Genomic DNA, 51,884 nt, shown 5'->3' with positions numbered 1-51,884 from the left:
ATACTTTTATTTGTATTTGGTCATGTACTGTGTTCTCCTGGTGTTCATAGAGCATTCCTACTCCTAAATTTAGTCAGTCACTGTCCTGCTTCATTTCTTGATCCTAGATTAAATTCTGCTACTGTCTTTGATTCTGCACTGGTTCCTATTTTTTGCATCACCAATGATTATCGAGAAGTCCTGTTTTGCTGTGCAATCAATTTCCTCCTGGACCCCCACATAGAATCTTTCAATTACTTCTTCTTCTGCCTCTGTAGTTGGAACATAAACATGGATTGAGGTTATATTGATGAATTTTCCCTGAAGTCTTGAGATGATTCAATCAGACTTTCCATTATAACCTTTGACTGCTTTTGTTACATCTCTCTACTATAAATGCCACCCCATTTCTTCTTATAACACTGTGTAATTATCTGACACAGAATGTCCCATTCCTATCCACTGTAGCTCACTTACTCAAAATACTGCAATGTTTATACTGTACATTCCATTTCATGTCTTACTATATATACCTTCTTGCATTGCAAGTTCCTGATAATATCTGTTGTGCAGCTTTAAATTTTCCATTCACCTCTGCACCTGTCAATAGCTGAACATCCTTTTGGCTTGAGTCCTGTTGTGTCATTAGCCATAACACTACTTGTACTCATCCTCTGTTCTTCCCCAGTAGCTTGTTGAGTGCCTTCTAACCTGTAATTTTCATCTTCTGGAACTATCTTTTGTTTCATTTTGGATTGTGTCACCACAGGGTTTTCATCATAAACATTCATAGTAAACATGCCTCCTTCTGTGCAGTACTAAGAAGGGTTAGTTATGGTGCTACTGCCATTGTCTCAGAAAGATCCTTTGCCAGTGTCACCCCCACTAGTGCTGCTGCCCAGTAGCTGTCATACTTTGGCCATATCACATCCCCATACAAACCAGTCAGAGCCCCAAGATATTCAGGAGAAGCCTTTCTGTCAGCCCCACCAAGATCAGAGGCTCACTTAGTGAGGACACAAGAGAGAGCCTCCTTGGTGGCTCCTCCCACCTTTTGGAACTCCCTTCCATGGGAAGTTAGCCTGACCCCTTCCTGCTTGCTTCTCATCTACAATCCAAGAACCTAAGCAGAGCAGTGGAGGATAGAGGATCTTGGGGATGTCTCATCCACAAGGTCACCATCAGTCTGGGTCGACTCAAGGGCAGTTACACCAGACCAAAGCATAGTGTACCATTACTTCTGAACCACTAGTCCAGATTTAATAAAGTCGCAGTAAATTAATGTATGCTCCCCAATAAAAGCACTACAGTTTGAAAAAGAGAAAGAGCAGTATGCGACAGTTATAGCCCAATTGAGAGAACTATGTGAAGCTGTTTTATACTTTATGAACTTAGTGACATGGGAAATAGCACATTTGCCCACAAGCATTCTTGACAACTAATGAAAATTGTATTTAAAAGATAAGGCAAACTTCAGGCTATTAATAAGATCTTCTCCTAAAAGCAGTATCAATGAAATACAAAGGAAACAGAGGATTTAGTAGTTGCAGTCTTCACTCCCACAGGCTTGGCCTTCAACTACCTTAACTATGGTCTGTAGTTTAAAATGTTTTTATATATGCTCAGCTGATAAAACAACATTGCAGGTATTTTGTTGGCCACAAACTACAAGGTTACTGAAAGAATACAGTGTTGAGACTATACTGTTACTTACATAAGTGGAATTTTTCAGTAAAGTTATCATAAAAGTATATAAACATCCCCTTCACATCTTCTGTTTTTCCACTCCAGTACTGATTGCTACAATTATTATATGCCTTCTATACTGCACATCCTTGGAAACATTTTTTAAATTACAAACTGTCCTATATATGGATAATGACATATTCTTTGTATAGCCCTTGAAACAGCAATTAAATATACTGTACTCAAATAGACATTAAGATTGGCTTACCATCCTAGCACTTATTACATGGATACAAATAAAGTGATAATTGCATCATTCATTGTTTGCCATAATATATGGAGCTAACAACATATAATTCATGTGATTTTATTTTAATGTAACAAAAGTGGAACAAATGTATTAGAAGCCTTCCCTTCTTTTTAAAAAAAACAAAACAGAAAAATGTGAAAATCAAAGTAAATGTTTTATAACATGAACAAATAGTTTAGGAATATTTAATCTTTTACAACTGTTTTTTCAAACACTACATTTAAAATGTATGTTTCAGATATTACTGTTGGATCATACTCTGATACAGAATCATAGCATACTTGTATACAACATACAGCTAGATTCAATCTTACTTATTCTTACAAACATTTAACAGTCCCATTTATATGGGTTTGAAATATGCAGTCCTCTTGCACAGGAAAACCATAAAATGGTTCTGTAAACATTAAATAACGGTTTTCAGCATAAATATAAACTGAATTCTGAAACAACTATACTTTATTTTTTCAAAAAAAATAAAAATAAAGCAAAGGCCAAATTTTAAAATCTGAAAACTTTCCCTTCTGAAGAATGTGTGTGTTTGCACTATAGGGAAGATATGCAAACAGAATAATTTAATTACTAAAAAAATAACTAGATTAAAAAGAAAATCCCACCATATCACCTAGTATTCAGCTGAATCTTCTTTAGTTAGGAAAGTGAAGTCTGTCCATCATAAATGGTATGTAATCCTAATGCCGTTGATGACTATTTTTACAAGACTAGGTTTAGGGAAAGCTAGTGTGTAATTTATGAATGTTTCTATTGTGTCTGGTATCATGCTGGCACCATGTATGTTGCATATATGCTGTCTTTATAAATTGTAACATTTCTGTGCAATCTTGCAAAACTGAATTTGCAGTGCAGGTTGATCAGCTATGTTTGATCAGTACAGTATTACAGGTGCATCAGTAATATTGGCCCTGGAAATGTTACTTGAAACATGAAACAAACTGCACAATCATACAAGCTGCCTTGACTCCTTAAATAAAGTGTAATAAGTAACATATAGTTCCTACAACAATGCATTATACTGGAAAATCTCCCATGTCATAAAAACTAGAATTTTTTCATCTTCTTAACCACACTCACTAAAATGATGTTATATGACCAACATGTTTATTTTATGTTTTTTTAAAAAAGTATGCTAGATACGGTCATTTGTTTTTTAAAAAATTACAGATCTCTCAAAACCTTCCCTTCTTCCTCATCATCGCTATCTGTCACATTTACTTGCTGTACACTGGAGGGTGTGGATGGGGTTGCAGTAAAAACATTCTCAAGGGCCCCAATGTCCAGTTGTGGCATTGGATTTAAATATTCTTCTTCAGTTTGACTATGACTGCTGTAATAGGATGTCCCTTCCAAGCTCTCACAGCTACGAGAGTCTTCACTGTGCGTGTGCTCATCAGGGTATTCTCTAAAAGGATAGTCTCTGTTCAGAGCCGAAAACATTGCCTCATGCTTTTGATATTGGTCTTCATAGAAGCCTAGGCACTCAGGCATGGAGCTGGGGAAGTTCCCATAGCCAAATGGAGGGCGGCTGTATGGACATGTGCTGCAGCAAGACAAAGAGGTGTTACATCAAGGTTTTTGACATAGGAATGAAATATAACAAGTACAGTCTATCGTTAAATCTAGGAATAAGTTGCACTAATACAGACTCAATTTAGTCATGATCACAAGCCATAAAAGAAATATCTAAATAAAAAACTGTAAAACAAAAAACAGTCAGAAGAATATGGCAGTGTGTCAATACTGTCATATACAACATCTAAGTCAGAAGAATCTAACAGCCAGTCTGGTTTAGCTGAAAACCAGTGGCAAGACTATTCACCCACCTGGCCACCAGCTACAGACTCTTTTATTTAATAAATAATGCAATGCCTTCAAGGTAGTTCACACAATACAAAACAGCTAAAAATAAAATAAAATCAAAGTCTACAAAGTCTACATCTGAATATCAGCCTCCATATAACTAAGTGGGTTTGTATTTTTTTAAAAAATGAGATGTATTCAAAGGACACATAAAAATGAACAGTGAATGGACCTGTCAAAGCTTTCTAGAAAATATTCCATAAAATGAATGCCACTATAAGAAATCCCTATTTCCTCATAATGTCTGGCTTTATCTCTGTAGACAAGATTGATCTAATAATACAAGTTCCAGAGAACTAGCTATATTAGGGTGCTTCCAGCAGAAGATTCCTGCGGCACCAACTAAGAAACATTGTACGGCTTCCTAAATCCTTAGGAGACTTGTGCAAAAATAAAAAGATAGATGTAGTGATGGAGAAACATGAGATGCATAGAAGTGGAAGATGTGTGCATTTGATACCATCTATAAATGAGACAGGACAAGTTCATTAAAAAAAACCTAGCCATCGGAAAATATTCTTACTCTTGTGGCAAGAGCAACAAAGACATCTTATAAGTCCATCTTATAGGCTGACAAATTTCTTATGGCACTTCTATGACAGCCACTGTGTTACAGTGCTTTGAGTGGTGTACCATGACTCTGGAGTCCAGGGTTTGAATTCCTGCTCAGCCATGGTAACTCATTGGGTGACCTTGGGCAAATCACACTCTTTCAGCCTCAGAGGAACAAATCTTGCCAAGAAAACCCTGTAATAGGTTCACCTTAGGTTCGCCATAAGTTGAAGGCACAACAATAATTCACTTATATATACTTGAGTCCACTTCATCAGATGAAGCAGGCTCCAGTTCATGAGCAGGAAAAATATGAAAGAAAGTCATTCCAGGAGAGGAATTCCAGAGGAAGAAAACAGAATGGGCTGTAGCGGGATACAAGAAATCAGTCAGATTCAAGACAGACTGTTTTTTGCTGGTAGATGTTTGCAAGTCCTTTATGCATGATACATATAGCTACATACCTAGCTTCATTTCTGAATATATGTAAATAATTGTATTACCTTGAAGGGAAATAATGGGGTCCAGGTAAAAAGTAAGGGTGATGAAACGAGAATCGAGGAGGAGCTCCAAACAGAGTAGCTGGATGACCAATGGGAGGAGGCTGATAGACATGGGGATGTGGAATGGGGGGTGCTTGAGGAATGGGTCCATTTCTAGAACAAGAAGAAACACCTGAGTACTCCTTAGGGGGCTGACTATTTGATAGACTGTATCTGGAATGTGTGGTGCTAGTACTGTTCAGGTTCCTGCTTGCACTCTCTATGGAAACTTGGATAGGTCTCTTTATAGAGCAATTGGTTCCTGAAGACACACGGTGAGCTTCCGTTGGTGAGGGTGTAGCAAAACGTGGAGACTGAAGCACTGGACGAATAGGAAGGTTTCCAGTTGGGGCAGCCAGAGGTGGTGTGCTTCCCACATTTGGTTGGAACAGCGTAATAGGGCCTGGATGCTGAGCAGTAGGAGCTGGCAACTGGATAGTAGAAGGGGCTTCACCTTTAGAGAAGAAAAATAATCAGATAAAGTGAGAAGTCCCCATTTACCATACATTTTATTTCATTCTTTGTGGGCACAAAATATTAATTTCTAAAATAAATTTGCAAACATACATTTTAACATACTAAAAACATAGTTTATCTTTTTGGAAGTTCATTGTTTGTTCTTCTATTAATCAATCTTTTCTTACTAGAATATAAGATTTCCAGTGTGATCTTGGTGGTTACTACATTTTTGTTTGAGGTGGCCAGAATCAGAGAGCAGCTAACTTCTGTATAAGGGGGAAATGTCTGAAATATGCTCTGTCTGGAAATCCAGAATGTAATAGGATCTTATTACATTCTATCCCACTCCCACAGCTGTATAAATAAGCTTTATACCTGAGGCCTTAATACCATCAGTACTGCATTCATGAAATCCCATGCAAAAATAAAAACCAGTTAGTCTTTAAAAAAAAGAAATAAGTTCTATCGGTATGAATTGATTGTTTCTTGTGCATTTAATTTATTTAATACAGTTGGCCCTCCATATCCATGGATTTTTTTATCCATGTATTCAATCATCCATGGCTTGAAAATATTATTTCTATCTATATCAAAGTGCAAAGCTTGATTTTGCCATTTTATATAAAGAAAACCATTTTATTACACCACTATATTTTGTTATTCATGGGGGGTCCTGGAACAATATTCCAGTGGATACCAAAGTCCACTTTATGTTGTACATTTGATTTTACTGGGTCTGTGGAATGTAATAAAGAACTAATTGATATTAATCTGTATTTGTAACCTAATTTGGAATAAAACTGTTATCGTGGTTGTTGTTATATTTAATTATATATCACATTTTTCCAGTGTGAGACTCAAAGCAGCTTATAATAGTTAAAATCGACATAGTCAAAAATTCAGTATCCAAAAATTAAGAATTAAACTATCAAAAAAATTGAAACCAGTTAAAAATTGAAACCAGTTAAAACAACAGAAACAAAACAAATTAAAGGCAAGTAGATTATGTTAGGTCTATTTCCCCTTAAAAAAATTATAAAGGTCTTTCAAAATAAAGAGATCTTCACCTGCCCACTGAAAGACAGCAAGGAGTTAGCCAGTCTAAACTCTCCAAGAAGGGAGTTAACAGAGTCTGGGAGCAGCTACAGAGAAGGGTGTACACATGGAGGTGGTAGGGCAGAAAGAAGGGCCTGCACAGAAGATCTCAAAACATGGGTAGATTCATATAGGAGAATACTGTGGTTCAGATAACCTGGACCTAAGCTGTATGAAGCCAACCCAAGGGGTCATTCCCACTACTATTTAATCCTAACCACCATTCAGGCTATATGACCTTAGTTCCCACTTGAAATAGATCCTAATCCTTATTTGATTGATTTCAGTGGTGATAAAGCAGGGCAAATGCAAAAAACCCCGATCTTTCCTAAGACTACTTTCAAAGTGGTTCTTTTGGAAAGAATCGATTCTGAAGAGTGTTCAGCAAGTGGTAACTACAGATTGGAATCGATTCTTTCTGGAGGGGGAGGGACGAATGGCAGAGGGGGCTGTGAGATGTCACACACATCCCATGCTGCCTTTTTGTTTGTTTTTTAAATAAAAGTTAATCGATAAATTGATAGTTTGATTTGGCAATTACTTGCAAAGGCAAGTAATCATTCTATCGATTTTGCGACTAATTTATGTAAAAAAAAAAGGCACACCTATTTGCCTTGCCTTCCTCTCATCTTCCTCCTCCTCTTCCTTTTTCTCAGGACCCTTGCCCTTCCTTGGCTCCTCCTCCTCCTCCTCCTCTCCACTCCATTCCCTGGCCTTCCAGGGGAATAATTCCCCACGTTTCAGGAGTCTGGATGGGCCCCTGCCATGTCTGGATCGGGAGATCCAGGCATGGCAAAGGTCTGGATGGGACCCCTGGGGATTCCCCTCCCCTCTACCATGCCTGGGTCGAACAATCCAGACATGGCAGGGGCCTGGATGGGACCCCTGGGGTCATCAGTGGCAGAGGGGCAGACCCCTGCTGACTTTTAAGTCCGGGTTGCTGCTTACATCACAATGATTGACATGTCTTTTGCTGTGGGGCAGCTAGTGGGAATGACAACCAAGCCACAAATAGAACTGATTTCATAGGGGGGAGGAAAAAAACCCTGGCTGCAAACAACTGAGAGTGGGCAGTTCCGTTCCTCCTCAGCTGCCAGGACTCTAGGGACTGTAGTAAAATCCTACCATTGCACTAATGTCCCAGGCAAGCAAAAATGATACTCGAGGTCTTACAATAAAGGCTTTTGCCAGAGATGGAGTAAAGAATGCCAGACATCAAAAGTGGACTCAGAAAAGGAAGACGCGCTAGATATCATACTGCAAATATATGTTGCATATAATGGAGTACATAAAAGAATTTCATAATAAACTCAGGGAAGTGTTTGACTGTGTATATCATGGTAAACTATGGATCACTCTAAAAGAAATGGGAATGCCACATTTGGTTGTCTTGATGCATAATCTATATGCATAATCTATATTCAGGACAAGGAAGTCATGGTCATGAGTTTGCAAAGGTCTCTTGGAGGGCTTTCGTTCAAATGATCTCCATATGCCAAAGCACATAACAACAACAACAACAGTCTGTATTATACTAGCATTTTGTAAGAATCATACTATATCATGATGAACTATAATGAAATAATAATCTTTTATAACAGTTTTGTGATATCCCTTACCATTTTCAAACCAGAAAACCCAAATTGTAGCTGGTTTTGGAAACTACCTCCTCACAAGAAGAGCAGCCTGTTTCTTGGTTTTCTTTAGTATCACAGCTACCTACTCCAACCTAATATCCCAAATATCAGTAAATGTTATTTCATGGGTTAGCATGATCAAGAGGAATCTTTTTTTGATGCATCATCACTATAAATTTCTACAAGCCTATATCCAATAAAGATCAGAATGCAAAGTGATAGCATTGAACTGTGAGACAAAGTCTCCCAGGCACCATTTTTGGCAAGTCTCCCAGTTTCCCACCTGTAAAGCAAGAATTCTTTTCTATTAAATCAAATTCCAACATTTTGCCCAGCTCTCCTCTGTTACAATGTAGCCCTATGATCAAAGCTTCTTCCAGACAATGATTTATTTTGGTATCGGTATAACTGACTCACTCACATTTTACAGCTAACACAGAGTCGTTATCCAGCTGTGCCTCTCATATATTTTTTTTTGCAGTGTTGTTTCCATTATTTTTCTTAGTGGGAAATATCAATGTGGAATGCACTTGATTCTGCACCCTCAGACACTCCACTAGGCAATTTTATACAGTATATGGCAACATGTTGGAATTTTCAATTAAGTCAGAAAAAAACCCAGATTAAGGCACTCAGTGGAAGATTTTTATCTGCCTGGATGAGAAGTAAAACTACTGAAATACTTTTCTAGCTATCATTTTAAAAAATATTAGAACAGTGAAATAAAACATATATGAAGAGCTTTAAATTATTATAACCTTTCTGTTCCCTGCTATTTTAGTAAAAAGACTAATAGTAGTGATCTGGCAGGTGCTTTTTTAAAAATTAGTTTTGTGTTTGTGTGTGTATTCAAGTCGCCTGTTGACTTATCATGACCCCATGAATTTCATGGGGTTTTCTTAGGCAAGGGTACTCAGGTGGTTTTCCCTATTCTTTCCTCTGAAATATAGCCTTCAGCACCTAGTATTCATTAGTAGTCTCCCATCCAAGATTAACCAGAGCAGACTTTGCTTAGCTTCCAAGATCAGACAGAGACAGAATCTGGTGGAAAGGGTGGAATAAAAAGCTTTGTAGCATTATAGGGCTCTTCAGCATTATAATTAATTTAATTAAGTAGTGTTTCTCTATTTTAATTTGCTTTTAAAATAAAGCTGACATTGTTTTTAGTCTGACTTTAAAAAATCTAATTAGTGATAACATTTGTGCCTACAGCAAAGTGTAATGAATGCATGCTGAACTATGATATGTTCATCGGCCTCTCATTAATCATAGCAGAAATTCAAGGCGGGGGGGAGGTGTCAGAAAAATCCAGGAATTAACCAAAAAATTTAAAATCCATTCAATTTTTTCAAAGAAAATTTGAAAAAGTATACAATATATTTCATATTAGAATTATAAATAAAACATTACAGACAAGGATTTTATATATTTACTTTTCCCACATTACTGCTAAAAACTATTAGTAGATATTCTTCAGGGAAGCCTGATGTGAAATATCTCACAATTTTGCAATACCTAGTCATGGTGTATTTTCTCAGAGCTTTTTATGGGAATGAATCTTTTATATCTGCTTAGCACTGTGGAGGACTGGAGGAGACAAAATAACTTTCTTTGCTTTACTAATGTTGGTGGTTTATTCTGTTTTTATTGGGGTTGCTTTTTGGGTTGCTCCTCATAAAATAGTAAAACCACAAAAGTGCCTTAGAGTTTAGGTGTTTCTTACAGTTCATATTAAGTCCATGCATGACAAAAAATGAAACAGTAAGTTTAACATTTTATTATCTTTAGATAAACCATTGTGGTTGTCATTAACAACTGCCCTCAGTTCGACCCCAACTCATGGTGACCTTATGGATGAGACATCTCCAAGGCCTCCTGTCCTCCCCTGCTCTGTTCAGGTCCTGAGTGTTCAGACTCATTGCCTCCCTGATTAGGTCCAACTCTCTAGCACTGTGGTTCTCAACTTTCCTAATGCCACGACCCTTTAATACAGCTCCTCATGTTGTGGTGACCCCCAACCATACAATTATTTTCATTGGTACATGCAAATATGTGTTTTCAGTTGGTCTTAGGTGACCCCTGTGAAAGGGTAGTTCGTCTAGCATATGGGCTGGCTCTCTCTCTCTCTCTCTCTCACTACCCTCTACCTTTCTTAGCTTTATTGCCTTTTCCAATGATTCATGCCTTTTCATGATGTGTCCAAAGAACAGGAGCCTGAATGTAGTCATTCTGGCTTCCAGGGAATGTTCAGGCTTGATCTGAACCCATTTGTTTGTCTTCTTGGCCATCCATGGTATCCTCAGCACTCTTCTCCAGCACAACATCTCAAATGAGTTTATTTTCTTTATGTGAGCTTTCTTCACTATCCAGCTCTCACACCAGGTACATGATGATGGGGAATACAACGGTCTGGACTATTTGCACTTTAGTGTTCAGAGTTAGGTCTTTAAATTTTAGGACCTTTGTCTACTTCTTTCATAACTACTCTTCCCAATCCTAGCCTCATACTTTTACTATATTAAACAAGATGATTTGGTGCCAAACCAACTTATTAATGGTGCATTGTACATTCCTAAAGCAACAAAGTTACTTTCAATATGCTATGGGTTTTTTTCATTTTTTCTGAAAATTCCAATGTTTCCATATCCTCACCTGCCCCCCCCCCCCCAGCTTTTCCATGGCTTCAAAATTTCTGGAGTTTAGTCACTTCTTTGTTGCCCCATGTCAAAAACCACATCACTTAAAAATGACAGAAGAGTAGTACTGCTAAAACTACTGATGTGGATGAAAAATAAAATATACACTATTCCCATCAATAGAATGGACATACAGTCATAATTCTGCTTGTTGCTCACAACAGCAGAAGAATGCTTTATTACAGCAATTATTCATTAGCAACCTGGAAGCATCCCAAGAATTGGGACTCAAAGCAAAACTAGGTAGATACGGACTGGTTTGGTTCTCAGTGGCTTCCACTGAGTTCTTTAGAATAAAGTAAACAGATCAAATGTGGGATATATTACATGGTATAATAAAGAGGAAATGCCAGGGGTACAGCTCCATTAAATGTTTCCTCGGGTTAAGAATTTAAGCAGGCAGATGGAATGTTTTTGCTCTAGCAAGTGAATACAGAAGTTAATAGAATGTTCAGGTCTCCCTATTGCTTGTGATAAATTAGCACTTGGAAAGAGAACTAAACAAGTAATAAAGTAAAGGTTGGATACCTTTTTTCTAAAGATATCCTCATTTTCATTCTAGCACAGCAGTGATGACCCTCTGGCCCATGAGTCAGATTTTGTCTCACAAAGCCCCTTACCTTCTTTGAAGCCCTGTTTCTCAGGGGGCCTAAGCAGTCATGCAGGATAGCCCATGCTAACCTGCCCCTAGTTCTGATCCAGGCCAGTCCCCAGGCTGGCTCAGCAATGGATGGGTGTTTGGATAACCACCCACTGCCACATCATGGAGCTGATGCTGAGACTTGTACCTTACATGCCTCTGTCGTCATGTATTCTGAAAAGGTCCCCATCATGGCCTGTAAAGGTGGAAACAGGATGCCTGGCTATACCCACATGACCAGGTACTTCCATCCAATGTCACAGGCTGCAATGGGGGCCTTCTGAGAAGATGTGGCACTGGAGGATGGTAAGGGACACATAGGGTTTTGTGGTGTCCTTCCTATCACAATGGAGTGTCCATGGAATTCTGTGGCAAATACTGGGTCTTTTTGACCTGTACAAAGGCTCCATTGGACAAAGATTAGTTCCGGACTGTAGGACTGGCATCCAGACTGGCCAATCCTGGCCTGAATCTATTGACCTGAATTGTCCATGTAGGATGACACAAGGCCAGGGGGAGCACAGGCCTTTTGGCTCATGCATACAGAGATAGTTGAGGGAAGAGGGATACTACATCTGGCAAGAGCCACTGTCTTGATTTGCCTATGTAGCTTTGAAGGGAAAATTATTCAAGACAGAAGGAACACCTTGATGTGGCAGTTCCTGAAGGTTCTTGCTTTTTCTGACAGGAAAAGAGATGGAAAAGAGATAGAGTTAGCTTAGCTGTAAGGTAATACCTCAAGGTGCATGAAGACAATATATCTTTGATGAAGCCTTTGAAATGTAGCTGGGTTCAGGAGACAGTGGCAGAATACACAGACTGTAAAAGCTTCTAGGTGATGATAAGGAACCTTTACCTCTTTCTTGGGGCCTAAAGACCATATTCAATCTAGGGAAACAGTGAAACTATAGCTATAGCAAAGCAGGAATGCCCCTCTCCTTTCTTCTGCATGCGGTCCATAAGGGATAAGGAAATGGAGAGTGGTGATCAGAAAAAGAATTAAAAAGATCTTTGCTTATAAACCTGACAGTGCATTAATAAAAACAAGAATTAGGGTGCATCTTCACTGTAGAAATCATACAGTATAACACCACTTTAACTAACATGGCTCCATCCTACAGAATCTTGGGATTTGTGGTTTTGTGAGGCACCAGCACTCTTTGGCAGAGAAAGGTAAACACCTTGTGAAACTACAAATCACCAAGTTCTATAGGATGGAAAAGAAAAACAATAAAAAAGATCTTTACTTATTGACCAGTATAAGATTTAGGGTACATCTACACTGTAGAAATAATGCAGTTTGACACCACTTTAACTGCCATGACTGCCCCCTATGGAATCCTGGGATTTGTACTTGTACTTGAAGTCGTGTCAAACTGAATTACTTATATAGTGTAGATGGACCCATTGTTTTAACTATTAGTGATGAATGGGTCCTCCATTCATCTGAGGACTTCAAAGAGTTAAAGGTTGGGGGGAAAACTGCATGCTAATAAGGGTTTACATCCTATTCTAAAGAGGTTTACATCACCACTGATATAATGCCATTTGACTAATCAGTTGGGCATTGCCTGGAACTTTGAGATATTTCCAAACAAAGGTTTTTAAAAGGACTTTCTCACCATGTGGTTTTGAGCCTTCCCTTTGTCTGCCTGTTCAGCTGTTGGGCAGTGTGCCCAGGAACAGGCCTAAGGAGATGGTCAAGCTGGACACTGAGTCCAAGCTCCCAGCATCCAGAAACATCAAGGATTACAAAGCCAATCTGAAGCCTGGTACACACGAGCCAAAAGCACCATGTTGGCGCCAAAATTGGGGTTGCAGAGCGTGCGGCAACCACACGCTCTGCAACCCTAATATGTATGGATGACACCATCTTTACATGGAGCTGTCCATCAGTGGCGTGTGTCGATGACATCACATGTGCGTCACGTCCAAACAGCATGGCTCCTGCATGATGTCTCCGCATCGCCCCAGGCAGCTTATGGTGGCCTGGCGGTGTTGCTGCAAGGAGCTCCAAAACGGAGCTCCTTTTGGGGAGTGGATAGTTCCCGCGGCAACTGCACAGCCATGGGAACGATCGTGAGGAGAAAGGGGCCACCCCTCTCTCCTCTTTAGCACCAGGGTGTCCAGGGGCATGATATCCTAACAACACCCTTTTCTCTGGCTAAAGAGAAGTGGCATTTTGCCGCTTCTCTGTAGCCCAGAAAAATGCCAGATTGGGGCTGCAGGGCTGCCAGTGAGGCTGCCCTGGCCCCAGTCCAGCATGAAAAGGAGCAGCTTCAGGCCGCCCCTTTGGGGTGGTATATACTGCCCCTGAGACTGGGAGTAGTTAGAAATGTATTAGCTAGAGCGATTAGGCCTTTTTGGTTTATTTTCTTGGCTTGGCTGAAATGACTGAATTCTGTAACTTGCATGTATCTGTGCCTGTAAGACAAGGGAGTGGGGTCTTACATGTAAGGTTATCTTTTGCTCTTCCTGTGTTCTATAATTCCTTAGTCAGAATAAAGCTTTTCTTTAAAAAAATATCTTGCTTCTTCTTATACTCCTACATGCGCCTTGACTTGGTCAGAGGGCTTGCCTAAGGTTGACAAGGGGGAAAAGAACACTATAAATCCCTAGCAAAGTCCTGATGTGTTGCTAGGAGAAAGGGTCAGGTAATTCATCAGGTGGTGGTATCTTGGACTAGATTGTCTCAAAGAGTTCACTTCAGCTCTGTAGGAGTGGGAAGTAGGATTCAGAAGACCGTGGGAACTAATGATCTTCTGTGTGCAAAGAGACAGAACAGGGTTGCTGTGTTTGATTCTGAACCCAGAGACTATCACACTACCACAAAGTATATTTTGCACTATTTTAACAAGTATATTCATATGTGATTATGCAGTTGACATGGTATGGGTATATGTTATCTCACATTATTTACCACTGGATTCTATTATATATTTAGCTGGCAGTGTTTCATTGTTTTTAGCATTCGTACTTGATCATACTCACTATAAGCACAGAGACACTGAAATTTTATAGTTGTTATTATCTAAAGAACTCAAACTATTGAATGAACTCACAGACTGGGTGTCCAATGCTGTTCTGTACGTTGGGTATGACCACAGAGTAGGTGGGTGATCGGAAAGGGTAAATGGTAGTTGGATTTGTAGTAATAATATTCTGAGATGTTCCAGTGAAGACAGAAGAGGCTGTCATTGGACTACTAGCAATGATATTCTGAGTAGTGCCAGAGAATACAGTGGATACTGTCAAAGGGAACCTTTTCCTTTTGCCTGGACGTGGTTGGTAAACCCAGCCTGTGGGAATATAGAAGAACATGTTTACTGGTTTATTGCTATCTAAAAAAACCCACTCACATAATTATGCATATTTAATTATGAAATCCAATAAAATTTTAATTATAAGACAAAGATATGGAATTGTGAACCTTCTCTTTCCACAGATTTGGGTTAAAATATGATTATATTTGTAAATGATCAATTTACTAATTGCAGCATGTTTAGGAAGGCTTGCAGGCTCTCAGAAAGAGAAGACTTTTCTACATGCAGCTCCCAACTTTTCATTTTCATGCACATTAGTTGCATCACTATGTTCTGTTGAATATTACATAATTATTGCAAAGGGAGTACCCAGTTTTACTATCAATGTGGTATTACCAGTTTTTTTTATTGCTGTGCAAAGTTTGTCTAAATCTGTACATACTTTTTATTTCTACAAATAAACTCTGTTTTAATCATCCCCTTCAAATTAAAGTGACAAAACACAATTTAGAAAATGCTGTGCTTTTTATATATGTTACATTAAGACCCAGGGCATCAATATATGTGTAGCTAGTTATTAAGGATTGAATTCCTGCTTTATCCTGCTCACCCCAAGTCTGCACTGGAGGGTTAGGGGGACACTATAGAACAGATATGGGGGCATACAGAGTGCTTTAAGGAGCAGAAAGGCAACATGTGTGAATAGAAATATACACTCATCTAATACTGGATTAATCCACAGCAATATAAGCCTAAGAAAACTATGGGCCCAAACAGACAGGCCAAAATACAGCTGCTTTGGGTCACTTAGGAGGTATGCTTTTTAAATGATGCGTGCTTCCTAAGAGGACAGAAACCACGCCAAAGCCACGCTCCAGTCCTAAGGACTGGAGTACAGCTTTGGCACAGCTTCTGGTCTCTTAAAATGCGTGTGTCATTTAAACAGCATAACTCCAAAGTGACCGAAGCAGCTTTATTTTGGCCCAGAGGGAGAAGCATGGGACAAAAACTGTGGGAAATGCTAGCAAAAACAAATAGCTGGCCTAAGATTTAGCATAGCAAAACTTTTACTGCTTACTCATTTTGTATTAGATAAAGTTTATTTTACCCATTGTTACTTTCAGCTGATTAATTTTAAATAACATCAGAGGAAGAAGAAACACATATCTATAGAACAGATGAGCAAACTGTTCCCACACATGAATTATTGCTGTATCCCTGATACCTTAATATCCCCAGTTGAAACACTGAAAAACACTACTGCAACCAATATTATCTGTGTCTGGTTGCAGCTATATATAAGGTTAAATACTTTTAATTATTATAATGTTACCCTTCATTCTATAAAATTTTGTCTGATCAACAGATGAATGCAGCTTGAAATGGGCTGGCTCTTAGTATCATTTGTTTAAATAAATCTGTGCCTTTACTCAGTTGTTGTTTTCTGCCTTCAAGTCATTTCTGATTTGTCGTGATCCTAAGGTGAATCTATTACAGGGATTTCTTGGTAAGATTTGTTCAGTATGCCTTTGCTTCTCTCTCAGGTTGAGAGGAGGTCACCTCATAGGATCCCTGTCTGAGGGATTCAAACCCTGGTCTCCAGAGTTGTGGTCCAATGCTCAAACCACTACACCACACTGGTACTAAGAGCTAAGTTGCAGTAAGGCAAATGTGCAGAATCCACATATCCAGTAAAAAGAATTGTCATATAATTTCTTAAAGCAGCTCCTTCCAAAGTACTGCCAAAGTGATTTTACAATCTTCAGACCCTAAGAAGAGTTGGGGAGAGGGATTTTTATCGGTGTGCAGGTGTGTGACAAAACTGGTATATTTACAGAACTGTGTGTCATTGTACATGGATACAAAATAATGTTTCCTCTGCATCTTCTATTACCATATTTGTTACTTGAACATCATTTTTCAGTTCATGATCCTATTTCATGTTCTACCATTACAAATAGATGTTGAGAGACATTTTAAAATGTGTGTCTATTTTATACCAGGAAATTCTTCTCTGTGTTTTTCTTTAATCTTCTGAGCTTCATCATAATAAGGTTTCTTCTGTTCTTCTGTGAGTTTATTCCACTCCAGTCCAAGCTGAACACTGATCTCTGCATTATTAGCAGCAGGGTTAGCTTTGGCTAAAGCTGGCCGGTGAATTCTTGCCCAAACCATGAATGCATTCATAGGACGCTTGACATGACCATCTCTGTCTTTGCTAAATGGAGTATCTGGTATGCCTACAATAAATAAATACAGATTAATGGACAAGAAGCATAGTTACTGATATCCTGGATAATACAGTTCATACTCTAAAGTAATGTGTATGTGAATAACATTGGTCTCATTAAATATGAACTACAGAATTGAAAATCCAGAATCCAAGCAACCATGAACTATATGAATTCACAGACGCTTTTAACTTATTTTGCCTGAAAAGCAACTCTTGAATACCACATCCTGAACCACTTTTAAAACTGAAGAATGTTGCAATTGTGTGTCTGTGTGTGTGTTTCATGGTGTGTGTTTGTGTCAGCTGCTTTAAAATATCAAAAAGTTTCTGAACTATTTCAAGGTTCTTGCATGAGCTTCTTTGACCCCAACTAGACAAAATATTAAAAGAACAGCAATTAGATGTTCTGTTCTGACCTTCTTTACAAGCAAGCATAGCTCACCCCATCTGACACACATTGATCAGAGTGGCAGCGTTACAGAAAGGTAAACTTAAATCTTTTTTAACCCAGATTTTCTTGTGCAACTCTTCCCGCATCCCAGAAGCTGCTTCATTAACTGTGTCACAAACCTATAAGTGTTTAATCAGAAATGTATCCTTCTGTGTTCAGTGGAATTTATTCCCAAGGATTACATGCAAAATTTCTGAAATGGGAATTCTTTTTAAAAAAATATTGCATAGATAGAAGATGTGATCGAAGCTAGTTTGGTCCAGTTAGTGGATTTGACACAAATACAGGCAAGTGCAACTAGCTTATTGGGAGTGCTTCTTGATCCATCGCTTCACATGACAAATCAGGTGAATGTGACGGTCAAGACGAGCGCCTGTTATCAGCTTTAGCTGATACGCCAGCTGTGCCCTTTCCTGGAACCAGGGGCCCTTGAAACTGTAGTACATGCACTTAACCTCAAGATTTTTTCCCAATGCACTCTACATGGGGCTATCCTTGTGCCTAGTCCAAAAACTGCAACTGGTACAGTATATGGCAGCCAGGTTGATTACTGGAACATCAAGGAGTGACCACATAACACCAATATTAATGTCACTCCATATGCTGCCTATTAGTTTTTGGGCACAGTACAAGGTGTTGGTTATCACCTTTAAAACCCTACGTGGCTTGGACCCAATTTATTTAAGGGATTGCCTACTTCCATGTAATCCGCCCGTGCCCTCAGGTCCTCTGGGAGGAATTTACTCCAGCCTATAAAAACCAGATTGACTGCGACCTCCCAAAGGACATTCTCTGCAACCGCTCCCAGCTTGTGGAATGGCCTGTCAGATGAGATCCATCAAATTACCAACCTAGACAGCTTCAAGAAAGCTGTCAAGACTGATGTCTTCCAGCAGGCCTTCCCAGAATTAACTACTCGGCCATGTAATGTCTCTGTAATGACTCTGTCCACCATTATTGTTTTAATTGTTTTATGTATTATGTAATTTCAATCCTAAATTGTTTAATTCTTTTTTAAGGGGGGATACTATGTATATATTGCTGCATCATTTTTAACACGTTAAGGTGCTTTGATTGTTTTAACAAAAAGCAGGATACAAATAAAAGTTTTATTTATTTATTTTTATTTATTATTATTGGAGGAGCTACTGTAGAAAGTGGCAAGAGAGTTGCTATATCGAGACCCTTCTGAATGGGCATGGGTGCAATGGGGAGGAGTAAGAAGTGGGGTCTCCAAAAATTAGATAAAGGGGTCTTCTGTGAGTGGAGCCCTCCTACCTACAAAAGGTAGACTGTGTATCCAACCCAATCTGGATTTGAACTCCCAAAGGGTTTCCTGCCCTTGCATGCTCGTGAATAGCACTGGAAAATATGATGGTGACTTTGAAAAAACATGGTTATATCTAGCAGTAGTTGAGATCTCGCTCAGGGTGCCAATCTGACAACATCTTGGCACAAGGCACAAACAATAATTAAACAAAGATACATTAGCTTCAAAGACAATTAATACAAGTTGAACAACACAATATAATGAAAAATGTTCCTCTTTTTCAATTAATCCTTGCCTCATCTAATTGGTGAAATTTTACTATTGTAAGGATTATGGCTCAACTGTAATATGCACTGATTTTGGGACTCTCCTTCCACACTAATCACAACTAATTGTCCTTACTTTAAATACTGGTTTCTTTCTATTTCATACACACACATGGCAGTATGTTTACAGTTATGGTAAGCAGATTATTATGCAAGTCTTGCATACTGCAGACAACTGAAGATTAAACGTATTTGTGCTCTGTGCCCAGATAAACAACACATGCCCTAAGTAATCTCTTGTCAATGAGGAATGAGACACTGGATAGGGGAACATAAACAGTTTTTCTCCACAACCCAACTGTGATCCCTTTACTTCCCTTCCAGAGGATAAATACAACCACTTACCATACAAGAGAAGGTAAAGGGGTATACTTGAGGACTTCACTGAGACTAAACCTACTTTCTGATGATATTGATTTTAAAAGCCACAGCTCCATCTTGTGTCGTGTTTCTTGGTTACACAAGTTATATTTCCATGGAAACATCCTCTGATAGTGCCCAAAGATCCTCAGTTCTTGTACATAAAGCAGGGGATTGGAATCATGTGCTCCTCCAATTGTTGCTGAACTACAAGTCCCAACATTCCTCACCACTAACCCTGCTGACAAAAGCAGGTAGATTCTCACACTGACATTAAGGGGAGACACTGCAAGATTAAGGTTGCAATTGCATGGATACTTACCTGACAGTAAGCTCCATTTAACAAACTGGATTTATTTGAGGAAATATGTAGATGATTGGGTTGTTAGGCTGCAGTCCTGCACATGCTTGGGAGTAAGGGGCTATACATTAGCCTAGCTGGATCGGGGCTGTGGCTACCGCATGCCATGGCCCCAATCCAGCCTTTCTAGGGTGCCAAAAGGAGCCACAAGAGGCAGCTCCTTTTTTTGCCCTGGAAAGGGTGCCACTTGAAGGTGCTCCTTTGATGCTACATCATATGGACTCAGCGCCACAGGAGCGCCATGATGCTGCGCACCGTGTGGAGCGGAGCATGGTGTCACGGCACCCTGGGGGCAGAGTCAGGGCATGAGTCATGTAGACACAATGCCCAGACTCTGCCCCCTGGCCAGCCTTAATGGGCGGTCTCAACAGCCCCTAAGTGTCACTCATTAAACACATTCACTCTCTAAACAGGACTCCAATCCAATATAGGCTCCTGCTGATGGAAGGGGAATGAGAGACAATTTTCCTCTTTCCCCTTACACTTTCCGGCACAGGATAGTTCCTTAGCCATCTGGAACACATTTTCAGAGGGCACAGCAGGCTACAGAAAAGAAGCTAATTTGTGAAAATACGTCTCCCCCTCACCTCTCAGCAGAGGGATCCTTTCGGCAAACTAGGATCTAAGTTAGGATCTAGCCTTAGTGATACATTTGAGTCTGGCATGGTATATTTGCAAAATTTCATTTTCAAATAAAGATAGAACATACAGTTCAAAAAACAAACACTCCTACACAAGGAAGCAAGTATTATGCAAAGAGGATATCTCCAGATGTTCTTGAACTATAACTCTAATGAATGCTAGCCAGTGCAAAGGATTCTGAGAATTGCATTCCAACAATATGTGGAAGCAGCACTTTGCTCCTCTGTAACATAATATGTTTTGTACACATGTCTGCTCAGAAGTAAGAGTATTTCAAGGCAAGTATAAATTGCAGCCTTGAAGATTTTATTTGAGATATAATTACTGTCAGCCATTCTGAGGATCCCATAGGAATAAAAAGGAAGAATGCAAACATTTGTATAAATATATGAGAACAGGTTGCTTAAATGTAATTGTGTTTCTTCAAGTGGTTGCTTGTATCCTCACACAATGGGTTTGTACCTGTACAGAAATTCATTCAGAAACCTCTACATCTGAGTAGCTTTGGCAGGAAACCATATGCTTCCCCACATCATTAATTCTCCAGCCTGCCAAGCTACTCTTCTCTGTTTCCAGTTTGCTGAAAGAAAAGAATATTGCGACTGGGGGGGGGGGGGGTAGAGCGAGTTGCAGGATGGCACAGATTACCACTCAAAGAACCACATTTACAGTGAAGCAACCTTTTCTTCTTCATAATGGTCCCTAGGTTTCATACAATGGGTGGCTGAAAAGCTTACCATTAGGCTTACTGTCAGAGGTGGGGCTAGTCATAGATGTAGAGATTGTAACAATGTGACAAAACCCTGCAATATCTCATGTCTTATGAAAGTTGATGGCTGAGGCAACGGTTTCAGGCCAGGAAACATCACCAAGAAAGGCTGCAGACATGGCAACAAATATGGTGGAATGAGCCTTGACTGAAGTTGGAAGAGGATTTTTTTTTTTTTTTTTTTGAAAGAGTGTACACCAGGTAAATAGTCTGTATCAACCACTTTGAGATCCTCTGGAAAGAAGCATAGTGGCCTTTCTTTGCACCACCATAAGAGATGAACAACTGTGTGGTTTGGTGAAAAAGAGTCATTTGTTTAATTAAAAGGTGAATAATTGATGAACATTCAACATATGCAAAGATCTTTCCAGATTCATTGAAGGTTCAAAAAAATACTGGTAAGACTCTGTTCTGATTAATATAGTCCATGCAGAGTTCAAGGCAAACAGGTAATCACTCATGGAACATGGCACTAACATAGCTTTCTCCTAAAGAAAAGGCTGGTGGTCAGCCACACTTGTCTAGAGGAGATGCTGGGTTATTTATAGCTCACTTGGGTCTCTCAGGTGCTCCCTAATTGCAGTGTGATTCCTATAAACTGCATTTGCATCTTTCTCTGTCTTGATGTCTCTCCACAGGGGTAGAGGTATTTGGAAGTCTGTCTCTTTCTCTGAGGATGGTGGCTGCTGGGAACTCTTCCTGTGGTTGCATAAGTGCCTGCCCCTGCCCTTGGACAATATTGAGGGTACCCCCTATTTGTTTTGGTAGCAAAAAGAGCTGTAGTTTGCACTCTGCCCACCTGACCATGATGAAGCTGATAACCCAACTGAAGATGTCCATTTGTGATGGTGGTATGTAAAGTGATTCAAAGAATCAGTGACATTATCTCTTCTGGCAAGATGAATCATCACAGGATGGATGCTCCTGGCAACACACCAGTTCCAGAGATTCATGGGGAGATCTAAGAGGAGTGAAGAGTGAATGCCACTTTATCTAAAATACCTTCACAGTATTGTTGGATGCAACCCAAACCATTTTGCCAGAGAGAGGACCAAAAAAAAAAAAAAAAAAAAGCTGAAAAGCTTTGATTATTATTATTATTATTATTATTATTATTATTATTATTATTATTAACCTTTATTTATGAAGCGCTGTAAATTTACACAGCGCTGTACATACAATCTTTTTAGTTAGACGGTTCCCTGCCCTCAGGCTGTGAGAAGCTCTAAAGCAATGATGTTAAACACTTCTCTGGGAGCCAGTGGCCCCACATGGTCCAGTCCTTGTGCTCCCTAGCCTGGAAGAGACACATCAGTGATTAGAATTATGAAGGGATCAAGAAATCAGAATAGCATCCCGAGAGCAGACTAGAGATAAGAAGTCACTATCTGCAGGAAGTGCAAACATAAGAGCACAGTCTGAATCTCCAATTTTGACCAATGTGATGCAGACTGAAGCCACTTGGAAACCATGACTGAAGAAACTGTAACCTAATGAGATACATCAAAGCAGTAAAGGCTGCCATTAACCATAGCAGTTGCTGAATTTGTGGTGCAGATGGTCAATCAACTCAAAGAAGATGGTGCATGTGTCTTTGTGGAGCAAGAGGTCTCTCTAGTGGCAAGAAAGCTGTCCCAGAGGTGGAGGTCAGAATGGCCCCTAGAAAGGCTGTATATTTTGTGGGCTCCAGAACTGATTTATTTGCATTCACTTAAGGCCAAGATCATGAAGAAGAGATAGAGTACAATGAATGCCGTAATGTAAATTTATCTGGGAAGAAGCCACCAACAGCAAACTGTCCAAATATGGGCATATTTGAATCCTTGTGTGTCCTGAGAAAGATGACTTACCCAAGAATCACTGGTGATGTTCTGCCAGGTGCTGTTTTAGTGGTAAAGCTTAGAAGCTTGAGATTGAAAGAGGCTTTGAACAGAAAAGAGATGCTGTGGTGGGTACTTGGGAGCAGAGTCAAAGGCAAGACTTGTGTGAAAATGAAGACTGTTTAGTGAAGCTGAAGTGCTGTGAAGGAGAGGAACAGAGCTTGCATTTATGCTGTGATCCAGATGGGTAGGATGATGTACAAGTAGATTGGCAAGGAGACTTGGAGCACTGGAAAGTAGAAGAAGATTGTTACTTCCAAAATTGATGCTATGATTTCAGCTGCCATTGTTGGAAGCCAAATACCATCTTCTTAGCAGTCAAATGGCCTTAAAAAGATTATTCATGGTCTTATCTGTTTCAGCATTAAACATGTGGCATCATTATTTCTTGTAGAAATGGATTCCTTCATTTTAAAACAAGCTGTATGAAGTACCTTCTTCTATTTATCACTAATTCACTACCAAGCACTTAGACAGTGCAGCCCCCTCCCTCCCACAGGCAAACCAGTGGAATCTCTCAATTTACTCTCACTGATTTGGGGGAAGATAAAAAAGGATCAAACGACGGGTGCTACCCTGTGCTCCTTGGAGGAACCAAGTAGGGTGTAAATACGGCAAATGAATTTTAGCGGATGAATCCCAAGGTCTGATAGCAAAGGAGAAAAAATGATCAACAGTCACAATTTCCATGTGGCTCAAAATTATATAACCACTAACTATGCCTTACTTTAGCTACCTTGTGCTATGCAATGTCCTTAAAAATGGCTATAGAATAGTATTCCTATGCTGGCGTTTGTTCCAGCCTCACCACTACCTTGGAGCTGGATGGATGTCAGTAGGGAAAGGAAGGAAGGCTTTGTTTGTCTGTTGACATAATTAGACACACAGATTCCATGCAAGTGAAGGTATTGTGGATCTGAACTTCCAGTACTGGTGCCAGTTCTCAGCTGACAAACAGTATCATCCACACAAAATTGTAAGGATTGTAAGGGACCATGAAAGTCATTCTGTCCTAACAACTTAAAAATTAGCATACTAGGACTGCATCTGCACTGCAGAAATAGTGCATTTTGACACTGCTTTAACTGCCATGGTTCAATGCTATGGAATTCTGGGATTTGTGGCTTTCTGAGTTATTTAGCCTTCTCTCTCTAAGAGCTCTGATGCCACAACAAATTACAAATCCCAGAGTTCCATAGCGTGAAACCATGACAGTTAAAGTGGTGTCAAACTGCATTATTCCTGCAGTGCAGATGCAGCTTGCATCAGACCAAGAAGTCTGTTGCTGTAGTTCTCAGGGTTTCATGTTATTTATAAAACTCAAACAATGTTTTTCTTGCCCTGGGCTGTTTTCTAGCAATTTCCAGCACCAGCTGCAACATTTTATCCTCACCCTCAAGTGGATTTTGTTCCAAGACACATTAGAACAATGTATTCCTTTCTTTTCCTTTCTTTCTTCTAATTCTTTTTAGAGTTACCGTATAATTGTTCACCAGTGAAATAGTACTCTAGCGCTGTAATTCACAGATATTTTAAGCTGTTTTTACAGTTTGTATTTTAACTGCGTAACTTGCTTAATTTTGTATAGTTTATATTTTATGACATTTAGACTATATGCCATTGGCAGGTTATATGCTATTTTGATGATGCCTGTAATGTGCCATGCAAATTTATGGCGCTATATAAGTAAACATGAATAATAATAATAATAAATTAAAAAACATTTGTGTTTTCAGTTATTGGGGCCACCTCAGTAAATCATTGCTGGATTTTGTTTTACTTTCTTAAAGAGAGCCCTATTGCATACTGAAACAGTTATTACAAACCACCTCTGCCCGGCCAGAAATGAAGGAGCAGATGTGGAGGGAGAACAGCTAGCAAAACCCATGAGCTACATTGGGAGAACTCATAGTTTTTTAAACCAATATGGAAAGAATTTAAGGGGAATGGTATGGCACTTTGTAAACAGTGCAGCCCCCTCCCTCCCAAACATGGGCGGTCCCTACAGTTGACATCCTTGCAATGCGTCCAGCTATAAGAAAATAGCTGGACCCATCCTTACTGATCTCATCACTCTCCAATACTGAAATGGCCACAATGGAAAAAGCATGCACTTTTTACAAGGTGGGTTTCAGAGGGTATCATTGGGAGACATAGCACTGGACATGTGGCTATGTGATACATGTTCTGTCCCCTCAAGTAGGAGCTTGGCTTTCATGTATTTAAGCACATTCACTAAAATCCTACTGAATTCAATAGCAGTAATTTCTGTAGTGTGTTTATTGTATCCAGTGTATTGAACTGTTTGTTCATTATTCAAAATCAACTGGTTCCTAAATCATTTATCTAAAATATGACTGCTAAAATGACATTTTAAAGAAAAATGGTATCCTGAAACTTACTTCCTATCCAAATTTAAGCTTGACAACTAAAACATTTTATGGTACTTCAAAGGTCCAAAACACACTGCAGAAATATTCCAATTTGAGACTGCTTTAACTGCCCTGGCTCAGTGCTAGGGAATCCTGGAAATTGTAGTTTATTGTGGCACCAGAGCTCTCTGACAGGAGAAGGCTAAATGTCTCACAAAACTACAGCCCCTAGAATTCCCTAGCATTGAGCCAGGGCAGTTATAAAGCGGTCTCAAACGGGACTATTTCTGCAGTGTGCTTTGGACAGAAGACTAGAATATAAGAACTGCAAATGTCAGCTTCTAATAATCTATGAAGTGCATACAACCTCAGTTTTAGTAGTAATAACCTGAACAGATCCATTGAATCAACAGCATTTGATTTATCACCAGTAAACCACTAATTCAATGGGTTTACTCTAGATGGGCCTATCAGTAGGATTTCCTTCATGGCCACCTCAATGGAAGAATCAATCTGTAGTGAGGATACAGCTGAAAACCATTAGGCACATTTCCAAAGCTTTCTGTGGCATCTCAACTTGGCAAGCCTGAAACTGTATTCGCTTTTCTGTGCAATCTTGGAAAATTACTCAAGGGATCACTCTTTACTCCACTGGTGTGCTCCATGAATTTCAAGGTGGTTATATTAGATAGATGGTTGAGGTTTCCAACTTGTAAATAACTATGTTAGGCTGCATCCACACTGCACTGTACCCTCTTTAACTTTCCTGGTTCAATACTAGAGAATTCTGGGGACTGTAGTTTTGTGAGACATTTAGCCTTCTCTGTCAGAGAGTTCTGGTGCCACAATAAACTTAAATTCCCTAGCACTGAGCCATGGTAGTTAAAGTGGTCTCAAACTGGATTATTTCTGCAGTGCGTTATGGACCTTAGTTCCTTTAATCAGCAATTGGACTTAATTCAATTGATAGGCATAGCCAGGCTCTTGTTTCCAGTAACAAATTCCAAATAAATAGATAAAATCCCAGTCTTACAGCACTATATATCGTCAATGTGGATGTAGGGTTTAGAATGCTGGTCTTTCAACAGTGTTGTTGTTTTAATTCATATTCACCAATGAATTGCACTGTGTGATCTCTTTTCAACCCAATCTACCCAACAGATACGTTACAAGGATAAAGCTGTATGCAAACCTTCCCTGGATCCTACTGTACTAGAAAATTACAGGCCAGTCTCCAATCTTCCGTTTTTGGGCAAGGTGCTGGAGTGTGTGGTGGCTTCCCAACTCCCAGTATTCCTGGATGAGATGGATTACCTAGATCCATGGCAGTTTGGTTTTAGGCCTGGCTATGGGACAGAAACAGCTTTGGTCACCTTGGTGGATGACCTAGGCAGGAAACTGGACAAAGGGAGTGTGTCCCTGTTGGTTTTGCTGGACCTCTCAGTGGCTTTCGATAGCATCAATCATGGTATCCTTCTGAGTTGCTTCTCTGGGATGGGGCATGGAGGCACTGTTCTACACTGGCTCTGTTCTTTCCTGGAGGGGCCCTCTCAGAAGATGGTGCTGGGGGATACCTGTTTGACTCCTTGGCCATTGGCCTCAGTCCTGTCCCCTATGCTTTTTAACATTTACATGAAACTGCTGGGAAAGGTTGTCAGAGTCCTGAAGGTGTCACCTGTATGCAGATGATACTCAGTTCTATCACTCCTTTCCACAAGGAAGCTGTTTCTGTCCTAAACCAGTATCTGGCTGCTGTAATGGACTGGATGAGGGCAAACAAATTGACGCTTAATCCAGACAAGACAGAGGTGCTCCTGGTCAGTTGAAAGACAGATCCAGGAATAGGGATTCAGCCTGTGTTAGATGGGGTTACACTTCCCCTGAAAACTCAGGTTTGTAGTTTGGGGGTACTTTTGGATTCAGCGCTGAGCCTGGAAGCCCAGGTATCAGCAGTGACCAGGAGTGTTTTTGTTCAGTTAAAACATATGTGCCAACTGTGCCTGTTCCTGGAGAAGTCAGACCTGGCCACTGTGGTACGTGCCTTGGTTACATCCTGTTGGGATTATTGTAATGTGCTCTACCTGGGGCTGACTTTGAAAAGTGCTCAGAAAGTTCAGCTGGTCCAAAGAGCTGCAGCCAGGTTGTCATGTGGAGTTGGCTACAGGGAGCATGCAACTCCCTTGTTGCAACATCTCTATTGGCTGCCAGACCATCTCTAGGCACAATTCAAAGATCTGGTTTTGACCTATAAAGTCCGACATGGCTTGGGTTGAAGGACTGTATCTCCTTTTACGAGCCCACCAGAGTACTGAGATGATCAAGAGAGGCCCTTCTCTCTGTCCCACTATCCTCTCAGGTGTGTTTGGTGGGAACAAGAGAGAGGGTCTTCTCAGTAGCTGCTCCCAAACTATGGAGCTCCCTCCCCAGGGAGGCCAGGATGGCTCCATCCCTGCTGTCCTTCAGACATTCTTGTGCAGGCAGGCCTTTGCAAACTGATAAGGGCTGGGAATGTTGTGCTAATTAAATTTTAGGGTTTGTATTTTTAATATATTCTATTTTAACTCATAACTATTTTAACTTTTAAAATTGTTTGTTTTATAAATTTTATATTTATACATTTTAATGTATTGTTTTTCAGTTGTATTGTTTCAAACCTGTTGTTTGCCACCTTGAGTCCCTATATTGGGAGAAAGGTGAGATATAAGAAAATAATAATAAGAACAATAATAATAGTATGGGTGGATGGGTGCTTGTACACTGTCCCAGTTTTCTTGGTGGGAGAGAAATGTAATAAAAGTTCACATCTTTATTGTGTATTAACCTTTAGGAACTGACAGTGTGGGCTCTATGCCACGAAAGGTGGTGTCACAATTAAGAGCTAATCTTTAAGGTACCACAACACTGTTTTTTTCTTTCCTAAATGGTTTGAGAAGCCCAATTCATCTCTGTTCCTCATGTGTAAATGCAGTTATAAAAAACGAAGTGGTGACATGTCTGTGCCAATAACAGGAAACTCAAGTTAAGACCGTTTTAAAATGTTAGTCTGTGTTAGTCTGTGGAATCAGTACGTAGAGAGATCTTGCAGCACCTTTGAGAGTGACTGAAAGAAAGAAATTGGCAGCAAGAGCTTTCATAGACTATAGGGCCTGAACAGACAAAATAAAGCTGCTTCGGGTCACTTTGAAAGTATGCTGTTTAAATGACACTCACATCTTAAGAGGCCAGAAGCTGTACCAAGGTTGCACTCCAGTCCTTAGGACATGAACATGGCTTTGGGGTGGCTTCTGGCCTCTTAGGACGCACGCATCATTTAAACAGCATACTGTACCTCCAAAGTGACCTGAAACAGCTTTATTTTGGCCTAAAGTCTACTTTCTCAGATGCATGTGAGGAAGTAGACTTTAGTCTAGGAAAGCTCACGCTGCCCATTTCTTTCTTCCAGTGAATCTCAAAGGTGCTGCAAGATCTCTCTACGTACTGTTTTAAAAGTTGTAGGTGTGCTTTGGTGTGACCTTCATAACCTTTCCCTGCCAACTGTTATCCATGAGCTGTCATTAACTGCATGAATTTTAGTGATATTGTATCTTCCATATTTAAAGGAAAGATGACGATGGGGTATAGCATGGGGTGGGCCATGGATGGCTCTTCTAGATGTTGCTGGTCTGCACCTCTTGGCATCCCTCCATGTTCCATGAGGCTGATGGGAGTTGCAGTCCAGCAGCATCTGGAGGGCCAGATGTGAAGGCATACCAAGGCTGGAGAAATACTCTGATCTGGCACTGCTTTAACTCTTTGTCTGGCTCTTTGCTATGGAAATCTGGGAGTTGGAGTTTGTTGTGGAGAGGAGGGAAGGAGGAGGCCAACAAACTCCAGCTCCCAGAATTCCATAGCCTTGAGCCAGACAAAGAGTTAAAGCCCTGCCAAACCGAGTTATTTCTCCAGTGTGGATGCAGCCTTAGGCACAGTATTAAACCCAGCTCCTGAAGAGCCAAAGGTGGCCCAACCTCTCTGGTGCTACTCTAATACCTGCGTCTGAGGGCAGCACTGTGAGAGGCACGTCTTTGGTCTCGATTTTCACAGAGGGCTCCAGCAAGGACTGCATTTTGAGGGGCACCTGTGCCACTTTGGTGACTCTTATCAGCTCGGAGGGAGGAGGCCCCTGGAACTGGATCCTGGCCCCTGGAGGGACCGGGTGGAGGGCCAGGGGGATCTTCAGCTCCTGAGGCGGAGGAGGAGCATGCAGAGGCTGGGTCAGAGGGGCCTCTTTGCTGAGGGCAGCTGGGCCATTGGAGGGGGGCTGAGGCTTGTTGGAGACCACCTCCACCTCCTCCTCTTCCTCACAGTCCTCCTCCAGCTCCATTTTGATGTCCTTGGCATCACAGTGCTCCTCCTTCACCCTGCCTTCCTCCTCCTCCTCCTCCTCCTCTTTTTCCTCCTTCTTGACCTCCTCAGGCTCTTGGGCTCTGGCTTCTCTGGCCTCCTCCTTCCCTCCTCTCCGGTTCTGGATCCCTCTGTGCTCCCCCCTTTTCTTCCTGCCGAGGGAGAGCTCCTCCTGGGCCCTCAGGGGCAGCCCATTGCCCTTGGCAGCCTTCCCCTCCTGGCAGCCTTCCCCGAGCCTGGCAGTGCCGCCTTCTGCCGCCAGAGGGGGCTGTTTCTGCTCCTTGCGCCAGGCGTTCGTTTTGGTCGGGCTGCAGAGGGAGCCCTGGCCCTGGAGGAAGAGGAGGTGGGGGTGGTGGTGATGGTCCAGGCGGGGCGGGAGGCGGGGCGGATGGCCGGGGCCGCCCTCTTCTCCTCCAGGCGCCTCCTCTTCCTTAGGCTTCTCCTTTTCCATGCTGCGGCGCCTGGGATAATGGCCGGATTGTGAGCTCAGCTCGCTCTCCTCTGTGACCGCCCGTTTGTTTCCTGCGGTTGGTCGGCAAACGTTCTCCCCTCGGGGCCCCGCCCTCCCTGGTCGCGCGCCGGCACAAGGCTCCGCCCCTCCGCAGTATCAGCAACAGCAGCAGCCTCGCGCCTCCTGGGCCTCACGCGCCAGCCTCCCTCCCTTCCCCCCTCTGCCTGTTAGCCGTCGCCATGGTGACCCCGCCTGCTACGTAACAATGGGGGCGCCTTGGAGACGCCCTCCTCGGGAGGAACCTAAGGCCCCCTCCCATTTCCCACTTCGCAAAAGGCAGCCACACATGTCCTCACCACAGAGGACGAGGCACAGCAAAATGTAGGGCGTTTCGAGAAAAATGGAGGACGCGACAAAAATAAAGGCCAAAGCAGGATCCCTGGTGGCGCAGTAGTTCAATGCCTGTACTGCAGCCACTCACTCAGGAACCATAAGGGTGGGAAGTCAATATCAGCCCAGGCTTGCATCCTTCTGAGGTGGCTAAAATGCACACCCAGCTTGTTGAGGGCAATTAGCATACACTTTGTAAACCGCCTTAGGGAGTGCTTAAGTGCGTTGGTAGGCGGTTTGGAAATGTACTTGCTAAAATAATGATAATAATGAATTCTGTTCCTTAGTTATGCTCCAAATAGAGGGCATTTTTTGGAGGTTGAAACAGAGGACAGGGCCTGGAAAAGGAGGCTCTCCACACGTCCTGGTTGTGTCTTCTATTAAAATTTGTACGCTGCAGTCCCAACGACACAGGGAGCCGCACTTCCCCACATCCTTCGTTCTTGTGTAGCTTGAAATCATTTCTGACTCACAGGCCTTCTGCAAATGGGCCATTAAGCACATACAGTACTGTACTCAGTACATGCTAGGGTTGCCCAGGAGCATCCTTTTCAGACGCTCCCTAACCCACTCGGTACATCAAAATGGCAGCACCCTGTCTACATGGGCGCCACCATTTTGATGTAACAGCCACACTGCATCCAAGCGGCGCGGCACGGCTGTTACATCCTGGTGCCCTTTCAGTGGCGCCGAAAGGAGCTCCAAAACAGAGATCCTTTTGCGCCATTTATTGCTGGCACGGCCTTTACACAGCCATGCCAGCAATACTCAAGAGAAAGGGGCTGAGTGGCCCCTTTCTCTGTCTCTCTGCTGCTGTCGGGGTGTCCTTGGGGCTTTCCAGCCAGCGGGGAAGTGGCGTTTTGCCACTTCCTTGAGGCCTGGAAAAGCGGTGGATCAGGGCCTCCAGGGCTTTTGCTGTGGCCGCTCAGGCCCTGATCTGTCGGGGAAAGGGGCGGTCTGTATCCCACCTCAGTGACCCTAAGGAGAATGCACCATGAAGTTTTCTTGGCAAGTTTCTTCACAGGGGTTTTGCCGTTCCTTTCCTCTGAGGCTGAGAGAGTGTGACTTGCCCAAAGTCACCCAGTGGGTTTCACAGCCAAGCAGGGACTCAAACCCTGGCCTCCAGTCATCGTCTGACACTCAAGCAACATTGGCCCTTTCCACAAACCCTAACACAACGCAAACGCAATCCCTACTTTGTTTTCCATTCCACTAGGCAGAAAGTGGAAGAACATAAACCTGTTTCCAGGGTCTTAAAATGAAAGTTCAGTTCCAAGGGAATTTGGTAGGCTAAGGGAGCTTGCAGAAGGTATCTTTCATAGATAGATGTATGGAGGGGAGGACCTTTATAATTAAGCTGTATGGATGGCCACAGAAATGCAAAACTTGTGATAAGAGTGCAGCTTTATGGTCCCTGAGGAAAAAAGGCAGAAGGGAAGGTATTGCCTAAAGCCAGGTTGAGTGGGTGTCCATTTGAAATGGAGACACAGCCATGTTAGTCTGGCACATCAATATGCAAAGTCTCACCCTTGAGACTAAAAACACTACTGTTCACATGTACTGTTATGAAGTCATGGCCTCATGTTTTGAATTTTAATCCTGTCCTCAGGGGTGTTAGCTACTCCTCTTAATTTGGTGTCATCTGCAAATTTGATAAGTATGCTCCCAATATCAGGTCATTGATAAAGATGTTGAATAGCAGGGGCCCAGGACAGACCCTTGTGGACCCCACTGGCATTCGCTCCAGGATGAAAAGGAGCCATGTTGAGCACCCTTTGGGTTCAGCCAGTCAACCAATTACAGATCCATGTAACAGTTTCCTGTCTAGCCCTTCCACTAGCTTGTTTGCAAGAATGTCATGGGGACCTTGTCAAAGGCCTTCCTGAATGAGACATGCTATAACCACAGTGTTCCTTCATTGGCTAAGCGTCACTATCCTCTTATAGTACTGCTATTCCACTTTAACTGCTCTGGCTGCCTCCTGTTGCATTCTGGTTTGCAGTTTAAAGAGGGGCATAGAATTCTCAGCAGAGGGTCTTAGCCTCACTGAACTATAAGCCCAGAAGGCAACAGGAGGCATCCAGAGCAGATTAGCAGGCCTATAAGAGGGTAGTGCAGGAATCTAAACACTTGGTCCACTTCCTCATAATGCATGTAGGGATCTGGTGCCCACCCAGGAAAGCCACAGTTTTTTGCTTTCTATGCAAACTTGTGGGCATGATGGCGGTGAGGCGAGAGGCTGAGACTGGCGTCCACCACGAAGTATCCGGCATCACTTGTGCGAAAAGAGGGATGCCAGACTGACACTCCTCTGCCATTACATAGTGTCCTCCGGTGCTATTCAGCTTCAGAAGGAGCGATGGAGGCGAAAGGACAGCCCCCAGCGGTCGCCCTTCCTACAACACGACGCGGCTAGTCCCTGGGCCAATCCCGAAACCCTTGCGACACCATGAGGAGTGAATCCTAGAGAAGCCTCCTCTCGGTGCTTTTGGCAATGCTACCCGGCGGCGCCTGGCGCGCCTGGGGTCGGGCGTGCTGTTGTCGCTGCCGAGACCTTCAGGCTCCGGTCAGGCCAGAGTTGTAGCGTCGTCACCACGCCGCCCGCGCCATGGCGAAGAGCAAGTTGAATACGTGCGGGACTCGAAGCGGAGGACGCGTGTCTGCCCAACTGCTGGGTCGTGGTCCGGTTGGACGGGCGCGGCTTCCACCGGTAAAGGCCCGCTTGAGCTTTCTGCGCGCGCGGCGCGCTTGGTTGCCACGGGAGACGGCTCGGCCAATCAGAGGGAAGAGGGGCGGGGCGCGCCGTGATTGGACGCCTGGCTATACAGTTCTCCGGCGCGCGGGGGCGCCGTATCGTCGCAGCATCAGTCTGGAGAAGAAGAGTTCCCCCAGCGCCTCCCTCGCTGGTTGCGCCAACGCTGCTCCGCACTGCAGAATAACGCACTTTGGTTCACCGCTTTAACTAGCCCTGCCTCGTTCTACAGGATCTGGAGTTTGTAGTTTTGCACAATAATAATATAAATAAAACAAAACTTATTTGTCTCCGTTGCTTCTCTGTTCCAAACAATCAGAGGGGCTAGTTACACCTTAAGATTCCAACAGTTCATTATATAAATGACCCCAGTCTCCCCTCCCTAAAATGGCAATTAAACATACAACAAAAAACGGCTGCGAGACCCCACAACATGACGACATTCAAAAGTAATGGAATTTTTCCCAAACTGGGCCAAGGGGCAACATGAGAGAGACTCCGGGGTTTTCCATTCACCTGATTTTGTGGAGGATTTAGCCTCTTCTTCAGGGAGCATCGAGGCCACAGAAAATGGGATTGTAGTTGTAGTGGCACAGAGCTCTCTGACTAGAAGGCTCAATATCTCACACAACCAGGGCTCTTGGATTCCATAGAACTGACCAGGGCAGTCAAAGCAGTGTCAAATGGCTTCGTTGCCAGTGCAGAAGAGGCCAAGTTGTAGCCTAGAGCAGGATCTTTGCATAGAGAGGACTACAATTGGGTTTCCCACTACAAAACGAACGTAGAATCCTAGAGTTGGAAGAGACCCCAAGGGCCATTCGATCCAACCCTTCCTGCCATGCAGGAACTCCCAATCAAAGCACCCCCTGTAAACAGATGGACATCCAGCCTCTGTTTAAAGACCCCAAAGAAGGAGACTCCGCCACTCTCTGAGGGAGCATATTCCAATGTTGGATAGCCTCCATCGGCTTTCATTTTAACCCAAGCTTTTGTGGATATAAACCTACCTTATTAGATGTAGTTTGTTATTGGTGTCTTCAAGACATTTCTGACTAAATGGCAATCCTAAGGTGAAGTTATCACAAGGGATTTTGTCATGATTTGTTCAGGGCAGGTTTGCCTTGCCTTCCTCGAGGCTGAGAGAGTGTGATTTCCTAAGGTCACCCAGAGGCAGCATATTCCACTGTCAAACAGCTCTTCTGCCAGGAAGTTTTCCCTAACGTTAGGGCAAGATCTACTTTCCTGCTTAGACTCCCAAGTTCAGAAACGCTATTCGTTTGTTTATTTGTTTGATGGTTTGATGTATATTTGCGTTTCTCCTGGAGTGGGACCCAGTGCAGGTCACAGAAGGAATCAGTTAACATCTATCTAATCATGCAAATAAAAATAAATAACCACAATTAAAACAAATATAAAATTATAAAAATATACAAAAGATTTTTAAAAAGCACACACACACACACACAACCCAATAAAGAAGCATCCCTGGTGTTCAATATATCCATACTGAAACATGCTGAAACAAACAGTGTTTGCCTGCCAGCAAAAGGAAGGCAGGGAGGGGTTCAGTTTGGAAGCTGACCAGGCTCTAACCTTTCGGCGGTTGATTTTGTATGCATGTTGCATCTTGAAAGGGGAGAAGACCAGACAGAACTGGGTGGACCACTTTACAGAAGTGAAAGTTACACCTCTGGAACATCTTGAACTGTGACAGTACTTTGTTTTGGGGATTTCCTGTTAAGAGTAGAATTCAAAGATATAGCCATGCAAAGGGATCTTGTAGCACATTTGAGACTTACAAAGTCTAGCAGCAAACGGGATTAAACTAGAGTTAAACTAGAGCAAACAGGAAGCGTGTGGTGATAAACTCAGGCATTTCCTGGTTTTCTCTAGTTTAACTCTCGTTTAAATCCTGTTTAGTGTGATAAAGCAGTTAAGTCCAAGGTGCCACAAGATGAGCATGTACAGTGTTGTAATGTAACCTCTTAATACTCTGGTTTTAGTAAGGTCATATCTACTACAGTGCTGATAAAAAGTGTTCCCCTATGTTTAGGCACACACTTGTCCCCAGGCATGGTTAGTCCAACCTCTTACAGTAATCAATTGGAAGCCTAACAGAGATCCACAAGGACATGCTTAGCTCATCTCCAGAATGAGGAGACACCCATAACTATATACAGTCCACAGTTTGGAAATCGTACTATAACAAATGGGGCCCAAGGAAAGAGTGTAAAAGGTATTTTCAAGAAGAATCAGGAGGTATGTCTGAATTGAGGAGGGTGCTGAATTCTTGATTGTGCCTTATATTCTTAGTAGAGCTTTTGTTCTAAGAGACTAGTTTTAGTGGAAATGGATTCGGTTGTTTGATATTTAGCAAGCACAGGCTTTATGAAGACAGGCATATGAGGTTACTTATAACATCTAGCCCAGCCTTTTTAGTAGCAGCTCTCCAGAGTTTCAGGCAGCATTCTTTCCCAGGCCTGCCGCCTGGAGATACCTGGTAATTATCGGTGGTCTCCTGTCCAAGGGTTAAAACAGTCATGGGCTTGTGTAGACGGTGAAAGCAGACAAGATGGTGTGTTCAGGAAAGTATACTGGTATACATGCATTGAAGTTTATTGGAAAAGTAAAGTAAGTTAAAACACATGTTAAAAATCAGTTTTATACAGCTGCTGAAAATTCAGCTTAATTTTTTTTTAACCATTGAAGCTTTGCGGAACAGCATGGCTTTAGGAAGCCTAATGATGACGTGCCTTTCAGCTGATGAACAAGTGTGGCCAGACAGTGATGCAGGATGGGAAGATATCGTCATTGCATATGGTCAAAGCGATGATCAAGCTTTGTTTTCAAAAAGAAGAGCAATTGGTTTAAAAGAAGAGCAAGGTAACGGGTCTTAGAGGTTATTTTACATCCACCCTTCCACAATATCACTTCATTTTTGCACAAATTTCTTGTTTATTGTGTTGATACAACCACTTGGTTTATATGTTTAATTTCTTGAATATACAGCGATCCCCATATCCATGGGATCAGTACCACAGTTTCACTTACCCACATCTGAAAAAAATGGTTCTCTCTAGGTATTTTCTAGACTTCCAGCATGATTCTATGGGATGCTTCTGGCAGAAGTGACTACAGAGTTGCACTGGAGAACCTGAGAATGCCTAGAGAGGTGTTATTTCAGGAACCTCAATCCTCCAGCACAGTTTCCACCAGAGTCATTCATTTCAAGAGGGGTCACTATTATCCGTGGTTCTCATTTCCACGTAATCCTCTGCAGATATGTATCCCTGCAGATACTGGGGGCAAATGTCGGCCCTCCATTTTTGCGGGGCACCATTCCAGATTCCCCCATGAAAATGGAGATTGCTTATTCAAGCCCATAGCCTGAATCGGTTGCATGCTGCAAGTGTGTACCCCATAAAAAATAATAGGATCCCCCCCCCCGGTCATTATTCAAGACTGCAGACCTCAAGTCCGCAAGAAACGAAGGGCAACTGTATATATGGGGTAGCTTTATACTTCTGGACCCTTCCTGTGCACTTGGAGCTGCCTGTACTTACAATCCATTCTTACCTTTATGTAGTTACATAGTGTAGTCAAATGCAGTGATGATATATATAACATAAACTTCTTTTTTCCCCTTCTTTTCTGTTTACAAGTAAGTTCATGACTCATGTGGTCTCCCAGTTTGCATCCAGCTACGTTTTCTATTGGAAAGATTACTTTAAGGACCAGCCTCTTTTGTATCCACCAGGATTTGATGGACGTGTTGTTCTGTATCCCAGTGACCAGAATCTGAAGGACTATCTCAGCTGGCGGCAAGCTGATTGTAAGCAGTTATTTTACATAAGACCTGTACAATTTGATTTTTTTTCTATGTGAAAAATGTCAAATGTTGTCAGCATACATATTATTATTATTATTATTATTATTATTATTATTTGTATCCCGCCTCTCCCATAAGAACAATAAAAATAAAACACAACAAACCACAAGTAAAACATAGCAAAACATATAAAATCCAATTCCCTATCTCCCTCCCACCTTAAAATACCATTAAAAACGACAATTCCCAATTGGAGAGTGAACATTCCGAGGAGGTCAATTTGTGAAGGCCTGCTGGAAGAATCCATTTTTATTGCCTTCTTAAAGGCCTCCAAAGATATTATAAGGCGGATCTCCTCCGCAAAATCATTCAAGATTTTTGGAGCGGCAACAGAAAACGTCCTCTGGAAAGTTGTTACCAGTCTGGTTTTCTTAGACTGCAAGAGATTCTTCCCAGAGGACCTGAGAGTGCGGGAAGAATTGTATGGGAGGATTTAGCTATAGTTAGGTAGGACTGACTCGCTTGTCACCAAAGATTCCTTTCCCAAGTCTTTAGCCCTTACACTTATAGAGAGGGCTACAGACTTGGGAAAGAACTTGGGACGTTCTGTGTTGGGAAAAGATTCCCTTTTCTTCCCTATTATATAGTGCAGAAAATAAGTTGTGAACATGCTACTGTCTTTCAGAGTATGGACCATAATTACATGTAACAGTATTCTCATTTGGCCATAGAAACCCATAGTATGATCTTCAGCTGGTCATATATTCTCAGCCCCAGAGGAAGGCAGTGGCAAACCCACTCTCAACAAATCTTGACAAGAAAAACCCATGATAGGGTCTTAGGGTCACTATAAGTTGGAAGCAACTTGAAGGCAACAACAACCACAACAGTGGTCTTGGATGTCTCCTTATCCCTTCTCATTATCTGCTTGCTGATCATGGCAGTGTTCTCTTGAAGTGAATAGTATAGTAAGCCTGTTGTATCTGCAGATCACCCCTCCCTCCATATTAGCCAGTGGTGGTATGTGCACGTCTCTGCCCATTGATGGGCTTGAATTCCCATGTATGGGAAGGGCCCACTGTAGTAGTTTCTCATTAGCTGTGCAGTCTGTGGATGTCCCACTGTGATCTCCGAAGGAAAAAGAAATTGTGTAATCAAAACGTTCATCTGCTTTAAAAATGTGTTGTAGGAATGCATGATAGGTTAATGATAGGTATAATGCACTACAATAAAATACTCCTACTATTTGTAAGCACATCCTAATGTTTATGACAATAACTGCTGTTGTGGAGATGTGCTGGTTTGATGTATTTCCCAGTGTGTCTAACTGACATTATTTCATTTGGCAGGCCATATAAATAATCTGTACAATACAGTATTTTGGAGTCTTGTCCAGAGAAGTGGCTTGACACCTGTACAAGCACAAAAGAGACTACAGGTAGGATACTCCTGAATGTCCCATCCCAGGTATATTGTGTTATAAATTATGTGTCATGACAACAGATTGGGCCATCCTATGGGATGTTTCTGTTACATATACTGTTGTTAAAACATAAACAATCCCCCCGCCACCGCCGCCGCCGCCTAAAATCATGAGTATAGTGAACCAGGCAGAACATGCAGCCCTTCCCACTCTGAACCAGGCCTAGGAAGGTGAAGTGTATATTTGTATAGCCTTATCTCCTTGTCATAGTTTGAGGTTTGCAGATTCTGGATTGATCTGACTGACAGCTTTGTTGCTGGTCTACAAAAAAACTTACTTAAAGAGTAAAATGCAGGTCAGTAAATAGTTTAGCAGCAGCTAATTTAGCAGGAAGATAGAAAGGAACGGCTTACTCACTGTTTCATTTGTCAGTTCACATGACCTTTGTGTTGGCCATGGAAGATATAAAGCCCTTGTTTTTGCAGTCAGCACAGAAGCCACGTGAGTGAGCAAGGACACTCTGTTTTCTTTGCTAGTGGACTGTGCTTCTGCATTGGTTGTAAAAGAATGGGCTTCATTTTCATCCTGGTCAGCATAGAAGCCAAGGTTAGCAGAGCGGGGAGGCCATAAACTTGGTCCTCTTGCCAGCTGATTGCATTTCTGTGCTGAATCTGCTAGAAGATGTACATCCAGCATAGAAACAGGATGGAAGTGCAAATGTGGAGGAAGCAGTATTGATCTTGCCATGTCTTCTCTCACAGAATCTATCTCCTACAGATCCAGCATAGAAACTGATTTGGCAACATCAGCCTAATCACTTTCTGTATATGCACATGGGAAGTGATGTCACGTTCCCTGCATCAAACAAGGAAACTGATAGGACTGGCAAAGCTGCTCATTCAGCCTCCATAGCAGGTGCAGAAGAAGGAATTCATGTCCTCTGCATCTAGCATGGAATCTGAGCAGCCTAGAGTAGGAACGCCCTAACCATCCCTCACTGTCGTTCTCACTACGTGCCTGGAAGGAGTTCCATGCATTCACTTCTGGGGGGTTCCTGGTTCCAGTTATGATGAAGTGAGTAGTTAGAGACAAGAGTGAACTTAGACTGATTAGCAGTAAGATGTGTATATGTTACTGATCATGACTAAACTGGAAAAAGAAATGGAGGGTGTGTGTATGTGCGTATTGCAAGAAGGGATAAGTGAGAAAGTAATCCATGAATCCGGGGGGGGGGGGGGGCGATAATAGAGGGAGAGGAATTTTCAAGACCATGGCATGCTTACAGTTTTTTAAAAACTATGCTTGGATATCCTTACACACAGTACCAACAACATTTGCCCAGTGTAGCATACATGCTGGAGAAGTTTGTAGTTGCATGTAGTACATAAAGCTTCAAGATGATGGAAGCTAATGAGCAATTTTGGAAGGGGAAAACTGTCTGTGGTAGCCCATTCTTAAAACACGTCTCCCCAAAGTAAGCCCCATTGATCTCACTGTTACATCAATATAAGGATTAATATGTTCATTTTAATATTATTTATAACCTGATTTTCTTTTATATATAAAAGTACTAAGGCTGTTATTTTAAAAATCATAAATTGTTTAAAAATATAATGAGAACAAAACAGGAATAGCATCATCAAAATACATCAACTTTTAATCATCAAAGCTACACTTAATTGTGTGTCTAAATCTAAATGCAAGCAAAGAGGGGTAGTAGTGAATCTGCTTTGGCACAGCATATGTTTAAGAATGTAGTGGATTGCTTTATGTTTACAAATATGGGGCTCATAGTCTGTATGGAAATTAAAGTACACACATTGCGTGTGAAATTATTGAGATTTCAAATGTCCTCATGTAACTGGGTTTGGGGAATGTTGTATTTCAATGAATAAAATGACCACCTCTTTTTTATTACTCCTAGGGAACTCTTGCAGGAGATAAGAATGAGATATTATTTTCAGAATTCAACATTAACTACAACAATGAACCCTTGATGTATAGGAAAGGAACTGTTCTAGTATGGCAGAAGGTAAAATTGTTTTGGCACATACCTGTTTGTATAAACAGTTAGTGTGACAATTACAAGCTGTTAAAATGTCCTGTGAAAATTAAGTGATTTTTTTTACATTCCATGTGTGTTGAGTTTAAGCGGTGAAGCTATCACAGGAATAACTCCTTCTTAATGAAAGTCTGGATTTGTTTAGTAATGATTCTTTCCAAATCAGGAACACAGAGTACCAACTGTTCCCTTTACAGCTTAAGAAAGAGAAGAGATACGCAGAGTTTTCTGTCTCAAGACAGACTTCCTGAAGATCTCTCATGAGTGTTTAGCTGTGGTTTGCACCATTAATTTGAATCTGTTCTTGTCAGTAATATTGCTCATATTTTAATGTAGGTATTGGTTATTGTGGACCAATTGCTTTTTTGACCTTAAGGAAGAAAAAAGTGCCAGGATGTCTCAACTTTTTTACTGCCTTCTAAGTTCATACTTTCTTTGCTAATTTGGAAAGCAATCTCTATTGAAGTCTGGTACTATACATGTTTTATGTAATCATTCAGTTTATGGTTAGTTTATGAATCTTATTATTTATGGTAGGTGATTTTATTATGGTTAGTACGGCTGTAGAAAACTCAGAGCTAATGCTTGATTTATACATTTACTAATTGTCCTTGGCTAATTAAGTAGATCTGAAAATGTCTGTAAATAAAAACAAAATAAATATGATGTTTGTAGCATAGCCTACTTGATGGATCTTCATGGGCCATGCATAGGATATAGATTTAATGACAGCAAGCCCATTGTTGCCCATTGGGGGATGGTTTATTAGTGCAGAGTTTAATCGATTTTAATACATATGTAATGCCTCCTCAGAAGTACTCCAGTGCACAAAGTACATTGAATGCAATGGCACTTAGTCCCTGGTAAATGAATATAAATTATGGATTTAGAATTATAGAATTGGAAGGGGCTGGAAGAGCCATTTAGTTCAACCTTTTCCAATGCAGGGATAAAGCACTATTAGGCACTACTGAGAGATTGCCACTCATTAGATTGCCGCTAAAAACATCTGCAGAAAGAGCTCACCCCCCTCCAAAGGCAGCCTATTGCACTTTGAATGGTTCTTCCAAATCTTCCAAACATTCTTCCAAGTGTTTAAATGGAATCCCTTTTTTTCTTTTTTTAAAAATATAATCTTTATTCAAAAAGTTTCCGACAAAACATTTATACAAATATCATCCATACCTAACATCCAACCATCATCTAAAATATGTCATTGAACATTACCATAATAACACATAGAGCTATAACAAAATATCTCCTGGATATTTAATATCAATTAACATTAAGAATTCTTCCTGAGTTCTTTTAGACCTCCTTCCTCGATTCCCTCCACTACCCCTTCTTCACCTTTCTTTCCAAATCGTCTCTTTTCCTCTTCTTCATCTCCACCCTTCCTATATTTCTATATTCTCACTTCCCATTCTTCTCTTTTCTTTTCTTCTTCCCTTGACAGTCTTCCTCACCTTCTCCATCCAAACTTCCAAAAACCTTTTGTTGTAATTGGAATCCATTGGTTTGAGTCTCTGGAGTGACAAGAAACAAGCTTGCTGTATCTGCAACATGACATCCTTTCAAATATTTTAAAGGCTCCATAAGTCATTTTTCATAGGACTTTGTTTCCAGACCTTTGACCATCTTGGTCACACTTTTCAAGATTTAGTTGAAAAAAATTGTATATTAATGGATTTTGGAGAAAATTGTATACCTTTTGTGTGGGCATTGTATCTAAAAACTTTTTGCATGACAGGCACCATATTTGCAGAGGTATTCTCTTCTGTTTGAAGAACAACAGGGAAATAATTTCTTGCTAACATTTTCTGGCTTACACTATTGATTTAATACTTCCACTTTAATTCAGAGGTGGATAGATTATGGGCTACAGGCTGCCCCCAGGTTTGCTTTTGTAGCTCCCAAGACCTGCAGATAATCAATTGTAAATGCTTTGAGGGGACATAAGAGACACTTCTGATTTGTTTCTGTTCCCTCCCAGTGATTTAAGGCCCGGGAGAGGCCTTTTATTTAAAAGAAAGTGAACAGGAGTGCACCCATTCATTCTTTTTTCTTTTTAAAAGGTCTGTACTGAGCCTAAAACAGTTTTGCAGGCTGAGTGCTTATTTGGTATTATATTTTGCAAAATTTAATCCTCTGAAATCTGAATAGCTTGCTTTTAATTAATATATAAAGCAGGAATACTTGTGTGCTAGATAGCATTACAGTATATTATGAGCATAGACACATACTTGTTCCAGGCCTGAAGCCAACCTAACTGTAAAATCGAGATAAGACTGAAAGGAGCTGTTAACAAAGGATTGACTTAGGGTTACTAGTATCAGATGGCTGATGCAGTCAGATGGAAGGCAGTCAAGAACCACTGGTGTTCAAGTATTACATCATAGAAAAAAGATCTGTAAGAACTCTGACCAATCGGAAGAGGAAAACATCCAAACAGATACAGATTAGCTGATAGCGAAGAACTTTCAGTCTAAAGAGAGAGCGAGCCCAGTGAGCCCCAAAAGTGGTACAAATGCCCCAACACCTCCTAAAAGGTGTTGGGAGCATTGGGGAGCAAAAATGATTTATTTATTTTTATTTGCAGGTGGGAGAGTGGTGTGGTAGTGGGATACAGCCCTCCAGGGGGCTCCTGACCTCTGACAGCTGCCCACCCTGCTTTAATTCATTAAATGTTTCAAACATAAGGCTAAATCCAGTGTTACTCACAACTAGAATGGACATTTACAAAAATCAGCAGCAGGCATAATAATAATAATAATAATAATATTTATTTGTATACCGCCCTCTGGCAAACCAATCCGGGCGGTTAACAACAGTAAAATATAAAATATGACAATTAAAAACACTTTATCCCTCCCCCCCTTAAGACAGTATTAAATAGTATACTGTAACATATTAAAAATACAATATCAAGGATAAAAACAGCAATTAAAACTAAAAACCCTGATATCCCTCTGTTGATCCTCAACCATCTCTAAGATGGGGCCATGGGAGGAATGAGGGAATCAGGGAACCTGGGAACCTGGGCCGGGATGGTTAATCTGGAAAGGCCTGCCGGAAGAGATCCGTCTTGACCGCTTTTTTAAAGCTGTCTAATGATGTTATCTGACGGATCTCATCCGGCAGGTCGTTCCAGAGTTTGGGGGCGACAGCAGAGAACGCCCTCTGGGAGGTTGCCGCAAGCCTAGATTTTAGAGGCTGCAGTAAGTTCCTCCCAGAGGACCGGAGAGCGCGGGGAGGATTGTACGGGAGGAGGCGGTCTCTAAGATAGTTTGGACCCAAGCCATTTAGGGCTTTAAAGGTGATAACCAACACCTTGTACTGGGCCCGGAAGCTGATAGGCAGCCAGTGGAGGGACCTCAAAACCGGAGTAATGTGGTCCCTCCTAGATGTACCTGACACAAGCCTGGCTGCCATGTTTTGAACCAGCTGTAATTTCCGAGTCAAGCACAGGGGTAGCCCCATGTAGAGTGCATTACAGAAATCAAGGCGTGAGGTTACCAGTGCGTGCACAACCGTCTCGAGATCCCTTACTTCCAGAAAAGGGCGCAGCTGGCGTATCAGCCGAAGTTGATAACAGGCACTCCTGACCATCGCAGGCAACTTCCAGGGATCTAGTACATCCCTGCCTTCAGACTTTGGAGACATAAAACTGGTCAGGAGGGACTTGACAAGCCAAGTCGAATTATTTGGAGAATCAGGGGAACCCCTCCATTGGGGTGGGGACACGGGAGAACAATGGCCTACAAACCACACTTTATCCACTGCTGACATAAGTGGTGACTAACAAGCCCCACTCATTTTGGTGATTCGGACTAGCATTGGATTTAGTTTATTTAAAATGAATCCTTAATTCCCTTAGAATCAAAAAGTACTGCAATTCTGGAATTCTATATTAATTTGCTTCTCATGTTTTTAGGAAAACCATGTCATTAGGAAAACAATCAAAATTCCAAAGGAGTCAGAAGAGAAGGAAATTGAAGTGACTCGAACAAGGACTACAGTAATTCCTTTGCACTGCGACATCATTGGGGAACAGTTTTGGGACCAGTATCCTGAAATCCTATCTGATGATAGTTGACCTCCTCCATGGATTCTAGTGGGAAAGACTGTGCAGTTTATATTGCAAGGACACCATGGGAGAAGGGAAAATGATTGGCCCTGTATGGATGTGTTTAAACACTTGCAGTTGGATACAGGGAAAATAATGCAAGCCATCTTGTATCTACAAATATTAACAGAATATAATAGATTTATGGATTTTACCATCACAGTTATGAGGTGCCTTGTAATAATATCATTAACAAATATTATGGTAGAAAAGGAATGCCTTTAATTGAGGTCTTGGTCCTCAAAGGCACTCTAGTGGTGCAAGTCCCATGAGATGTTAAGCTACCCATTTAAAACTCTGAAAACATTTAAGCTCCTGCTTCAAATTAAGTTCAATCATCAGGGAGCCGAGTTACAAATTATCCTAGTTGCTAATGTCTCTGGATTATATGAGTGATAAACAAAATACCCTGGCAAGTAGCTGAAACTAATTAGGAAGTTTTCTCTCCAGTGTAAATTTGTTCTGGCCCTTTTGAAAGTTATGGAAACATAATTTCCCTCTGTAATCGTACATTTATTGTTTGGACTCTCTCCTTGCTGTTTTACTGATTATTAGAGAAGGTCTCAGGTGGCCAGACTGGAATAATAAAGTTATTGTATAAGGAAAATATCACAGCAGGGTATGTTTGTAGGTCATGGTCTCATTTTACTGCTGCCTGGGAAACTATCCAAATCCTGCTGTTGTGAGGACTGTAGCAACCATCTTACAGAAAGTTTTTCCCCCTGTGGTGTGGAGTTCAGCAAGAGTTTGTGTTGCTCTTCAGCTTTTCCTTTAGTCAAAGCTGCAAAGTAGCAGGTGCTTGTCCAAAAGAAGAAAAAAATGAAGCAACTTGGAGCAATTGTGAGATTTTACAGGAGTATTTTATCATGCAAAAAGTGAACTGAGAGCAATTTTTGGAAGATAATGATAAGAGGAAGTTTTTATATGGACTAATGGTTTTCTTCCAGCTCCTCCTCCCTATCCTGTCATTCCCCTTTGTCTTTCTCTTTAAATGAGACAAGATTTGGAGCAAAAGGCATTATAGTGTCAATTATTGCAGCCTGTTTGAAAAAGATAACTAATAAAGCCATTTATCTTACATGGTTATCTATAATGTAGAAGCTATATTTAAAACGACTTCTATAAAATACAGTTAAATATGCTGTTATCTTCAGGCAAAGATGGTAAAAACAAGTGGGGGAAGGAAAGTGACAGACCTAATTTTCAAGAATGGTGCTTTATATTTTCAGATGGAGAAGCAAGCTTTAGTCCTTTTCTTACTCCACCACTTTTGTTCCCAGAATTGCAGCAGTTGTGGATTCCTCCTTATTTTGTAGTCATTATACACAGAGTCGTCCTATAGATTACCTCAGAGCAACATACAGCTTCTTGTGACTTGTTAGTATTGTCAGTTTCTTTCCCCTACATGATTTTTGCCATTTTTGCGTGATGAAGACTTAATTGCCTGTGAGCTTGGAAACCTACAACAGTTAAAATAGAAATGAAAATAGATTCAGGCCTCTTTGATTTTTTTAAAAAATTAAAGACTAGTCCTATTTGCACTTGAGATTTATTTAAGTATTAGCTTACCATGTAGCAATCAATTTAGTGGGTCTACTCTACTTGGGGCTAGACACTGGATTTTGGTTAGTGTTAATACTGGAGCTCAGATACACTTACACTTAAATATTAGCATAATTTTTGTTTCAGTTGTGAAATTGTATTCCTTTCTACCAAATGGTGGTCACGTTTGTTAATAGTATAGTGGGCCCTTGATATCCACGCAGGATCTGTTCCGGATCCCTCCACTGATACCCAAATTCACAGATGCTCGTATTTTTCCTGATGGCAGAATTGGGAATAATGGGACCAAACTCCCCCCCTGCCTCCCTCTTCCATCCATCCATCCCTCTTTACTTTTCCTCCGCTTTCCCTCTCTTCTAACCCTTCCTTCCTTGCTTCCTTCCCTCCCTCCCTCTGGGGGCAGAGGCTGGAATCCCCATCAGCTGGAGGAGGTGGAGCCAGGGCTTGAGTCTCGGAGGCCTCCGGCCCTGGCTCCCTCTGACCAAGTGACAGGCCTCAGCCCCCAGAGCCAAGCTGGAGCCCCATCGGTCGGTTGGGGGGAGCCAGTGCCAAGCCTGTGGCATGCGTCATGGAGCCTGAAGATTCTATCCCAGGTGCTGGACCTGGGGTCAGGTGGGCTCCAAGACTCAAGCCCCAGCTCCAGCTGCCTCACTAATCCACTTCCAGCTATTGTGACCTTTGTAGTAAGATCTGATTTTTTCCGCAATGGGAGCATTAGCCTTAAGCTTTGTAAAAACATTCTCAGCTTTTGCTGAAACCTGGACTTCCAGGTGTTGGGCTGAGTTGAGGAGCACACCCAACCTGAAAATACAGGTCTTCAATGAAAGAACAGCCCCATCTAAAATAGGATTATTTCTCCCACCCAATTTCTAGCAGTGTGAAAAGTGAAACCCTCTAAATGATGTTAAACTGCAAGTCCCAGGCACCCTACCAGCATAGACAATGATGAGGAATGCTGGGAGTTGCATTTTGATGATATCCCAAGAGCTGCACTTGGATCACTCTTGCCCTATTTCCTAATCTGATGTTTTACTAAGGTATGACAGTCTTTTCTGGATTATGACTTGAGCATGGTTTTACTGTTAAATGAGGGGGATAGTAAGGAGGCATTGCAACAGCGCTCTGAAAACCACACCTGCCTTTATAGTCTTACTGAGCCAGTGTCCTGGTAACTTTAATGCTTGTTTGTTGCCTGGCCTAATTATATCCCAGCAAATCACAGGGGCCTTGAATGAACATAGTAATGCACCCCACTGAGGCTGTCCTCTCCAGCTAGAAAGTTGCTCTATGGTGTTTTGTAGCATTTGTTTGAAATAACAGCAGACAGACATGAGGTGGATCAGCAACTAAGGGACAACAGACTGTTGAGAAACGGGTATGCCTACCACACAGCCTTCTTTATGCTCTCCCCACCACTCATAGGTAGCCTGCTGTCATTGTGCGGTAGACTGCCAGTGCAGGAATAAGATTTAATGGCTAGTTTGGCTTCTATGCTTGGAATGGAGATAGGGAACTATCTTGACCTTTAAATGGAAACAAATGTCTTGGGCTGGCACTGATTAAACTTTGCCTTCTGCATTTTTGATGCCAAGCATTGAATCAGAGATTGGAACAGTTTCTCGTGAGTTTAAGAGGAAAGAGACCTGAGTGCTTTCTGCATACTCATAACCCTGAATCCACCCATGGCCTTGTTTGAAATTCACTGCCATAACCTCACCCATTGGATCCACATGGATCAGCCTCTCTTAGGCCTGTTACAGACAGCCAAAATAAAGCTGCTTCGAGTCACAGTGGAGGTATGGTGTTTCAATGATGCATGCGTCCTGAGAGTCCAGAAGCCACACCAAAGCCACACTCCAGTCCTTAGGGCTAGAGCGTGGCTTTGGTGCGACGTCTGGACTCTTAGGACGCATGCATCATTGAAACACCATACCTCCACTGTGACTCGAAGCAGCTTTATTTTGGCTGTCTGTAACAGGCCTTAGTTTAGTATTTCATCAGCCCCAATTAGCATGGTCAGTGGTCAAGAATTAAGGAAGATGTCCAAAACCTCTGGGTGACATAATATAAATCTCCAGGACCAGATGAACTACATCCAAGGGTATTAAAAGAACTGGCAAATGTAATATCAGAGCCATTGGCAATAATCTTTCAAAACTCCTGGAGAAGAGGAGAAGTCCCAGCAGACTGGCGGAGGGCAAACGTTGTCCCCATCTTCAAAAAGGACAAAAAAGAGGATCCAAACAATTATCTTCCAGTTGGTCTGACATCAATACCAGGAAAGATTCTTGAGCAGATAATTAAACAGAGTCTGTGAATATCTAAAATGCAATTCCATAATCACAAAAAGTCAACATGGGTTTCAGAGAAAGAAGTCATGCCAGACAAATCTAATCTCTTTCTTTGATAAAAATACCAGCTTGTTAGATGAAGGGAATGCTGTGGATATATCTTGATTTCAGTAAGGCTTTTGACAGGGTTCCCCATGACATTCTTGCAAACAAGCTTGTAAAATGTGGGCTAGACAACATAACTGTTACATGGATTTGTAACTGGTTGACCGGCCGAACCCAAAGGGTGCTCAACAATGGCTCCTTTTCATCCTGCAGAGAAGTGACCAGTGGGATCCCACAGGGCTCTGTCCTGGGGCCAGTACTGTTCAACATCTTTATCAATGATCTGGATGACAGAACTGGGAGCATACTTATCAAATTTGCAGATGACACCAAATTAGGAGGAATAGCTAATACTCCAGAGGACAGGATCAAAATTCAAAATGACCTGAATAGACTAGAAAGCTGGGCCACAGCTAACAAAATGAACTTCAACAGGGAGAAATGTAAGGTACTGCACTTAGGGCAGAAAAATAAAATGCACAGATATAGGATGGGGACACCTGGCTGAACGAGACAACATGTGAAAGGGATCTAGGAGTCCAAGTAGACCACAAGTTGAACATGAGTCAACAATGCAACGTGGCAGCTAACAAGGCCAATGTGATTTTAGGCTGCATCAATAGAAGTATAGTGTCTAGATCAAGGGAAGTAATAGTGCCACTCTATTCTGCTTTGGTCAGGCCCCACCTGGAATACTGTGTCCAGTTCTGAGCACCACAATTCAAAAAGGACATTGAGAAACTGGAGTGTGTCCAAAGGAGGGTGACTAAAATGGTGAAGGGTCTGGAAACCATGCCCTATGAGTAACGACTCAGGGAGCTGGGGATGTTTAGCCTGGAGAAGAGACGGTTAAGAGGTGATATGATAGCCCTGTTTAAATACTTGAAGGGATATCATATTGAGGAGGGAGCAAGCTTGTTTTCTGCTGCTCCAGAGAACAGGACCCGGAGCAATGGATGCAAGCTACAGGAAAAGAGATTCTACTTCATTAGGAGGAACTTTCTGACAGTAAGGGCTGTTTGACAGTGGAACACACTCCCTCGGAGTTCAGTGGCGTCTCCCTCCGTCAGGGATGCTTTCACTGAGAGTTCCTGCATGACAGGGGATTAGACTGGATGGCCCTTGCGATCTCTTCCAACTCTATGATTCTATGTTAGAGGAGACCGGGGAATGATGTTAAACAGCATAGGGGACAGGATGAAACCTTACACTACACTGCAGACCAGGCACTCTAGGAACATTCCTCTAGGAAGAATAAAAGACACTGTAAGATATTGCCTCTAAGTTCCATAGTCCACAAAGGTGCCCTGTCCCTGACATTCTACTGCATCAGAAGCAGAACTGATATAAATCTCAATTCTGCTTCTGATGCCGTGGAAGGACAGTGTATACTTGGGTATACTTCAGGGCTCAGAAGACCACTTTTGGCTCTCCTGAAAGCCCAGAAAGCTGTACTGAGATACAACCACAGCTCCTATTTGGACAATCCAAAGTTATTTTGTCACTCCTAATCATTAGGGGAGATTTGGGGCCTGCGAGACCCCCGACACTGCATTTAAAAGCTCAGTTTGGCCCCAGGATGTGTTTCAGGGTCTGGGTGGGCAAGTGGGATCACACTTGATCCTTCTTGGCTGCATATGGCCCTGAGGCTACACAGGTCCAAGTGACTGCCCTTATCTGTGATTATCACACACTAAAAATTGAAATACTAGAAACTGACTGAAAACTAGTGCAGTAAGTTCAAGGATATTTTTACCTCACCACTGCCTCTTAGGCATGTGATTTCTCCCTCTACTAAGGAGGATGCGTCATGAAAATCAAGCCTGTGACATTTATGTACTCTATTCAGTACAGAATTCCTGGCTTGCAAGCAGGTAAACATGACATCCTCCAAAATCAGTCAAGAGAACTGTCTCCCTAATTGGGTCTTCATCATCTGCTGCATGTACAGTAACATGAGCTGTGGGTTATATAAACTGCTCCTTCCTTACTTAAAAAACAAAAAACAGCTGCAAAATTTGTGAATTCTAATTTGTATATGAACTCTTCTGAGTGTACACTTGTCCCTCCATATTTGCTAGGGTTAGGGGCACAAGACTCCCGTGAATATGGAAAAATCGCAAGTAACAAAAGCACCATGTTTTTACTTGAGAGGACACCTCTCTAGGAATCTCTAGGTCCTCCAGGGCAACTCTGTGGTCAACGTCCGACTGACACTGACCATTGAACTGCACTGGAGGAGCTACAAAGGCCTAGTAGAGCATTCCCTCTAGAAATCTCTAGGTCTTTCAGTGCTACTTTTAGTTAAATTTGACCATAGAGTTGCACTGGAGGACCTAGAGATTCCTAGAGAGAATATAGTAATCAAGTCCGTGATTAATCAAATCCACAAATATCAAAGTTGCAAATATGGAGGGATGAGTGTATTTAGTGGCTTTATAGTGTTGCATTTTAATTGTTGGTTTATGTGTTTTTTGTTTTGTATTTTAACATGATGTACCCCGCTTCCAGCCTCAAGGAGCAGCATGACATAAAATTTATTATTATTATTATTAGACCCATAGTTAGAAATAAGTAGAGGCAGTGTGGTGTAGAGGTTTGAGCACTGGCCTGTGACTATGATGGCCAGTTTGACTCCCCGCTTGGCCTTGGAAACCCACAGGATGACCTTGAGCAAGCCACACTTTCTCAGCCTCAGGGCAATGGCAAGCCTCCTCTGAACAAACCTTGCCAAGAAAACCCCATCATAAACTTGCCATAAGTTGAAAACAACTTGAAGGCACACAACTATTTGCATGTCCAAAGGACGGTGATCAAATGATGGTCTAGAAAACATACCTTATGAAGAGAGAATTAGAGAGCTGGGAACGTTTAGCTTGGAGAAAAGACAATTAAGAGGTGATATGATAGCCCTGTTAAGTATTTGAAGGGTTGTCTCACTGAGGATAGAATCAGAGTTGGAAGAGACCCCAAGGGTCATCTAGTCCAACCCCATTCTGCCATGCAGGAACTCTCAATCAAAGCATCCCCAACAGATGGCCATCCAGTCTCTGTTTAAAGGCCTCCAAGGAAGGAAACTCCACCACTCTCAGAGGAAGGAGTGTGTTCCAC

The 51,884-nt window shown here is 41.7% G+C and overlaps 2 protein-coding genes across 3 annotated transcripts; one reads left to right on the top strand and one right to left on the bottom strand.

Annotated features, from left to right (window-relative positions):
• Positions 1-2,068: 2,068 nt before the first annotated feature.
• SOX30 (SRY-box transcription factor 30) lies at positions 2,069-30,303 on the bottom strand. The gene is made up of 5 exons (XM_042452674.1): positions 29,428-30,303; positions 16,738-16,977; positions 14,537-14,773; positions 4,909-5,401; positions 2,069-3,533 (listed from the first exon to the last, which is right to left on the bottom strand). The coding sequence occupies exons 1-5, from the start codon at positions 30,230-30,232 to the stop codon at positions 3,152-3,154; spliced, it is 2,157 nt and encodes a 718-aa protein (XP_042308608.1). The 5' UTR covers positions 30,233-30,303; the 3' UTR covers positions 2,069-3,151.
• Positions 30,304-36,181: 5,878 nt separating this feature from the next.
• Positions 36,182-45,892, top strand: THG1L (tRNA-histidine guanylyltransferase 1 like). Of its 2 annotated transcripts, none has more exons than XM_042455187.1 (5): positions 36,182-36,257; positions 37,037-37,206; positions 38,553-38,641; positions 40,551-40,658; positions 44,623-45,892. In XM_042455187.1, the coding sequence occupies exons 2-5, from the start codon at positions 37,044-37,046 to the stop codon at positions 44,782-44,784; spliced, it is 522 nt and encodes a 173-aa protein (XP_042311121.1). In that variant the 5' UTR covers positions 36,182-36,257; positions 37,037-37,043; the 3' UTR covers positions 44,785-45,892. The 2 variants fall into 2 exon arrangements, with proteins under 2 accessions (XP_042311121.1, XP_042311122.1); XM_042455188.1 differs by having other exon boundaries at positions 36,208-36,257; positions 37,041-37,206.
• The last annotated feature ends 5,992 nt before the right edge of the window (positions 45,893-51,884 follow it).

The sequence above is a fragment of the Sceloporus undulatus genome, chromosome 2, assembly GCF_019175285.1.
Source record: "Sceloporus undulatus isolate JIND9_A2432 ecotype Alabama chromosome 2, SceUnd_v1.1, whole genome shotgun sequence".
NCBI classification, from domain to species: Eukaryota; Metazoa; Chordata; class Lepidosauria; order Squamata; family Phrynosomatidae; genus Sceloporus; species Sceloporus undulatus.
The sequence above is the reverse complement of the archived record's forward strand: the minus strand, read 5'-3'. Positions and strand labels throughout refer to the sequence as shown.

Excerpts from the sequence above, each read along its gene's own strand:
- SOX30 (XM_042452674.1), bottom strand. The coding sequence starts at position 30,232 with ATGGAAAAGGAGAAGCCTAAGGAAGAGGAGGCGCCTGGAGGAGAAGAG. Across the intron at positions 5,402-14,536 it reads CAGCATTGGACACCCAGTCT|GTGAAGCCCCTTCTACTATC; the intron begins GTGAGTTCATTC and ends TCTTCTCTAAAG. Across the intron at positions 3,534-4,908 it reads CCCCATTATTTCCCTTCAAG|CACATGTCCATACAGCCGCC; the intron begins GTAATACAATTA and ends GTCTTGCTGCAG.
- THG1L (XM_042455187.1), top strand. The coding sequence starts at position 37,044 with ATGACTCATGTGGTCTCCCAGTTTGCATCCAGCTACGTTTTCTATTGG. Across the intron at positions 38,642-40,550 it reads AAGCACAAAAGAGACTACAG|GGAACTCTTGCAGGAGATAA; the intron begins GTAGGATACTCC and ends TATTACTCCTAG. Across the intron at positions 40,659-44,622 it reads CTGTTCTAGTATGGCAGAAG|GAAAACCATGTCATTAGGAA; the intron begins GTAAAATTGTTT and ends TCATGTTTTTAG.